The sequence below is a fragment of the Argopecten irradians genome, chromosome 6, assembly GCF_041381155.1.
Source record: "Argopecten irradians isolate NY chromosome 6, Ai_NY, whole genome shotgun sequence".
Classification (NCBI taxonomy): domain Eukaryota; kingdom Metazoa; phylum Mollusca; class Bivalvia; order Pectinida; family Pectinidae; genus Argopecten; species Argopecten irradians.
Genome location: NC_091139.1, coordinates 16,005,803 through 16,077,891, shown reverse-complemented (window position 1 = coordinate 16,077,891; position 72,089 = coordinate 16,005,803).

Sequence of the window (72,089 nt, the reverse complement as noted above, 5' to 3'; positions counted from 1 at the left end):
AAATGTTGAACTTCGTCTTGCAGAAGATATTAATCCAGATATATTAATATATATTTACATTTACGTTTTTTCTTTGCTTTATCACCTTACTAACTGGGGAATCGTTTACACTTGTGTAAACACAGTCGGTTGTCGCGCCAAAAAAATACATCGGAACACTAACTTTCACAAGAAGTGTTAATGCGCATTAGATTTGGCTTATATTGTTTCGGTATTTTCAATTCTTCAATTAACAATTTGAATGCAATGCATTTCTTAAATTATCTTTAAGAAAATAAAATCTTTGAAAAATATTCAATCAATGGAATGAAAAAGATACTATTATTGTGGCACTTTATTTTGTATATTTTCTGAACTTGACAACATTTCCTGCCAAATTGGAGTCAGCTGTTCTGGATTCCGTCAATTGACCGGTTGTTACATCAATTGTATAACGTTGGAAAAAACGTAGTTTTAATTTATCGGAACATTAAATCTCAAGGAAATAGTCAATTTAAATGTAAATATAAGGAATGGTTTTCATTTTCTGTTGTTTACTGGTGAGTAAACTCCATTTGTTGGACAGATATGTCAATATGACGCGCTACCGCGCGTCATTTATAATATCTGTCCAACAAATGCAGTTTACAAACCAGTAAACAACAAAACATTAAAAAAAACATTCTTAATATGTATACATGTATATATATAATATTAATACAGATATTGATAATTATTATTAAGGGGAACATAAAAGATTTATATTGATAATGATATTCATACTGGGCAAAGGCGCTGAAGTTCTAATAGCTTGGGCCTGATCCGATATTGTAAGTATTTGCAACAATAGATATGTTTTAATCAAATCAAATCGACCGATATTGGTAAGTGTACTGTCTACTGTTGTTAGGCGTAATATTCGGTAGTTCCATTTGAATTCTGGCAGTCACATATGTAAAAATATTTACAGTTCCGGTTTCTCTTTGCTATATAAACTTACCAACTGCGAAATCGTTTATACTTGCGTAAACGCAGTGGTTGCCGCGCAAGAATACACACACCGGAACACTGACTTCCGGAAGTAGTGTGAATGCGCATCCGATTAAGCCTATTGTATCTGTATGAAAATTCTTCAATATATAGCATGTATGGATATAATGTAAATCTTAAATTATACATCAGCAAATAAAAAAAATAGCAAATATTGTATAAATGTGATGCAAGAAGTTGAAGTTAATGTGGAACTATATTTTGTGTACTCTCTGAATTTGACAACATTTTCCGCCAGCTGTTCAAGCATTGAAAAAAAAAGTTTTATTATATTTTAACACTTAATTTAAATGAAATGGTCGGTCGAAATATAAATATAAGGAGTGATCTTTATTGTTTGTTGTTTACTGGTGTGTAAAAAAATGCAGTTTTTCTCAACCGTGCAATGTTTAATAATTTACGTTTATTACTCACCCCACTCCCAATAAAAAAAAAAAAAAAAAAAAAAAAAAAAAACAAACAACAAAAGAATGAGATAGCTCCAAAGTCAAAATGGTCTTTCTATAGGTTGGGTGCCAAGTATAGGGCTATATAGGAGAATTGTGTGCCTAAACTCCTTCTACAGTGCCTGTCTTAGGTTAAACATATTTTATTGACATAAAATGACAAAAGGATAAGTCATTAAGTTTTCCAACTTATATGTGACCTGAAATATAGAAAATATAAACATACATAATTGAATAGTCACGTGATTACATGGAACAAAATAGTATGAATTCACATAAAACACCAAGAACATTAAACTAGTAAGAGAGAGAGAGAGAAAGATAGAGATTAATCCCATCCATTGGGTTAAGAAATTGACTTGTACTCTTAGTATTCGTGTGATACCATTATAATAAATAAAACAAGCGATGAAAAATGGAAAAAAAACAATATTGACAACTTGTAATGATATAGGAAATAAGTAAGAGAGCGAAAGAGAGAGAGAGGGGGGAGAGAAAGTGTGACAGAGAGAGAGAGAGAGAGAGAGAGAGAGAGAGAGAGAGAGAGAGAGAGTCGATCAACGAATTTACCCGTTCTTACCAGGAATTGCTGTACATCCTTTGCAATTTTCATGTTATTGATGATTGAAATGATAAGATCACCTTTGCATAGAATAGCAACGTTAATGGCGCCTTTGTACCATGATAACTCAGTGTTGAGAATTGCTCGATGATTGGCATACAGAGAAGTGAGATACAGTTTTTCCAAGTTTTTTTTTTTTTTTTTTTTTGATAAGTTTAAATTTGCCTAGAGTTGCTATGTATTTAGTTACTTTACTTGTGATATATTCTATATGGATATTCCACTTACAGTCGTTAGTTATAATAACACCGAGGTGTTTGTGATTATTAGTAAAATGGATGAGAGTGTTATCGAAAGTAAGGACGGGTTATACGGTAACTGACTAATTCTCGATTAGAAGTAAGCTGTCAAGATGTCATTATAGTAGCTGGGTGCTAATTATGGCTGTGTGTCTGTAACTATGTTATTTCCAAGATGTGTGCTTCGAAGCTGTGCCGTCTGTAGCTATGTACCCTTTGTACAGTGTTTGTAGGACTGTGTGTCAAGTCGGCTGTGTGCCTATTTTGAAGGACTGTGTGTCCGAATGGCTGTGTGCCTATATGTTTCCGAGGACGAGGTGTCCATAAAACGTTTGTCTGTGTGCCTGTGGTAAAACCTGTGTCCAGGGTTTTTCGGATGAATTAACATGGGAGTTGATGTGAGTATTATAACTTTATTGGTTTCAATGATAGTAGAATTTAGAGAGAATGTTAATGTTATATTAAGCATTTCATCAGATATTGATAGTGTGTAAAAATTATGTCAGAAAAGAGTGAGTTATGGATAGCAAATGTATGTATATTGTAGCTCTCAAAATGACCTTGATAAGTTGGTCAAGATAATTTAAGGAATTAAATGAATGATATATGTATATATATATATATGTTTTGAGGCTAAAACTATTTGGTAATAACATAAATGTGTAGAGAAGGGTTAGGTCCAGAATAGGTATGTATGTCATTGATTATACCTTGTAGGTAACCTTTATATATTATGACCTTGAGGAGTCGGTGTACATACACTAGAAATTACATTGTTTTTTATTATTATTTATGAAAATGGGGGCAGGGGGTAAGAAAAAAAACAGATGGGGAGGGGGGAGGAGGTAAAGGGGGATAAAGGTATGAAGAGGGATGGTACATAAACTAGTAAATAAACAATTAACATAAGGGATAGAAAGGGGAGAAAATGGATATCACTTCACAGATCTATACAAATGTAAACATAGTGCAAGCATTAGACATGGAAAAAACATGTATAAATAACTATTTTATTTCAATTTAAAATATGGACAAACTGTCAGGGGTTTGCAAGTTCCACTAGTTTTAACCATTTTTGCCAATCTTTATTGAATCTATTAATTTCTTTTTCTCCTTTACCAAAAGCTATATACTCTTGAACATAGTAATACTCTTTAATAGAGTTTTAAAAAGCTGTCACATTTAATGAACCATGTAAGCATCTAGTTTTGTAGATATAATGTTTAATATAAAGAACAATTTCATTATCAACCCTACGATATATACAATTTTGATCTAGTTTCTCCCAAAAAAGATGTGTGATTGTCTCCATTTCTAATGCACATAACATGCAGTCAGGATTATTTGAAAGACCAATTTTACAAAGATATGTATTAGTTGTTAGAATATGATGGGAAATTCTTAACTGAAGCCATTGAAGTTCAGTATTATTAGTAGACATGAACATGATGAAGGGTATATTGTATATTTGTTTCCACATTTCTTGAGCATAGTCAAAAGAGGTTCTCCATTTATGCTGGCCAGTTATAGCAGTATCATTTTTAACTAGAACTCTGTAAAAATCTTGGACTCCACTGTTATTGTTCAATATTAATTCAAGGCTAAATGGAATAATTGGGTAAAATAATTTTTCATTTTTCAAATACTTTTTAATGCTAGATATAAGTCCATGATACTGAAGATAATTACTTATCGCACCATAAATATTACAGAATTCATCATATCTAAAGAAAGAACATGGAGAAACACTTTTTAACAAGTCTTGTATGGTTATGATTCCCTTACTAAACCAAGATATGTAAAAACCAGTTTTATTTCCAATAATAATATTTTTGTTGTACCAAATTGGAATTTTGAATACAGAGTATTCTTCTGCTTTTAACTGGTTCCCCTTTGATCTTAATATGTACCATGCTGTAAAAACATTTTTCCAGAAAGCATTCAAAGGTATTCACTTCCACAATTCGCCAAATGATGAAAATTAACTTTAGAGTTTAGAATCATACGCCATTTACCTTTAGATCTAAATATTCTCCTTATCCACCCAATTTTTAATGCATCTATAAAAGCTGTGAGATTGATCATTTTTAAGCATCCGTCGACATAATTTTGTATAATTACATCGCTCTTAACTTTATCTGAACCACTATTCCATAGATAATTAAAAAGAATACTATTGAGCTGTTTTAAAAAACCTTCATCTGGATTTGGAAGCGAGATAAAAAGATGATTTAATTGCGAGATCAAAAGAGATTTTATAATACAAATTCTACCAATTGGTGAAATTTCCCTTCTGTTCCATGTCTGCAATAGATTTTTGAGTTTGATTAGTTTTTTATCATAGTTTATTTTTGGTATTTTGTGAAGATCGATATGAAATTCAATACCTAGAAGTGTAAATTTAGTAACCCCCATTGCAAGTTCAAGCCTGGCATTAGTGTATCACTGCTATACTTTTTACTACCAATCCAAATGACCTGAGATTTTCCTGTATTCATTTTAAGTCCTGAATTTTTTGCATAATTATTTAATTCCATAACTGCAGCCCTTAAAGATGCTCCACCGCTGACAAATGGTATTTTTTCACTATCAAAAACAGGAGCAGACGAATGAGTATTTTTCTTCGGTTAAAAAAGTTACTTACTTTACACCATTACCACCATTAAAAAGTTTGAGCTTCTAATTTTACCTCAAGTTAAAAATATGAAAAATAATTAATTGCATTCCGAAAAAATTCCGTGGCACTATATCCTATATGGAAGGAAGTATTGATTGCGCATGCACCAAATGCAAAATAAAGTATTTTATATTATTTTTTGTGTTAATTAGACATATATATACATGATCAAACACCAATTATTGTTCAACTAATGAATATTATTTATGCTTTGTCGGCGGTGGAGCATCGTTAATGAATTTTCGGTACCATCAAGTATTAAGGATGTATCATCAGCATATTGAGAATTTAAAATATTACAATTTTCTACATTTATACCAACAATATTTCTGTTATTTCTAATACGAATGGCTAAAACTTCTGCACAGATAATAAATATTTAAGGGGCAATTGGATCACCTTGACGACAACCGCGCATAATATTAGAAAAAGAGGACAAATTACCTCCCTGATTTATTGCAGAGCTAGCATTACAATGCGTTCTGGTTTTCAAGTTTACTTATATCATCTCTAAGATTGTTTTCTCTCAACAAACTTTGTTTATTTTTATAGGATGAATAAGAAATTGATTTGCCCCTTATTTCCATTAGGAGAGTCTCAAGAAAAAGTTGATCATTTATAACAAATTGTAGGTTACTATCTGGAATATTATCAATAGAATCTAAATTATATATAGGAAGACAGTATTGTAAATTTACATCATTTATTGTATTATTCGCCAAATTTAAATATTCTTGATCATGTAATAAAGAGTTATTAAATTTCCAAAGCTCTTTACCCTTTTTGAAATCATTAAATTTTAAAACAAGTTTTGGAAAAGAGTGGTCAGACCTATAGCCTGCATCAATACTAGCATCAGAAACGTTTGGCAATAAGTTCCGAGAAACAAGAAAAAAATCTAGTCTAGATTGTTTTACTGGTGAATGTTTTCGCCATGTAAAACGCTTCAATTTATTATGCTGTTCTCTAAAAACATTAACCAAATCCAACTTTTCTATTAATTCTATAACTTTATCTCTTGCCTTTGAATTATCATTCTTTTTATAACTTTGATCATAATCAATTCTAGGGTCAAGAACCAAATTAAAATCACCACAGATAATATATTTATCATTATTAAACTCAAAGACAATATCCTCAATTTTCCTAAAAAAGTCAGGGCAATCAGAATTATAAATATTGATTAATGTTATATTCTCTCCTTCAACTTCCATGTCTAATGCCAAAAAATTACCGGATGAGTCATTCTTTTCCCTTTTCACTTTGTAATCAAAATTATTATTTAGCAGCACTGCAACACCCATTGAATTGGATTTAAAAGAATCGAAATGACAGTTATATCCCCATTCGTCACGTATTAAAATTTCTCTTTCTTTGGTAAAATGAGTATCTTGAACACAATAAATATTATATTTTTTCTCTCGTAAATAAGCAAATACATCCTTGAGCTTGTCTGATAAGCCCTGACTGTTTGCTGTTAGTAACTTAATCCCCCCAACTAATATTGAAGACAAAAGTACAAATCATGTTGCCATGCTTGCCTCTTACAGTAACCGATGATAACAGTGGTATACGTGGTAAACTATATTTGTCAGTAAAGAAAAAACAGGGGGAAAAAGGGAAAGTAAGGGTATAGAAAAAAGTGGTAGATAAAAAAAAATAACGAACACAATCATTAGAAATTGGTCAAGAGACGTACCATCAGTAATGTGCTGTTTTGTATTCTTCCTAAATATAGGATCTGACATCAGTGTTCATTTCATATGAGATTTAATTAAACGAGTGTAAGAAGTTTTTTTGTTTTTTGTTTTTTGTTGCTTTTTTGCGAGCCTTGGCGAACAAAAATTAAAACTTCGAGACGAGTTTCATAAAATCTCGTATGAAATGAACACAAATTTAAGATACTTTTTATGACATATCTACAAATACCTACATAATAAGGAATTTCACGCCAAAGTATATTCCGAAAATCCAACAGAGGCCGCCATTTTGACCCACCGTCCTCATAATCCTGACGTCACGTCATTTATCCTGGCGTTATTTTATTGTTTCTGTCTGACGTCACAATGAGTTTCCAGCTAATGAAAATCGCTCCAGGTCATATTACACTAGTGACAAACGCAAAAATATTACTCGGGCGAAATCACTGGATATCAGGCGGATTATGTGATGATAACGTTTATATACCTGCAAAAAGTAATATCTAGTGTCAATGAAAATTATTTGTTTAGATAATATGTAAAACATATATTTGAAACTAAACGATTTTTTTTAGATTTTTCTACGGTGATATATTGAGAAGATATACAAATAATATTCATTCAAGATGTAATGTTAAATGTTAAAATATTTTGTTGATAATTGTACTATACCAGATTTGTTTGGAGATGGCTAATATAGGCTTTGCCTGATGCCAAATCCATTTGCATTTTATTTACAATAAAATTTCTTGAAATTAAAAATGTAGCAAATGGTATGTTTCAAATGCAGTACGAAGATTTTTTTTTGTGTAAGCACAACTATCGATCTAGAGTTGGAAACACTTCAAGCATTAGTGATACATTGTAGACACAATTCTCACTAGAAATGATCATTGGAAGATAAGTGCAGTAAATGGAATTCTACTTCCCTTGTGATGTGGACGTGAACGCATATTTTGACACTTATACGATAATGAAAATGCTTAATCTATATAAAGCATGTACTAAAAGCAATAATTGAAATTGATAATCAATTCGTATATATGTTTGTTGTTACGCAAACAGATTAAAATTGTATTGACCATGGTTCAGTCATGGCAATGTAACACTGATGAAACAGATAAATAGTCAACGCGTCCCACATTTAGAATACCTCAAAAATATGTGCTAGGCACAGGTTGTCAGAGTGATCCAGGTCTAGCATATCCCGAAGACCGATGAATTAGCATCCATCTACCAGTTCTTCTGACTCTTTTGTGCACAATTTTAGTCAAAGGTGATACTGGTGTAGATATGGATACACGCCTGTTCAGTTCATTTTTTGTCTATTTATTCATCTTGATCGGTGAGTAGTTTAATTTGAACATATTTTAAAGCTTCGTGTGACTATTTTTGGCTGTTTGGAATCTTACTTTCTAACATCATACTAAAATATAAAGTTAAATTTTATGGTATCAAAACACCCTTAAATATAGACAAGCCGCAATGTATTGTATCTTTTATCAATGAAATCCTCTGTTTATATTTTTAAAGACGGCCTATATCCAAGTCCGCCTTATTAACCAAGTCATTTATTCCGTAAGTTCACATGCCTTATTTGCTTAACCATCTTACTTTCTTTAAACAGCACAAATGTCTCTTCTGTTACAATTTTAGCCATCCTCAGGTACATGGAACCAAAAAACAACTTTCCGAAATCACCTTTCACCTGTTAAATAAATCGATTGATAAATAACAAGTAATATTTTTTATACAATATGTGATAACAAAGTTATTAAATCAACATAATTTGTTGTTCTATCGGTTATATATTCATTTCATTTTAATCGGCCTATTATCATATAGCTGAGTGATATATAAGGCAGATTTTTAAGTACGACATTTTCCTATCCGGTGTATTATCAAGATGCATTTGACTGCAACTAATCCTGCGTAGAAGAACACAGTTATGTTGCGTAGATGAACTAAATTATGTTGCATGGAAAAACTAAATGAAGTGCCCAAAAGCCATTGTGCTATTGACGTACGTATCCCTTGTAGATAAGATGTCAGACATTATGTCACCGTTCCCTTCCAAAAAATTAAAACAAAGGATGGATATCGAATTGTTTGATTTCTATTTTGTTGAAGCCAACAAATTTAATCTGTTGCAGACTATAAAACGTTTTCATACGTTATTTTAAACCCCTAAACTCCCAGAACTGACGAAAATCCGATATACATTTTTATTATTATTATTTCAAGCTAACCGATATTTACATAATATATCATTCATTTTTCGCAATTTTAAGTCATGAGGACATGACGTACATAGGAATTATTTTACATGATGAATAATTTGCGTGCCCCTGTGCTTGGGCTTAGGTGACCAATATTACATTTCACGGTCCCGGAATAGCAGTTGAGAAGCCTCAGATATATAATTGTATATTTTGTAGTAATACATGTAGCCCTCACCAGATTTTGTGAATAGTTTGAATAATCATGTTTGTATGATATATTAAAAAAAATCGCCGCCGGTGGTGAGAATCGAAAGATCAGAAGATCTGCACGTTAGCACTAAGCTAGATTTCTGCTTTTTTATATACAGTGATTTTTTTTATTAGAAGCAGATAACATTGTTATTTTAATCACCTATCTTTAATAACATATATTTGATGATGTATGATTTAGTACTTCCTTATAGGAAAACAACTTTTTGTAAATGTAATGTGAATGTAGCTGTTGTTTCAACATGGAAAGTGAAAAAACGATTATAACACATTGATTACAAATCACAAAGTTTTTTGTTGTTCTTTAATATACCTGGTATACGATAATCTTTGTTTGTTTGTTATTTTATTGATTTTTTTTTGCTGAAATGCTCGAACGTTGGTGAAGACACGCCTGAGAGGAATGAGTTAAATTTCGCCGAGACGAAGCACTGAAGCACAGGCTCTCGTGTTACGTTGATACGGAGAAAACGACAGTTTTTATTTTATAACGTTACCATGGGATATCAAAGTTATATGCAGTGAGAAACTGCACAATACTATCTTTTTTAGATTATATCTTTCGATCGAGCCTACTGCGTATGTATCGTAAAATTCTACTAAGTTGCACGAAAAATCATGATAACTGCAGGTAGGCCTATACAGTCGATATCTCGAACAGATCCGATTTGATGCATTCAATTCAAATAGTAAACAAAAAGGAATAATATTGCCGAAACTTTTTGGACCAAAGATAGTTCATGTGAATGTTTAAGTCTTCAAAGATCGCTTCATTTTTAATGAATAAGAAAAAAATAAAACACGAAAAAATCACGATAGCTGCTCGCAACCCATCAGTTTCATCAGTTTTCGACGGCGAAAGACCAAAATAGATTTTTTACAAACAATGTCAAACATATTCAATTCAAATCATTAACTATATGTTTCAGAAGCATGTTAATGATGTTTTTGTGTAATATTTCATAACTTGTATCTACTAAACGAAGCATTGTATCCACAAACGCTGTAAGATTTACATTGTAGCCTAGGCCTACTGTTTATTTTTCTTTTTGTCAAAGTGACGTTTAAATAACGAAATGTTTCGAGATAAACTTACACTATTATTTTAAACTATGTTATGCTGTATATGAGTGCAAATTGCCACCATAATATCACAAATGAATGCTTATTCCTTCAAAACGCCAGCTTGCAAGGTCGAATCACCCGGGCTCATAGAGGACTAAAAAGTGACGTCATTGGAATGTTCGGATTCAAATCGTCAAATTTAGAAATGGTAATCAGAATAAGAAATTAAAATTTATTTTCTCACATCGCATTATTTTCCTACTACAACTGTTACAGGAAATTTTTAGTACCTGGTATCGAGTTCTATGCCTGATTAATATCGATATTAGTGCTGAATATATCTGGTTTATTGATATTGTTCCGCTACTTTTGTTGAGTTTGAATTCGCAAATTCGAAGGGCGTTAGAACGCTTATTTTTTTTGCGTTAATGATGTTATCATATAGTAGCAACCAGATATTGGGACTTTCACTCTAATGTTAAAGTTTCATACATTTATAGATCTTAAGTGATTTAAATGTCCATTTAACAACTAAATATTCAAGTATATCATTGAATAAGAGATGAAAATCATATTACATGTCGCATTTTTAAATTACGTTTCGTTGTCATCATGATTAACAAGCAAAATTTAAAACCAGTGACTTTTGAACATGTTTGATTAAGCACTGTATTTGTCCTGCCCTAGCAGTAGCAAAAATGTTTTATATTAAAGTTTTAGTTACCTTTTAACATGCATTTTGATTTGCGAAGAGGACTTGGTCAAAATTGATGACAAATCATTGATTTTTGGCATTAAAATATGTCCATAGCAAATGAAAGCGTGCCTACACAAACTAAAACACATATTTCGCTTATGAATACATTTATGGATTAATAAAATCGTACATGGGTCTGGCAAGTGGACAGGGATATCTCAACCCGCATGACAGATTTTGGGTAATTAACCCGGGGCTTGCCGAGGGCTGATGATCAAAATCTTTCACGATTGTTGAGATAATTCCTGTCCACCTGACTGGCCCTTGTAATATTTTTTTTCTCTCACACTTTAACTATAAATGGTGAAAATTCAGTCGACATCAACGTAGCTGTGCGTAAAAATGGTCGCCGCATGTATTGATGACGTCACTGTCTAGCGTGTGTGAGCTGTCTTTTTCATATTCAGAGTTATCTTTCCCTTGCAGCATTGAGATAAACCTATCAAGTATGGGAGAATGAAGTATATTTTTGTTGGCTTTATCGAAGGATAAAGTTAAGAAGGGTATTGATATTTGGAATAGACCGCGAAGCGGTCAATAAATACAGATTTTTTTGTAATTTTTTAAATAATGTGAAGGGAGATAATGTCACTTTAGATATACAATCAATATGCAAAGAAATTATCAACCATCTATAAATTTGCTACTGAAGTGAGACCTTCCCGTAATCTGTAAGAAGTTGGGCTTTAAAAGAAGACAATACATAAAAAGTATGAAAATTAACCTGATATGTCTGCATACAGAAAGATATAATTTGAAGGAACAGCCAATGAATTGGATATACAAATATTACTTCAAGACTCCATTTTTTTTAATTAGAATATATTTTCAAATTAAATTTTAAGAATATTTCATAACTGTAGTTTTCAGCGAATTTTTACAATGACGAAATGCTTTCTTTTCGTGGCCTTCAGCTGAAGTCTGATATTATAATTAGTATGTCAGATGCTTAGTGCCAAAATCAATGTATTATTACTAGTAGCAATATATAGATATTTTACAGTGGCAATGTAAATTTAGCGTTCTAAAGAAAAGATTTTCTTCCAGACTCCAGATTTGAGTTCTTTAAAAATGCTTAAATGATCAAAGTAAACTATGAAACACAACATGTTACTGAACCGAATGAAGAACTAATGACCTCGTTGTTAAGGTTCAGTTTAAGATTTGTGATTTTGATGAAAAGACGCATGATTGTATACTACATCATTGTAAAACCACACTTTCATGCACAGATTGTTCATTTTTATATGTCGAAGATATGGGTCGCCGATGTCTGATGTTGTCTGGATACTGGGAGGTTGATCCGAAGTATCATTGGAGCAACACAACAGGTGGCATTGTCTACTCGTTAACAAGCAGAAAAAATATCGCCGAGCGGCTGTGCTGCCGTCTGTATGTACAACTCGGACTGCCTGATGTTTGGTTACAGCAAAGTCACCGGAACTTGTCATGGTTTCCGCTACCTAGAACACAGCTCAGTGTCGATCCTCGAGGAGTTAGAGGTCATCTACAAACATACACAATGTAAGATGCTTCACAAATTATCATGTAAATAAAATCACAAATAATTAGATAAATCTTGCACTACTTCTATATGACTTGTTGAGTTCAATGCTGTTACATCAATGTCATCAGATACATCAGATACACGATACATAATATATTTCAAACTGCCATTTTTACACATACGTTCTAACATATAAATTTAGCTGATATAATGAAGTCATCATTGATAAGTATTCTTGACGTTCAAGCTTAATTCAGCAAATAAATTTGTTCAATGTCGCATTACCTCTGCAACATAATTTTATTTCTTATATTGGATTTAGTTCTGGTTTCATTTATTTATTTTGGGCTTCACTAAAAATTTATAGCCAAATACAAGGGATAGATCTTTAAAAATAATAACCTGTTTTGCCCTAAATTCGATTCACGAGGGACATGTCAATTAATGTACGGTATAACACTTTGAGTTCACATCGTTTCATAAATAGATCAATTTCGCAGAGTTTAAATGTCACGGTTCAATAATTCCTATACTTTTTGTATTATTGTTAAAGTTATGCCATTGAATCTTTTTTTAATATTATGCTGATGTTAATGATGCGAGAATAATAATACTGTAATGTAATATATTATATAATAATATTTGGTCTGTATCCTAAGGATGGAGGGAAACCTTCCATTGAATACTAAATTAAGTACCAATAACCTTTTAAAACCCGGCTATTATCTTCTATAAACGTAAAGTTTTTAGCAATTAAACATGATTGAAAAAAAAAATGTTACTACAAATTTCCACATTCAAATCTTATATCTGATAATTATAATATGTTTATACTGTTATACATTGTTAACAACACTGCGTATCTTATTTCATATATCTTATATATCTTGCTATGTTCTAGTTTTTACTTACGGAGAAAACTCATATAGGCTAGGCCTGTTGTTCAATCCTATTTCAAACAATATTTTAAATAAAATTTGTTGAAATTAAATAATTATACTATACGATTAATGTAATATCTTTAAATGCATGTGTAAGACAAGACTATTGAATCAAATATTGTGAGACAATATAATTACGACTTGTAAAACTGTAGGTTGTCATCTAAGGGGCTATATATGGATGGAGGATGGACCTTTATGTGTGAAGATACACAGTAATAGAGCGACCTGGGACAACGCAAAAACACAATGTGAACAAGACCATGGCCAGCTAGCCATCATAGATGATGTTAAAAAATACCAGGCGTTCATCAATAATCGAGGTAAAGTAGTATTGAATTATATGTCAAACTTTGTAAAACATACTTTAGTGTTATCAAAATTTATGTATAAATATAATTTTATTGATACATTTGTGTAGTTGTAATTGTAGTATTGTAATGGAACATTTGATGATAACCTCTTGATTTGTTTTATGGTTGACGAATGCAAGATATTAAAGATTTGTATAGCTGCCCAAGGATACGACTGGGCCCTATATGGGTACTGAAAAGAATTATAAATGTCTGATGTCTGTTAGTATTATACCTAGTACAATACCATCTCTTGAGAACAAATGTGGCACGAATAAATGCATTCCTCGATTATGTATAACACAAAGGTCAATCACTAAAGCGTTAATATCAAATACAAAAATTTCACTGTCAACCCACTTACTTTCGCTTGTGATTTATTATCGGAAAGTTTATGATCTAAGGAAAGTATCGACAGTTTATCTCCACAAACTGATATATACACCATTTACATTGATAGGAATTACATTTCCATACTTTAATCTGGATTGCTAGTCTTCACAAACTTGCTTTTAAATTGAAATTGCGGAATTCGATAGTAGTGAAAGAGAGTGTGTTGGAGGAGAGTTATCTGCCTTTGATGGTGACACACATGTATTATAGGAGGCTCTTATTATTGATTATATTTATCTGGTTTTTAAACACGTAATCGTCCTCAATTCTTGTTGTGATGGTACACAACGATGCCTTCTTCACCCGTACATACTTTTGTGTTTGTCTGACGTTTCGATCTAGACTTATCAATTGAGTTCTACTCACGTGAACAACAACATGGGATGTCACTACAGCGAAGACTAATGTCTTTCCATTTTAAACACAGTTTTCTCCGAGACATAACCAACGAAGAAGTTTTAGAAGCTGTTTGGAAAGTGATACAGAAGGAAAACGTGAAATCTTTACAGATCAAAGACAAAAAGTGTATAGTGACCGTCATAGACAATGCAACAAAAACAATCTCCTCATGAAAAGAATACAGTACGAGAACAAAACAGCAGATTCATTTAATTAGAAGGAAATATTACGAACATAACTATCAAGGACGCACCCTTTGAAATGTCATACACCGTCATAGGCAACTACAAGGTAAAATTTGGTGAAGTAATCAATGGCAGTATCAAAAGGGGTACCTTAAAGGGAACGTCAATCGAAAATCGACGACGGTACATAAGTTAGTAAAATGCCAATCAGCGCTCCCGGTCACGACAGCGTTTGGTAAATTTGGTAACACCTTGCTATCGATGCAATGAGACTAACCATCCTTCTTACCGATTTCCCAAAATGAGGGAGTCTGTAAAACATGTTTCAAGTGTAACTCCTCGCAACACCTTATCCGTGACTGCCCTAAGAAGGAGGAACGGGTATGTCACTTCTGTGAAGAAAATGGACATAAACAAAGAGACCGCGATACCAAAAATTTAGAGGTAGCGCGAGGCATGTATGGAAATTATACAGCGGAAATCATGGAAGAGCAACATGCTGGACAACACGGTGAACAAAAACAAGGCCACGGCCTGATTATTGAAGCTTCCAACTGTAAACGGTTTGATTCTAGCAATAAAAACTTCACTAACATATCGATATCAGGTGCAACTTTCAAAGAAATCGATGTTAACATAGATCGGACACTCGAGGAAATCAAAAACTGTTAAATTAGTCAGTTAGCGGTTTGTTTAAATAAAAACACCACAATGATATGGACAATGCTTACATCATTATCACTGAGGCGCTTAGTCAAGTTCGAAATGCCTTCGTGGACGCGTCGCTGTTTGTTTGTAACATAATCCCACGGAAAGGGAAAAGCAATCGCATCCAGGAACTAAACAAAGCCACAGAGAGTGCAAATATGTCATTTAAAAACTGTAAGAGATCAGAAAAAAACTATCATTGATTGACACACGCAGTGGATCCATACAAAATGGTACACAAATAAAAAGTATATATGATAACAATGATCCGAGTGGTGGGCACATTAGTAAAAGCGGTGCAGAAACATTACTGTCTCCCATTGTAGAGTTCTTGAACAGTGATAAAATAAATGAAATGCCCAAAACCCCTCCTCAACGGAAACGCTTCCTTAGCAGTCAGTCTACACCCACTCTCTCTGAAAGTAGACATGACGGAAGAGGTGATGAGAGAGCAGATACAGGTACAACTGTCCCTGGGAGTGACTAGAAAGTAATGAGTGTATATACTGTATTATTAACAGATTAACCAGTTCAGGTATATTTGACTTAAAAATGTAAATGTAATTTCTACATTCATACATAACGCACATAACGTATATTTGTTTCTTTTTATTTGTAACATTCATGTATCAATGGTGCTCTAAAGTATCAGGGAAGACTTGGAAGAAAGAATGAAAAACAATTACAATATAATTATATATATACATTAAATATATGAAAGATAAGCATATATATGTAACATGCTTGAATGTGAATGGAATGAGAGATAATAAGAAAAGAGAGCGAATTTTCAGTTGGTTAAAAAGTCAGAAAATGATGTAGTATGTTTACAAGAAACACACTGCACAAAGGTAGATGTGGCGAGATGGAGTAATAATGAAAATATCTTGGAGGAAGTGGTTGCTTATATGATAGCTTAAAGTGAACAACAGGGGAGATAATACTGATGATATTATTGATATAAAGCAGAAAAATCATGGGATGAAGCATGATATGCAAAACTAAAATTAATCTTGTGTCCGCAATGCATTCACTGCTCCGCTTTATTTTGTGGAAAAAGATTGTGGTTCTAATATATTGCTTACAGGAATTGGTTACCCAGATAATGCATGGTTAGGTGCCAGCGACCGAGAAACCGAGGGATCATGGGTATGGCTTAACGGGGCCGATGTGGATACCTCCTACGGGGCTTATGTACAATTCAACGATTACAGTAGTGGTTACCGGCCAGACAAGTTCAATGCTGATTGCGCAGTCATAAAACCAAATGGAGGGATTATTGATATCAATTGCCTTGATCCACAGCAATTTATTTGCCAAAGAATAGACTTATTGAATTCTTGTAGTGGGAAGATGTAATATGAACAAGGCAATTGATGAGATTTCCAAGCTGTCGATATAGAATGATAACTTCCTAGTGGTTATCATGTGTCTTAGGCACGTATTTCGCGGTAAAGGTTCAGATGAATTTGTTTGCTTATAACGAAGTCATAGCAACAATAAAATGCCATGTATTGTCCTTTATATATCATCTTGTTTTTATACAATTTGTTCGTGTGAGCGATGCATTTCTCATTTCAAATTAATCTATGCATTAGAGTAACGGAGAGATCCATTCCGGAACATATCAACGATATGGACTATGGTGATCTGAGAGTATATTGGTATAAAATTATGGGCACTTCCGCGGCTTAGCCCTATTTATCTAGATTTTGTAGCTAACCGGTCGAGTATCCAATCCATGTGTCGTATCTAAGATTTTAACAAGCGTGACCTGGTCTTGAATGGTTAACTAATTCAGATGTATACATTACAATTGGTAACGGTGGTTGGATCAACCATTACGTGATGGTTGATGATCCTTATATTTTTAGTTTGCAGCGACATGCATTATCATTATCAGTGTATAATAATTGTACAGCACGAGCGGCGATTCTTTTATTACGGAAATAGTCGCTGGCGTAACAAGATCATCCATGAACATATGAATGACTCACCAAGAACATTCATGAACATATGAATGACTCAATTCCAATCAATTGTTCAATTGAATTCTTTGACGATGATGGAAGAGAACAAAAATTGGGTATTTCAATAAAAAAATATGCCACTATAGCGAGAACAAATAATATTCATTTACGTGAAAACCTGTAAATATAAGGAATAGATTTTTATTTTGTAGAAGTTATGAGGTTATAATGATAGTGAAGCCCGTGCAAATTTTATGTTACCGGCTTCGCTGGGGTTACATAATCTACACATGCTCTATTTTCATTATACCCTTTTAACCTCAACAAAATAAAAGTCTATTCCTTAACTAGTGACTTAGTCGTGTTGCATACATCTTGTAAGGGATGATCGGATGAATCTTCGGGACAAACCTCGTCTGTGAAATTACGAGATGGGGAGGGTATTATTACGAAAATATGTGTGTTGTGATTCTGTGATATCTAAGTCATGTTGTTGCAATATAAGTCGTCTAAGTTATCAAGCAATGAGCTGATTGTTAACTAAAAAAATAAAAATTGAAATACAACAATAAAAACGTTGAAATGAAATATTACACTATAAGCATATTCTAATCCAAAGACAAAAAGCAAACATACACAAATCAGGCAAAACTTTTTCATACCTCTTACAATTTACCGGAGAGACAAAAAAAAGAAATATTGAAATCAATATATTAACATGCTATGTTCAATAAGATACATAACTATATCAATATCGTAGCACGAGATTGTATGTATCGATCAAACTTAAATTTCAACTTGTTTCAAATTGCATTATTAATATAACCGGTTATGTATGACTTAATTACATCTAATAAAGTTATAAGGGAGATAACCCATATGGTCATATAGTCAATTAAGGTATATGTTTGCTACGATGGTATTTATTTGTATCGCCATGTAACACCTTAACTGTAGATTATTACAGCATAGTGTGTAGAAATTTAAAATTGTATATTATTGCCTGGAACTTCAGAAACTATGAACATTATCATTCCTTTGTGGATATGTAACGGTTTACTTCGAACCCTGGAAGGATTAGAGATTGTATAAGTAACAATTTGAATTTCTGTAATAGGCTTGTATCACCAAGAATTACTTCAGATATTGTAAACTGCTTTTGTATGTTAAAATATAAATAATTAAATTGTGTTTTGAATTTAGCTATTGGTTTCTCTTTTCTGTTTGAATCATTAAGAATCAAGAAGAAAGAAGGAGTGTCAATTGGTCTTCTGGTGGCCATGACCAATTAGCATTATTTTTTGTTTTCATAAATAATAATGCATTTATATGTTAAAAATAAGTCATTTTGGAAACTATAACAGTGACCTTTTTTTAAAATGTCAATTATGTAATATCTTGGGTCATATGGTGTCTTAATTTACAGGAAAAAATGTTTATATTATATTAGATTGCATTGAGCAATTTAATTGCATATAATCAAATAAGGTAAATAAAATTTCATTTTATAGGAAAGTTTTTGATTAAGTATATGACCCTCTGAACATAAGAAAAAACATTATTGGTGTTTTAGGTTTACAAAATATAAAAAAATCACCCTTTCCCCCCTGGTCCCCCTCCTCAATCCTAACTCATTCGTAGTATTATTTGCCGAAGTCTATGGTATGCTAATGTATTACTCAAAACAATTTATATATATACCATATACAGTTTTTTTCTGCTGTATTTTGGCACCAGATGAACTTTATTTTTCAATAATTACTATATAACAAAATAAGGTTACTGTGACCTACTTTTTGACATTAAGTTATATTTTCCAAAATGTTTTATTTTTAACATATAAATGCATTATAATTCATGAAAATCATTCAAAATTATAATTGGTTCATATAAAACTGGACAAAATAGAAAATTACCCCTCCTGTTTAAACCCCCCCCCCTCCCATAACACACTGGGGACTCCGACTTTTAACTTAAAATATCCACCATACTCCAAATGATAAATTATTATCTAGCAGTCTTTTATCTCATTCTCCCCTTAACACTATTGTCATAATTGATCAAAGAATTCAGAGTTTCAGATTATTTAAAGTACAGCATTGGCTACTGGAAGAAAGGGCGTTTAAACTCTGACATTAAAATTTATTACGGAGCCATAAAATGACATGGGGCCAAATGAAGTAGACGATTACTGCAGCGGTTCAACTACACATGTTTACATCATGGCACTCTACATCACAGATATCCTTTGAGACGGTTTCCTCAACCCTCATACCGCTAAATTCCTATAAACGCCGATGCATCAAGTCTGTCTAACAACCACCCATCCGAGTAATACCTAAAACAAGTAATATAAGAGAGAAAAAGAAATGTGACCGTCGGATCACGAAGTTAATCGTAATAGCGGCCTACATACCTGCAGACACGGCGTGATATATAAATCCCGAGCACACAATTCCGACTAAACGTCAAATCAGAAAGCCGAATCGAACGCATCTGACTAAATAATTTTGGACCCAAAGTGCTTTCATTTCGCAAACGAGAAATGCGTGCAAAGTGTCACAAGTAACCAGATAGATCAGGCGGCAAACGCTAACTTTGGCTATAATTTACATAAGAGTAATTTGAAACATTGCGACCCAAATGCCTAACAACGAGAGGTAAACAATTCGGAAACAAACTGACAGAAAATTAAGCTAAAACCAATCCCATTACATTATTATATGTCTTATTTGTCAATATAGTCTGTTTTTGTATGTAAGAATAAGGAGCCAGTGTCCAAGTAAAACAAACTCATATTTGCCCAATATCATACATTATTGAAAGCAAGGAACTAGTGTGACTTGAATAAAAATGTATTTTTATCATCAAGTCAGATAGAATTCACATAGTGTCTGCGAACTGCCAGGGTTTAGGTGTAACAGAAAAATGCTGTGATATGCTCAACTATTTAAAATTAAATTATAGTAATACTTTTTGTTCACAAGACACTCACTTCACTGTCACAGTAAAACAAGAGATGAAAACTACGCCTATTTAGTTCCTATCGTTCAAATGCAAGAGGTGTATGTATACTATTTCGAAACAATTTTGAATTCAAAATACACGAATCACAAAATGATAATCAGGGTAACTTTATAGCAGTTGATTTAAATATTGAAATGAATAAATGTACTCTCATAAATATATAAAGACCAAATAATGATGATCCTACTCTTTTTAAATCATTACAAGAAATTCTGAACAAATTCAAGAATCCTCACACTATTGTTTGATTTTAACCTCATTTTTAACCGGGAGAAAGTAATAAGTTTACTGATAATGGTATTAGAAAATATAGAATACATCTATTTGATATTGAAAAAACATCCATATTGGACCTTCCCGATCTTGTATTCACATCAACGCAACGCTCATCGTTTCGTCAATATTGCGCATGAGTTTTATCATATGTTTTAGCCAAAACTATTTTATCTTATGTAACTCTTTTTATGAAATCAACATTTACAATTTTGTTTTAGTTTTTGCTTGCCGTTTTCTTATCCTGATCTTTTAGATCTGTTAGATAACCCTAACCCTAACCCTTGTTTATATCCTAATACTAATGCCTGCCTTGTAGTTTGGCCCTAAATGACCTTAGTTGTCGATGGGCCGTAAAACTAAAACAAACAAAAAAATTCTGGCCGAGCCCCATGGGGGCAGAAGGGCGGAGCCAAAAAAGGTCAAATACATGTAGGCTAAAACTTCAACAATTTTCTTCTAAAATTCTGGAAATGTTAGAATAAAATACTTTTCATAGATAGAAAGGTCATGCGGTGCTTTACAAAAATTGTGAATTATATGACCCTGGGATCTCACGTTTCCCCCTAGGGTGGGGGTCAAGTTTACTATAGCTTAATAAGGGAAAACACATTTATGAGCATTTTTTGCTCATTTTCATAAGAAATGAGTCAAACTTGATTAGAATTATAAGCCTGAGATATAGCATTTTAACATCCATATCGGTCCTTGATTACCCCCTGGGGGACCAGAGGGGCGGAACCAAACAGGGTCAAAACGACTAAACTTTCAAAAATTCTTCTAAGTTCACAGGTTTGGTGAAAGCAAATACTCTTCATATACTAAAAGTCAAATTTATAAATCACTGACCAACTACAAGGCCCAGTATATAGTGTTGAAGTGTCTTTAATTTGTTTCATAAATTGTTTCATTATATATTCAAACTCATGTGACCATTAAGGCCCATGGGCCTCTTGTTTCGGTTATTAGATTATCTAGCTTAGCAAATCAGTATGCTGTCTACATATACTTATACTTCTTGGTTCCTATTCATTTGTGTAGTTTGTAAAATGTTTTTGTTACTTTTCTGTTTGTTTTGTTCTGGTTACATTGCGGAGAGTTGTTTTGGAAGCATTACTATCGATCTAGAGTTGAAAACCTAAAGCATATCGTAACAATCCGCGCAAGAGTGATAGAATTCTCACTAGAAAAGATCATTGGAAGGTAAGTAAAGTCATTGGAGTTCTACTTCGATTTTGATGTATAATTTCCCGATAATATCTATATAACCTAACGGTTGATTTGTATGCCATTGCACAGGGACCTATAATTTATCATTTTTGAGCTAAAGACACTACTTACTCGATATATAGCATGTACTTACAGCAATAATTAAAATTAATAATTATGGACATGTTTGATATTACGTAAACAGATTAAGAATTCTATGGACCATGCTTCAGTCATATCAATGAAACAATGATGAAACAGATAAATAGATATGCGCCTCATATCTTGAATACTTCAAAGATATGTGTTAGGCATAGTTTGTCAGAGTGATCCAAGTCATATATAGTTATATTATTATCCAGAACAAGTCGTTACACCATGTATATAGGTATTCGAAGACCGATGAAATAGCATCCATTTACCTATTCTTCTGAAACTTTTACACACACTTTTAATCCTATGGTGATACTGATGCAGATATGGATACACGTTTGTTCAGTTCACTATTTGTTTATGTGTTCATCTTGATCGGTGAGTAGTCGGTTTTGTACGCATTTTTAAGCTTCATTTGTCTGGTATTGGTTGTTTGGAATCTTATTTTCTAGCATCATACTGAAATCGTCAATGTTACATTTTGGATTATCATCATACCGTAAACTATCGATCATAAGCCGCGACATCTTGTATTTTTCATCAGTGGAAACCCCTGCTTATTTTCAAAGACGGCCTATATCCAAGTCCGCCTTATTACACAAGTCATTTTTCCCGTAAGCTCATATGACTTATTTACTAAACCATTTCAGTACAAATGTCTTTTTTACAAATTTTCAGCCTCTTAGCCATCCTCAGGTACATGGAACCAGAAAACAACTTTCCGAAATCACCTTTCACCGGTTAAATAAATCGATTGATACAAAACAAGTAACATCTTTTATACAATATGTGATAACAAAGTTATTAAATCAACATAATTTGTTGTTTTATCGGTTATATATCCATTTCATTTTAATCGGACTATTTTTATATAGCTACATGATATATAAGGCAGATTTTCAAGTACGACATTTTCCGATCCGGTGTATCATCAAGATGCATTTAACTGCAACTAATGCTGCGTAGAAGAACAAAATTATGTTGCGTAGATGAACTATATTATGTTGCGTAGAAAATGTAAATGAAGTGCCCAAAAGCCATAGCAACTGCTATTGACGTACGTAACCGTTTATATAAGATATCAGACCTTATGTCATCGTTCCCTTCCAACAAATTAAAGCAAAGGATGGATATCGAATTGTTTGATTTCTATTTTGTTGAAGCCAAAAACATTAATGTTTTGCAGACTATAAAAACGTTTTCATAATTAAACATTTGATTTTAGATAAAAATAACAAACATTTTCCAGATTGTTAACACGATAGAAGTTATTTTGACCTCTGAACTCCAAGGATTTTTTGCAGATCTGACAAAAATCCGACATTTTGTTTCAAAGTGATATTTCATCCTCTTTTGCATTAATGATTTTGGTTAATAACCAATATATATTTCAAATTTTCAGATTACAACCTATTCAGGTTTTGTATGAAAATATATGTTTTTTAAGTTGTTGTTTTTTGCGTTAATGACGTTAGCATAAAGTGGCAACCAGAAATTGGGACTTTCATAAAAAATTGTAAAAGTTTCATACATTTATAGCTCTTAAGTGATTAAAATGTTCATTTAACAACTAAATATTCAAGTATATCATTGAATAAGAGATGAAAATTACATAACATATAGCATTTTTAATTTAGGTTTGGTTGTCACCATGATTACCAAGAAATATTTAAAACCACTGACTTTTGAAAATGTTTGATTTAGCGCTGTATTTGTCCTGCCCTAGCAGTTATAGTAAAATGTTTTATATTAAAGTTTTGGTTACCTTTTGATTTTTGAGAAGAGAACTTGGTAAAAATCGATGGCAAATCATTGATTTTCGGCACAAAACTATTTCCATGGCAACTGAAAGCGAACCTACATTAACACATTGTTCGCTTATGGAAACATTTATGGATTAATAGAATCTTACATGGGTCTCTCAAGTGGACAGGATTATCTCAACCCGCATGAAGGATTTTGGCAAATCAACCCGAGGCTTGCCGAGGGTTGATGGTCAAAATCTTCCACGATTGTTGAGATAATTCCTGACCACCTGACTGGTCCTTGTAATATTCTTTTTCTCCCACACGTTGACGAGAAATGGTGAAATTTCAGTCGACATAAACGCAGCTGTGCGTAAAAATGGTCGCTGCATGTATTGATGACATCACTGTCTAGTTTGTGAGCTGTTTTTTTTTTCCATACCCAGAGTTATCTTTCCCTAGCAACAGTGGGATGACCCTATCAAGTATGGGAGAATAAAGTATCTTTCTGGTGGTTTTATCGAAGGATAAAGTTGAGAAGGGTATCAATATTTGGAATAGAGAGCGAAGCAGTCCATGAAACAATATCATATTTATTAATACAGAAATGTTTCTGTCATTTTTTTAAAAATAAAGGGAGATAATATTACTTTGGAAATAATACAATCGATAAGCAATGAATCAAACATCTATAAATTTGCTACTAAAGTGAGACCTTCTGTAATCTGTAAGGAGTTGGGTTTGCACTCACTAAAGTATTCAAATTGTTCAAATTACTACAATTTATTGTAATATCAACTAAGAGAAAACAAAAACGCCTCTGACCGTCTTTCATGATGTGAGTGTGATTTTAAGCTATTAGTTTCTATTCAAAGGAGACGTCGTTTTCTCTGAATTATATAAAGTTACACTCTTCAACACACAGCGTAACACCATCTATTTTGTTAAATGTAATATTACCAGTCTTATCCTATGGGATATCATTTAACGATATCTCTGGAAAGAAACTTAAAAATTAGTTGTCATATTTGAGACAACCATTAGCGCACCATCATAGATATGCTAGAACACCCAATGTATGTTACACGGCAATGCTTTAAAAAAGACAACAATTGTTACCTTTATATTATACTAGTCATTCCCGTTATATAAAGACAATTGGTAAAAAAGTATGAAAATAAACCTTACATGTTTGCATATAGAAAAATAATTTTGATGGAACAGCCGATGATTTGGTAGGAAACAGTGTTATTCCAGCTATTTAAATATATTATGGCCTGCAGAAATGTTACCGTGATGGACGCTACAGTCATATACCCATTGATTCGGGAATTTCACTGCAACATATTTTTACAAAATTTGCTAAAATGCTTCTGTTAGCAACACACATTTGAACCGTAAGCAACCATTGTAATTCATCAAACGTTTAGTGGAAACAGTATCTATTATTAATTGCACACGTCATGTTTTTGTATGGACGTCATGATTGACATTTTGACATGCTTTACCATATGGATGCTACAAGATGACGTTTTAGGAAAACTTCATAAAGTATCATTGTGAACATTTCAGGTTTACAAGTTATTTTAATTTCAGTTGTAGTCTCAAAAGTCTAAAATATATTTTGAAGTTTCCTTCTCTGCATTTTAGACTCTATTGAGATACCTACCTTTCTTTTTTATTCCATCTAACCCCAGACGACTCCTAAAAGAAATCTATTTTCTGATTTCCACATATTTTTTTACCCCACTCCAGATTTTATCTGAAGGCGAATTGAAATACATTCCTGTACATAACCATGACTATTTAGCAATGATTCGCCATTCTTTTATTTTTCGAATACACTTTTCCAAGCTAAAATGAGTTAAATGTATGTTATAAGTTACTATGTACCTGAAGCTGCTATGTACCTGAAGCTGCACATTAAAAGATAAGGCTTACCAAATTTGTATCGGAACCTTGAGAATCCAGTGCCGGGAGTGACATTCACACACAGACTGTACAGCTCCCATAAAGAAATGACAAACACATAATGTATTATATTCATTTTTAATTAAGTGTTTAAAGGCGAATATATTCCGTAACATGTCTTCACTGGGAAAAGATCTGAAAGAGAAGAACAGAATGAAATTGATAGCCGACTTACATACTATAGTGTATATCATTTCAAACAGAAACTTTCACTATTCTAGTACTTATTATGTATTATACCACTCATCCGTCCCCTAGGCGCCCTAACTCGGGGACCACCCCTAGGGGCCCTAACTTGGGGACCACCCCTACCGCACCAAGTTATTATTTCAATTTATCTGTAAAGGGCTCATATACATATATGTATAATCATATCTCCCACAAACTGATAAATATAGTTCATTTGCTTTGTTCATTATTTGAATATCTGAACAGGAATATACGTATGTATTGTAAATAGAGTACTTACTCAACCGGTTCCAGATCACTGTGACTCTGTTGACTGTCAGCAACAGAAATACCATCAAAATACTCGTCACTAGACTCTTCATCAGAACCAGTTGATGAAAAAGGAGCTGATTGATATTTTTACATCCACCATATTCCCTGGTTAGTCAGACATATTGCAGTAATACAATAGAATGCAAAAGACAATTGATGGTTTATTCTGTTTGAAATTACTTGAGGAACTCTCGTCTCTCTTTCCACTGCCTCGTCCTTTACCCTGGCCTCGCCCTCTGCACCGTCCGCGGTCTCTTACCTGAGCCTCATCTTGATTCTCCAAATCTATAGATACATTTGGATATGTGTTAGCATCGATATCATTATAATCATAGAGAGTTGAAGCAGCATCTTGCGTAATGCAACTATTGAAGGTGCTTTCGCTCTTAAAACTATAAAAAATATGTCTGTTATAACCAAACCTGTTGCAAAAATTCAATAAGGAATTCTTCCTTCAACTATATTACAAAGCACTTTTTAATTTTAATACATGTATGTACTTTAGTTGAAATTTGCATGAATCTGCATCTCCCCTCCCCTCAATCTGCCCCCACGGGTTATCAAGCCTTGCCCTGCACAGCGTCCTCCCCTTGTTCTAGCACCTCTTGGACCTCTGGTGGTATTTGCTCTCAATTCACCGTTTGAAACGATAGTAAAACTTTATATTAAACATTTCATGAATTTTTCATGTATTTATCGAGAAACATTGTACATCTTTAAGCCTTCAGATGAGATGTAGTTTTGTCCGAAGTGAATATAACTTGGCCCATATAATTATATTATTGGAGAAGATATACTTACCATTGAATGGATATTACAGGGGAAATGTTGTCAATGCCATTTTTCAATTTCAACTTGCTCTGACTGTCTTTAAACCAAGCAATTCTTTTTTCACAAAATTCAACAACACATTAATTTATTATAAAAAGCAAAACAAAAAAACAGAATCCACGATTCATTAAGTTGAAAGCACCTATAAATTGCAGGCCTTTATGAACTAGTTGATTTTTTTTCAATGCATCTGCGAAATTGCCAATGAGTGAAACTACAACCCAAATTTACAATACATAATTAATTTGATAAAAAATGTATTAAATTTACACCAGAATAAAGGAATGAAAGGTGCCTAACTTCTGAGATAATTTAGATAACTCATTGTAACTGAGGAGCTCTACGACCACGACCTCGAAAACGCCCACAACCTTGACCACAACCATGACCACGACAACTACCTCGACCACGACCACGACCTCGACCACGACGTCGACCACGACCTCAACCTCGACCACGACCTCGACCTCGACCTCGACCTCGACCTCGACCACGACCTCGAACTCGACCACGACCTCGACCTCGACCTCGACCTCGACCTAGATCACGACCATAACCACAACCTCGACCACGACCTCGACCTCGACCTCGACCACGACCTTAACCACGACCACGACCTCGACCTAGATCACGACCATAACCACAACCACGACATCGACGACGACCACGACCTCGACCTCGACCTTGACCATGACTTCGACCACGACCACGTCTATTGCCCTCCGATCTGCGTTGTTGCACCTTTTCAAGGAACTTTTTTCAGTCCATCTGTCTACAATATCAACATTTCCACATTCTGCAAAATTTCCTGTCATACATGAGCTGCAAATGGAGCTCGGATTCCTGGTATTTATTACCTTGGGGTCCACTTGACAACTACAGTGTATTTTCCTAGTTCCAGAAGGGGTTGTAATCTCTGTACGATCTGGTCTAACACGGTTGATATCATAAACAAGGAATAATGTCCCTTTTGAATATTTTTCATCGTTTGTTAGTTTTTCCACTTCATATTTATTCAAATCAGTCGCGTTGTTGATAACTTTTTCTTCGCCATTCACTGCTCTTCTTGCCCCACTTTTTGCGACCGCTACAACACCGTCTGATGGACCTTTGCCATGACGTGAACCATTCAAATATTCTATCTTTTCTCTACTATATTGTAGATCACTATAAAGTACAAAAATTATTACCAACAAGAAAGGCCAGTTTATAAAACATAAGTTTTTAAATGAGTGGAAGAAGTGGGAAAAGCTAATACAAATATTTGTTACATGTTTATTTATTTTATTCAGTTGTTGCAATTAATATTTTTCCTCCATCATATGTATATTCATATAGTCCTTTTAACCTTTACATATTTACATTTACATTTTCAACCCCCCCCCCCCCCCTGCCAATGTGTTAGCATAGAAATTATTTAGGGGTTTGCCATCTTTCTTTCTTTCTTTCTTTCTTTCTCTATCTTTTTTCATATTTCATGTATTCTGTACACAACTTCCTATGTGTACATGTATATGCCACTGCCGTCAACTATGATATCCATCACAGTATGTTTTTCAAAATGACCCAAACAACAAAGCTTTTCATTGTCCAAGCTAATGGATAAAAGAACATAAGACTTGAATATTTCAATCATGAAAGTTAAATGTTTTAATCTAGTCAATTTTCTGGTAAATCAGTTTTGAAGCGGATGTTATGTTTGACTTTGCATGTGTTGGTAGACATCAATCTGGGTCTGTACTAATGGGAGTCAAATATGCCATTCGTCACATGTTTTAACACAACTGACTAGTCAACAGTTTTTTTCAATATCAAACATGTACAAACATAAGAAAATATCATTGAACCATTGGATGAGTGCAAGTTTCATGAAACGCCATGATAATGATGTGTTTAACAAGTTTTGAAGTGGATGTTATGTTTGAATCTGAATGCGTTGACAGACATCAATATCTGGGTCTGAACTATTGGGAGTCAAATATGACATCCGTCACATGTTTAATATAACTGTCTAGTCAATAGGATTTTTTTTCAATATCAAGCACGTACAAAAATAAGACAAAATCATTGAATCATTGAATGAGTGCAAGTTTCTTGAAACGTCATGATAATGATAGGTTTGACTTTGCATGTGTTAATAAACATCAATTTGGGCTTGTTCTAAATGGGAGTCAAATATGACATTCGTGATATTTTACACATAATTGATCAGTCGGAAGACTTGTTCCATAATAAACACAAAATAAGTAAGAAACATAATCGGTAAATCATAAACAAAGTGTAAACGTCCTGTGTTACTATGGTAATAGACGGGTTAAACTAGTTTTTTAAGTGGATGCTATGTTTGATATATCAATACACGACCGATCACCTGTCAAGCTGAAGCATCCAAACGACTTTCGTCTGTCACGAGATTATTGTCTGCATTTCTCGAAATTTGTTCACAGCAAACATATTGTAAAGTACTTAACATGTATTTAAAATACGACTAAGGAGCAATGTAATGATATATAATAAATAATTCCATGATCCATTAGCTTGTGGCAGATGCTTCTGACAAAAATCTTGGACCGATTGCGCGCTTACTTTCCTCGTGGGCATTCTGACTGTCCTAAAGCAACTATTGACGTAGTTCACAGTGGTATGCCGCTATTTCGTATTTCATTCTCAAAGGCCGTTGACTAGATCGACTTCGTTCAAGACATCACTTTTGGACCGAAATTTCGGGATTCATCAATATCATCAAATTTTAATATCATTAATAACTCGGTTGTGTAATCATGTGACGGACGTTATTGTCCCCAACTAATTGATCTTATCTACTTGTTTTGTTATTCTTCCTAACGTATATATACCTGTAAAAGGTAATACCTAGCGTCAATGAAAATGCTGTCCTTATAGGTTGTATGTAACAAATGATATGTAGCAAAGGATATGTTGCAAATGTAGTGCGAAGATTTTTTTGAAAACACAATTATCGATCTAGAGTTGAAAACCTGAAGCATATGGAAACACTTTACGCATTATTGATAGATACTATTTTTACTAGAAAAGATCATTGGAAGATAAGTGCTGTTAATGGAATACTATGTAAACAGACCGATCAATGTAACACTGATGAAACAGATAAGTAGTCAGTGCGGCTCACATTTAGAATACTTCAAAGATATGTTAGGTACAGTTTGTCAGAGTGATCCAAGTCATATATAGTTATATCATTATCCAGAACAAGTCGGAACACCATGTAGACGGATATTCGAAGACCGATGATTTAGCATCCATTTTCCAGTTCTTCTGAAACTTTTGTACACAATTTTAGTCCTATGGTGATAATTATGTTGTCATGGATACACGCCTGTTCAGTTCACTATTTGTTTTTGTATTCATCTTGATCAGTGAGTATTTTGTACGTATATATATATTTTTTTTTTCACAGTACAAATATTTTATTCCCCCAGCTGTATATGATGTGTATATACATTTGTGGCATTGCAACAAATGTATATACACATCGGTAATTTGGTGAGAGCTGCCAGGGCTGGGGTGCCCTGGGGTCCACTCCCCGAACAATAATGTCCTCGCACAGGAGGGCTCTCGCACAGCATGCATCAATTTAAACAATTAATATAATTTTTTAAAGTCATTATAGTTAATTGGAAAAAAAGGAAAAACGTTTTAAGAAAATTACTTGTGTATTGAGTATTCTGTTCACATTAAGATTTGGAATTTAATTGTTTTGGTTTAATGTTTGTAGTGGAGTGAATAGAATATTTTTATAAACCAAGAAAAACTAGCAAAAAAAGCCACACACACACACTCACACACACACACACACACACACACACACACACAGAGAGAGAGATAATTATAGACACAAACAAAACAAAAAAGATTCAAATCATACATATTTAAGTACTACAACATAAAAACATCATACAAACATCGATTGGCATATTTCAAGAACTATTCAAAGATATATTTCCAATTGATCCAATTTGATCAAATTTCTTAATACACACATTTTTAATTGACAGTTTTTTTCAACATCATATTTTGTTAACAAAAACTCATTCAAACCTTGCATATATATGTTTTGTTTCTTTCTTGATACAGAAAAAAATATAAAACTTCATATAAAGAATAATAACATTGAGAGGTATTGAAAAAAATTTTAGTCACACCAAACATTATTGTTTCTAATTGAAATTCCACCACATTATTAGTTTTTTTCATATACTTTTCTCTTCACGTATGTATTTTGTACGGTTGTACGTATTGTAAAGCTTCATGTTTCTGCATTGTAGGCTGTTTGGAATCTTACTTTCTAACATCATACTCAAATAGTCAAAGTTACATTTTAGATAATCATCACGCCCTAAAATGTCGATAATAAGCCGCGACTTATTGCATTTTTCATCAATGGAATCCCAGGCTTATTTTCAAAGCGGTCTATATTCAAGTCTGTCTTAACCGTTAAAGCCACATTATACTTAACTATCAACAAATTAAGATATATCAAAGAATATTTATAACGTTTTTTTTAATAACTTTGGTACAGCAGTTGTTGAAAGTCGATACACGTAAACATGCCTTCATTTTAAACTGGTCGCCATAGAAGTTACGATTATTACCGAACGGAAGTCGGAAAGTTCATGGCCCGTTTTCGGAAGAGTTCGGACAGACATTACGTTGTTACGGTGGTCACGTTCTCGGCAACGACGTTACAATGTCGGCTTGACTTGTTTGACACCCACCTAGCGATGTTTGATATTTATATGATTTTTATCAAAATTTTCCGAATCATAATTGCTCATCTTGACTTCGATTTAGTCCTGTCTCTGCATGATTTACAATAGGATTTTTTTCCAAAATTCTTCTAAATCATAAAAAATAAGAAAGATACGGATATTGGGCCTTTAAGAAACCGTCTTAATTTCGCGCGTAATTTGATTTCGCAAGATTTGCGATTAAAGTTAAATCGCAATTATAAATCACCGCAATTATATAAGATAACATAAACAAGTAATTCTCAATAAGTCAGAACTCGAAACTCGCGACATTAAATTTCGGCGAATTTGTGGCTCATAATCAATACGCTAAATTCAGTGGCCGCGAAAAATAACTACATGTAGGGCTATACCAATTTAAAAAAAAATCTTCAGAAAAGTGGTAAATATAAAAAAGGAATTTGCTCTGTGAATCATCGGTATAGACAATACTGGGACCATCAGACTATACCGTGTCGATTGCAATGACAATATATCGGAACAGTGATTATCTAAGCTTACTTAAACGTGATTATATGTATTTCATCAAATACAAATGCAAATATATATATATTTCAATTCAACACTGAAGTTGGACTCAATGAAATAACTTTAAAAATCCTGTTTCATTTGCTCATGAGCATCGGTCTTCGAGTAAGAAAATATTTTATCTAGACCTACAACATTTAAGTCCAGGATTTTCATTGACGCTAGATATTACCTTTTAATGATGCTATATAGACAGGGATGGTTTAAAAAAGTGCAATTTATATTACGGACAGATTTCTACAAACTCTCACCTTGCAGTTTTTAGCATTAGTTTTGCTCACATCGTCAGCAAAGGATTAGTGAGAAGTGTTCTTTTTTTTTTTTTTGGGGGGGGGGGAGTAATCGAAAGTCATTATGCCATTATACGCATAACGTTTTAAAAAAAACTTCTGATTTGGTATATCGGTTCAATTTCTGTCCTTTTATCGTTTTACTGACTCTTGTTTTTCGTCCGAGTCGAGCAACATTGCCTACCGAAGAAGATTAAAATGCACCATGTCCCTGTGTGTCGAAATTACGTTAGAACGTCTCCGTTACAAACAAATGAGGAAGCCTAAACGACGATAAGTAAAAATATATATAAACGTTTATGAATGTTGAGTTATCTTTAATCAGCTGTTTAACTTGTATCAAGGCTAAAGTCTACATAAACCACTAGCGATAACCTTCCCGTTCCCATCACGTTACGGTGACTCCATTTTGAATTGAAGCGGGAGACATTCGTATCACACATTCTAGACACTATCCTTCCGCAGCTGCGGCGGACGATGTTTGCAATCATTCTAAATCTATTGTGTATATTTTTTTATGTTTCATCTGGATTGCATTATAATATAATTGTTTGTAAATAAATGTATGACAAATTGTAATATTTGCGCTATTTATTTTAATTTGTTGTCTCTCGTTGTAAACTTGCACAAGCCCAGAGATTTGCAAAACTTTTTGATAAAAAAAATCAATAAAAATCTAATACAATTGAATTGAAATCTAAGAATTGAACCTTGGATTTCATGGGGTGATGAATTGAATTGCTCTTGAAACAAGTTCAACATGAACTGCTTCACGGTTCATTTAATTTGTTTCAAGAGCAACTCAATTCATTTCCCCATGAAATCGACCAAAGCAAGATTCAATCCTTAAATAATCCATATAAGTTGAACTCGAATTGTGTGTCAATCATACTGGTTCACCATTTATATGATATATATTTAGTATGTATACATACACATTAAAGAAATGTTTTGATGATTTGAAATTTTAAATCTAAGTTCTAGGCTTGATTTGTGAAGTGTTATTTACTTTACTCAACATAATTAATATTACTAAATTATTGTCAATGGACATTACGAAAATGGAACAAATTTTCCAACTTGAAATGCAAAAATTATAAGAATTATATCTTTTGAGTTACTTAGCAACAATGTTCACAATATTGGACGTGGTTTTTTTTAATTGTATGTCAAGCCCATTTGTACTGTTTGAATGAGTTCCACAGTTGATAACAATGCATTTAACATTCCTAAGCAACTATCTTTGTATAAACAGTCAATTTAATTCACTTCTATAGAAAGACTATTAAGAACTTTTTCTTATTTTTTTTTCTTATTAAACCTTGCACGATAGAGAAAATTTATAAGATATGACTGTATATTTACATAATTCAGATGAAACTACCGAATGGTATACCTAACAATAGTAGACACTAGTACACTTACCAATATCGGTCGATTTGATTTGATGTAAAGATATCTATTGTTGAAAGTACAAACAAAATCGAATTAGGCCCAAGCTATTACAACGTCAAGCCTTTGTCCGGTATGAATATCAATATCAATATGAATATCAATATCAACATCAAATATCAATTAATTTGCATATTCTCATTTTTATTTCCCCCTTAATTAATAATCATCAATATCTGTACGTATTAATATTGTATTGTTTATATATATATATATATATATATATAAACATGTCTGGATTGATATCTTCTGCAAGACGAAGTTCAACATTTTATTAATTTAAAGTTATTTAAATCTAGTCATTCATTTGTATATAAGCATTATTAGAAAACTCAGTACATTAACCTTAGGTGAAATACAATAAACTGTACATTATACCTTATGTATGACCTATCAATACAAACTATAAAGAAAAGACCATCATTTCATTTTTATTCTTATTTAATTCATTCATTTTCGTAAGTTTACAATTTATTGGAATCATAAAATTAACATGACATACACACATATAAATATACATTCAACATAAAATACAGTATATAATCAAAGACTGGTCACAATCGTAAGATATACATGTATTTGTGAGTACCTAAACATCTGGATACGTACATATATAATTAATGAAGATACCTGGCTGCAGTGCATAGGATTCACTGAAATTATTGGTGCATACGACTTACCTAATATAACTTGTTATTGTTGTTTCTGACTCCCATGCTACATGTTATTTTAAGTATAATTAGATATTCTGTCTTTGTGGAACAATTAACTTACTAGTACACATTTATAAACATCTAGATTCATTGATATTCATAGAAACTGTTATTTACAGAATCCGAGAAAATTCAGATGCTCCGAATGATGATAACCACTTCTAAGATAAAAATTACACATATTATGACATTTGCACACTGTAAAGTCTCTGTCAGGCCCTCAAACCTTACCTTCATATTCTCAACATACTTATTTACATATCTCAAATTAAGAATTAGTCTTTATTTATCTCCACTACTGTTCACCGCAACTATCAACAGTATCAAAAGATTGTACCAAACAATCTTCTGTGCATATTTTCCCCCTCTTTTTGGAGAGGTGCGGTACCATATGGAAAGAAAATTAGGCGGCTACAGTGACATAGTCAAATCATTTAATGTTTTGTGTCTTCTGCTGATAAGTAGTATCATTTGGTGTATTTTGAGAGCCCGAAAGGTAAAGGGCGGATTTACTATTTTCTCTCATACCTACACGTGTGATACTGGCTGGTCTTGGGCGATACAATCATGTTGCCTGAAGCCAGCTATATTGCATGGCTACCCATGCAATAAAGCCTCGTGACGTCACAGCGTCAACAAAATTACTACTATCTTGGTGCAATTTTAACATTTTTGAAGAAAGTAGATTGGATTTACTTATAAAGATACAAAAAACGGGATTTGCGTTGAATATATTACCATATATGGAGAATTAACATTTTTCGAAATTATTTCAAAATGGCGGAAAATTATATGAGTAAAATTGCAATAAAGCGTCGAGGTATGACAGGATAAGGATATTCTACCCTCGGGAAGCATCGGGATTTTTACATTTTGTGACCCTCGGGTAGAATATCTCTATTCTTCATATCTACATATGAAATGGTCTTATAATATATACTAAAACGTTTCCGTCTGCTGAGAATTAATTATACATACGATTTCGATACTATTCAACGAAGCATGGCCATTTTGTTCTCTCTCTTGCAAGAAAAAAGATAGCATTTTTAGCATTTTTAATCGATCTCATGACTTCTGTGCACCAGGACGATGTATTTTTAAAGCCACGACCTTTCCGATCGACCATGTCACGTAATAAATTCAAGTTCTTTTTGATTTACAGATCATGGCCTAATGTTTACACATTCAAAGCAACTCTGTATTTTTTCAAGACTATCATAAATGATTTAAACCTCTAGTATTCCCTCCTTAGATGTTATAAATGTTGTGTTAAATACTGTTATATTCCGCCAACCAGTTCGACTTTCTATCTATCGTATATAACATTATATATTAGTATAGAACACCAGGCTAATCTGTAACAAGTTAATTTCTTTTTTCGGTTAATTAATATATATGATTGATTGGCATGTATAAAAGTGTAAAAGTAGAGGAAAAGGGAAATATAATGTTATTTACATGTTTCAATGATTTTTTTGTCTTTGTTTGAAGTAATAAAATTAAGAGAGCTTTTTAATTAGAACTGAGTAGCCCCCCCCCCTTTCCTTTTACTTATTATATATGAGAGGTTAAAGTAATTATATATCAATTTAGTTGAAGGGATATGAATAGATGAGATGAAATAAAGAGTACGAGTAAATGATGAATATAATATATCTGAAATTAATGTGAAAGTGGTGAAAGGTTAGGAAAACTTTGTTTTATATATGTCTATTGGAAAAAAATTGTGAAAAAAGTTAGATAAAAAATGCTAATATTGAGGTGACATGTCACTATCACTTGGAATGCAGAAAAGGGGAATCCTCTCAATTCATATTCCCCATGGCCTGTTTTCCATAACACTGCCTATTGTGGTAAGAATACAATTTACAAACTGGTTTTACTTCAAATATACTAATGAATTGCCGTTAAAGATGCTACAACGCTGACTTGATTTTTCTCTATCAGTAACAAGAACAGACGAATCAGTTTTTTTCTTCAGTTACAAAAGTTACTTTTTTACACCATTGCTACCATTGGGAAGTTTGAGCTTCTTATTATACTTCAAGATCCAAATAAAAGAAATAATTAATTGCGTGCCGAAAAATAGTCAATGACACTAAGGCCTATATGGAATGAATCACTGATTGCGAAAAAAAAAATAACAAAAAAAAAAGAAAAAAAAAAACAACCAATGTATCTTAAGCTATTTCTGTGCTGTAAGATGTATAAATGTACATGAGTAAATACCAAATATTGTTGAAATGATGAGTATAGATTATGCTCTGTCGGCTGTGGATCATCTTTAATAATTACATAACTCAATACGATTTGTACAACCAGAGACGTTTTAAAGTGCTGGTGGATGACTGGTTTTTATCGTACTGGCGTTTATAAGTGCCGGTATACCTATACACATGCTTGTACAGATACGTAGTGGAAGGGGAGCGACCATTATTAATATTTTGAATATGAACTTGAATTATATTGGAATATTCAGCCACAAATGTATTCTTATACTGACAAAATAATTCTGTAAATTTCTAAGAGCTGACTGTTATAGGTTTATAAATTTTGTACATGTTTTATGTATGTTGTCAGAATAAATCTACGTATCTATGTATTCTTAATAAAACATTCCATATTTTGTGTTATGCATCTATTTCACGCATAGGTTATATACATTGTATCACATTGTACTTCTCTATTCTTACGGTCTCTCGTAACTCGTCAACCGTATATTTCGATCTTTTACTCAGGTATCACACAGTTCACGGGTACATTATGATATCCCTCATCATAGTCGTCCGATCATAAACTTATTCAATTCAAATAGAAACGAATATCGTATATGCAACAGTAGCTCGTTACTGTTCATTTTATTCAAACAAATCGTAAAACTACATCCCTTACAAAAAACATCGAAATCCCTTTTAGATAATTTAACATATATATAGAGAGAGAGAGCAAGAGAAAAAGACAATCCCCTAAAACCAACCAATTCCCTTAAAAAGGAATAATGCATTTGTTTTTATTAAAATGAATGTTTAGGCACTACTTAAGGTACAGCAAATTAAAATCAATGTACGTGACTATTATTGTGAGCAACCAACTCGAAAGTCCACACTTCTCTACGTGTGTTCCTTATAACTCTACACTACGTGACATACATCCCGATGTGCACCTCGAATACTACCGGACACAACCGAACTTAATTTTATTATTGGTCTCCCTCACCGTATTCGTGCGATCATTCAGATGTATATGGGATAGTTGCTGTGGCTCTATGCTCATTCGAAATATAAAAAAACAAAGGTATGAGTGACCGTTATCTTTAACTTAAATATTCAAACTCAAATATACCGCTAGCTAAGTATTTCGCGAATCCGTTATGTACTAGTCATTTGCTATGTCAGACTTCCATTAACCTGCAAACGGCGAGCTGACACCGGATATTTTTTTCAGACCTTAGAAGTGCTACCGCTCCTTAAACTATGCAAACCTATGTTTTTTTTCTGTCAGGGCCTGTCACCGACAGAGCGCCTAAGAGTACCTCTGTTGTCTAAGGAAAGTGCGCGAAAATTAAAAGTACAGCAAGTACTGCACGAAGAGTTTTAAAAGCATTAGTATCGATCTAGAGTTGAAAACCAGAAGCATATCGTAACAAACCCGATAATATCTATATAACATCACGGTTGATGTTGATGCCAATACACAGGGACCTATAATTTATCACTTATGAGCTATAGACAATACGTAATCGATATAAAGCATGTATTTACAACAATAATTAATCTTAATTATTAATTCGCACATGTTTGATATTACGTAAACAGATTGAAATATTGTATTGACAGATTGAAATATTGTATTGACCATGCTTTAGTCAAAGCAATGTAACAATGATGAAACAGATAAATAGATATGCGTGTCATATTTAGAAGATATGTGCTACTAGGCTCAGTTTGTCAGAGTGAACCAAGTCATATGTAGTTATATCATTAATCAGAACAAGTCGGAATACCATGTAGACAGATATTCGAAGACCGATGAATTAGCATCCATCTACCAGTTCTTCTGAAACTTTTGTGCACAATTGTAATCACATGGTAGTACTGTTGTAGATATGGATACACGTCTATTCAGTTCACTATTTGTTTATGTATTCCTCTTGATCGGTGAGTAGTCTATTTTGAACATATTGTAAAGCTTCATGTGTCTGTATTGTTGGCTGTTTGGAATCTTACTTTCTAACATCATACTGAAATATAAAGTTAGATTTTATTTTATCACCAAACCCTAAAATGTCAATTATAAGCCGCGATGTATTGTATATTTAATCAATAGTTAATTTTCAAAGACGGGCTTGGCTACAGGCCGTCTTTGAAAATAAGCAGGGGATTCCCGTAAGCTCATATGACTTATTTACTAAACCATCTTATTTTCTTTAAACAGTACAAATGTCTTTTTTTACAATTTTTCAGCCTCTTAGCCATCCTAAGGTACATGGAACTAGAACACAACTTTCCGAGATCACTTTTCACCGGTTAAATAAATCGATTAATACATAACAAGTAACATCTTTTATACGATATGTGATAACAAAGTTATTAAAGCCGCATAATCCGTATCTTTCAGGGTCCGTAAATCAACAAAAGAAAATTAGGGTACATATATTATAAAAAGTTATCAACTTTCCCCTAATTACACACCCAAAAAGTCCCGAGTTCAAAAGAAATTAATGATTAAAAATTCGATATCCAGAGTGTTTGAATATGCATTTTCAATCGTAGACGATCACGTGACTCTCCAGACCAAACGAAATGGCGTGCCCAGTCAAAAGTGTGTCGTTCATGTTAGCAGGAACTTCTACGGAAGAACTTGTTACTTATCATGAACAAGTGAATGTTTTGTTATGTGATGAAGTTAAAGAGTCCCCCAGAACAATATATATACATTATCGTCGTGTAAACAATACTTCCATTCGGTCATTTTGAGTGTTTACAATACGGCGATCGGTTGACTATGCTTTGCCTAATTTCCGGGGGCCACCGGAGGGATTTTTGTGGGAACGGTATTTAAACTTCGTATAAAATACGTGTTGCGATACCATACATCGTACTAGACAAGATAATAAATTGTACAAAAATGTACCAGATATATAAATAATGGTATTGATAAATAATGAAATAGACAAGACACATCGTACTATATAGAGATGAAAATGGTTATCTACATCTAAATCTCTGGTGATATTTTTAAAAAATAAATATCTCAGACGATATTTGACTTGCCTTGGATAACCATATAACTTGTTTTATAAAGGTCCAAGTGAAATATAATAATAAATCAAGTAAAATAAGCACGGAGAGCAAACTTGACATAATATGCATTTTCGTTTCAGTGTCATATGTACTGTGTATACTGTACATGTATTAGTTAAAAGATCACCATGTACCGCCATAAACGAGTATAAAACTTAATACATGTTATTGTATGTATATTTCTGATATTTATGTTGGAAAAGCTCCATGTTCGTTAAAAACATGATGATAAATTTCTGGTGAAACTATAAACATTTGGTTGATTACAGAAAATTAAAAAAAAAATAAAAGAAAGAATGGGGTTGAGGTTGCAATAAGGCGGTTTAATGTGTGTTAAAAGTTCTGAATGTCTGACAAGCAATTATGTATATGCTTTCTGTGTAGATAATGAAGACAGTTCCCTTGGTTAAATTTGTGATGTACATGTACATTATAGCTTGCCAATGAACCATATAGCTACCATATAATATGATGTCCAGCCGTGAATTTGCCTCTGAATCAAATGAATCAGAAACATGTATAATGAAAGACCTAGGTGTTTCTTATACAATCATATTCATGCACAAATAGCACATTCATATACATTGTATAGTGTACATGTACACATATTGTGCATTGAATTTTAAGTCAATAAAAAAAATGACTGGAGTTCAAAATAGCATCCAGTAGTAAATAAGCTGACCATAGCATGTGATTCTCATGTCATCAGAGTAATTGCAGTAAAAGTCATTTTTAGTATGTATATAGTCTAACCTGGTGGAAAATCTAACTTTTTTAGTTGTATTTTGTTAGTTTATTTTTATATATTTAAGCAATTCTAATTCCTTTAGTGTGATCTTGCTCCAAACACTAAGTGAAGTTGCTAAGAGCTTGTACATGTAGACCTTGATTGACCTGGACTAATTAGAAATTATTGTCAGTCTATTCCTTTCTAATTCAATCAAAACTTTGCAACTTAAAATAGTCAATAATGAATAATGCAATTTAACAACATGCATCACAGGCTATTATCTCTACAGATATATGGATATTCTTATATATATGTGCAATCTTTGTATTACACAACAAGATTTTTTTATTACACATAGGGATATATGTATATCTATAGAGCCAAAATCCTGAGATTTGACACTGACTTTTGACCCAAATAACCTTTGATCTAGCTCCAGTCTTGTTTGCTATTTATTTTCTGTATTTGAACATTTCTAAAAAATGAACACTACATAATTAAACAGCTCAAACAAATGACATATACTATTTTAATTGGTTTCTTGTTCATAAATTGGAATTACATACTTGTCCCCATATAAATTATTAAAAAGTTATACATACTAGGTATGTAAACATGCAATAATCATTACTATTCCTTTTTTCATTTGTGTGAAGAAGAAATAAATAATTTGAAAATATCTTGGTGATAATAGTAAAGAATTATGCTAGGTTTGTTCAGTCCTTCCTTCTTGAAAATAATTTCTTTCTGGTTCATAATGGGTACATTACAAACAGACTTTATTTTTTACTGTCAGTTTTGATCTCAGAGATACATGTAGTTGTTTTTCCCTTTTATTTTTGGGCGAGCTGCCATCACATCTTGCACTTCTGTCATCTGGTTGAAGGTCCCATACATTCTATAAAGAAAATATGGAGTAAATGTCAGTTATGTACATAGATAAATACTGTATACATGTATGCATGTACATAATCTTTCAGTGTAAGCCTACATGTAAAACAAACTAGTTCCAATTGTTTTCTGTCAAACAAAAAATTATAACAATTACACATTTTTTGAACACGTTTATCAAAATCAAACCTCACTAGATACTAAGTTAGTCATTTCAGTAAATTAATTCTTGAATTACAGGGGTCTAGGCATTTTCATGTGAAGAATAATGGTACTAATTAGTGCCAGAATTTATGTAGCCTAAATGTATTGGACATAATATATAATACATATTTTAAAAAGTCAATTACTATTCTTTACTTACACCACTTATGATGTATTGGTGTGAATTTTATATCATTAAGACCAGCAGATAGGATAACGAGTACGTGACTAAGTGACTGTAAGTCTAAAAAAATACAATCTTACATATACGAGCACTGATGAAGTAAGTTTGAAAGTGGCTTCTTTAATACAGTAATATCAATAGCATACAGTAAAAGGATATATATCACTGATATACATAAATACACAAATAGATATCGGAAAAGATAACACTCCTGACGCTGTAAGCCTGTAACAGTAGCTACATGTATACATCGTACATGTATAACACTGAAGAATGCGATCATCTTTTAAATTAAGTAAACGCGTATAATACGACTCTATTAATGCTTCTGTTGTAATCCAAGATTAAATCTGTTATATGTTCCCCAATTTATCAACACTTTTCCTGATTTCTAATCTCTATTTTACTATGCATGGTACCAATTCCAAAAAGCGACCAAACACTTATAGAATATAACTGTTACCCCTTCGGGGCCCCACTCACCTTATAGAGACGAAGAGAAGTCAGTTTATGTGGTTTTGGTAGATCATTCACAAATCACAGTTGTTGTCATAGCTCGAATTCGTTTCCATGTAATATTCGCAGCAATTCACAACATTTCTTAGTTTAGATAATTTCGTTATTCACTTCAAATCAGCAGTTGATTCTAAGCCGGCGAGCTTTCACTGCAAAGCTCCCTCCATTGCGGTAAACAACTTTTATTCCCGGACATGCGCAAAGTAGCATTTCTAAGCTTTGGAGGCGTTAACTTTTGACTTTCTGTCGGACCGCGCATAAGTCTGAAATAAAATTTTGTATATTTATATCTTTGGACCTCTTAACTTTCTAGACTTGTAATTTGGGGAAAGTTCATAACTTTTTAGGGCTATTACACCATATCTTGTCATTGTTTGTTTTACGGACCCTGAAAGATACGGATCATGCGGCTTTAAATCAACATAATTTATTTGTCTATCGTTTATGTATCCATTTTATTTAATCGGCCTATTTTTATATAACCGCAGCCAACATATCCTATTTTAACATTAGGCGGAGGAACAATAGAGAACAATAAGGGCTAATTACAGGTATGTTAAAATCTGTTTTAGAAAATGACTTACCTGTATTTACCTGTGCTACACCTGTACCATAAGGTCACAGTAAGTACTTAAGTACTCTACTTTTATTCTTATATTATTTTTTCTAAAATAAAAATCACATTGTACATGAAAGATCTATCATTTTACACAAAACTTACAGAAATTAATTTTCCAATTCTTGATGGCAATCTAATAATCATTTTGCAGATCTATATATATTTGCTTTCTGAGCATTTAGATATAAAATTATAGTTAAATTAACAAATACAACTTTTCTCCCTTTAATTAGATGATATAAACTGTATTAACATAGTTATTTTTCATTAACCTATTATTAATATAAATTGTATGTTAAATACTAGTAAAACAATGATTATCTTATAGAGAATTATATATTTCAGCCTATTACCATAATATGACAGATGAATGCCAAATGGTTTAATAAACGGGGAACATATATATATATATACTGCACTTTACATGTACATATAGTGTCTAGATTACACATGGGAAACAACTAAGTACATACATAAATGTAGTTTTATAATTTTCTGAATCGTTTTTGTATGATCATTTGAAATCATAGAAGAACATCTTAGATGTCATAATTTCTGAGGTGAATGATATCCCTTTGGTATAGATACTGCTAGTCATGAGATGTTAAACAAATCTCTGTTAAGCCTGTATTATTTCAATGATTATCTTAGTTATCCCTCAGTTGGTGTAGATTCCTTAAATTTGCTGTATGTTTAAAGATTGTTACACCATTATTTACTATGATGAATTATGAAAATTTGAAACAAATATAAAAAATAAAGTATATATCATAAGCAATTAAAATATTATAAAAAAAAGTAAAGTACCGATTTATTAAATAACACAGATTTTTGTTTTATAATTTTGAAAAAAAATATATCATTATGCAGTGCACATTAACCTGCATCCTTATTTTGAGACATAGACTTAAACAAATCATTTTATTTTACCAAACATATTACTTTAATTATATATCACTAAGTACAGCCAAACTCACACACCATTTTTTATGTTTATAATTTCATAAGAAATATATTTTAATTTGATACAGCTAAATTCTGCTTCCCTTCTTACCTTCACACCTGGAATCAATCGACATAATTGATACAGGCTATAGCCAACTTTTACAAAAGTAAACTTAGGTAAAGTTTATGTAGCAAAAGTAACATGTTGGCTGAGTGGGAATGACATTTTTCCGATCCGGTGTATTATCAAGATGCATTTGACTGCAACTAATGCTGCATAGAAGAACTAAATGAAGTGCTCAATAGCCATAGTGACTGCTATTGACCTACATATCCCTTGTAGATAAGATGTCATACCTTACGTTACCGTTCCCTTTCAACAAATTGAAAAATGATGAGTATCGAATTGTTTGATTTCTATTTTGTTGAAATCAACCAATTTAATCTGTTACAGACTATAAAAACGTTTTCATATTTAAACATTTGATTTTAGATAAAAATAACTAACATTTAGGGATTAAGGACGTACCGAACAGTGATCGATTGCGCCGTTCGCTCGGACCTCCTCGAGGCAATAAGTGCATTCGGAACTGCACATAAAAACACTTTTGTGACTAAGATCATGAAGAATACCGATCTTTATGTTATCCGCCTAACGATATTTGACCTTTTAACATTAGATATACGGATACAGTTTTGTATGATGACTTAGATTTTATCGATATTTTCAAAAGTATAAAAAGTGTAAAAAGGAATAAAATTCCTAATAAACAGTTTATCAACCAATCTTTCAGTGAGCAAAATTTAAAGAAATTTAAACGAGGGAAAATTTTAAGGCCTAACTACATCGAACCAACTTAATAAAATCTTACATGGGTCTGTCAAGTAGACTGAGATATCTCAACCCGCGTGAAAGATTTTGGCTAATCAAGCCGTTTCTGTCATTTTTTTAAATAGTGTAAAGGGAGATAATGTTACTTTGGAAATGATACAATCAATAAGCAATGAACTATCAAACCTCTATGTAATTTTTTACTCAAGAGACCTCCCCGTAATCTGTAAAGTTTTCGATTCCTACACTATTAAAATTCTTCAAATTACTACAATTCATTGTAATATCTACTAAGAGAAAATAAAAACGCCTCTGTCCGTCTCTCATGATGTGAGTGTAATTTTAGGCTATTAGTTTCTATTCAAAGGAGACGTCGTTTTCTCTGAATTATATAAAGTAACACTCTTAAACGCACGGCCTAACACCATCTATTTTGTTTTGTGTAATATTACCAGTCTTATCCAATGGGAAATTTTTTAATGATATCGCTGGAAAGTAACTAAAACATTAGTTGTCACATTTTAGACATACGTAAGCGCACCATCATAGATATGCTAGAACAACCTAGGTATGTTACACGCCAATGCTTTAAAAGAAGACAATAAATAAAAAGTATGAAAATAAACCTGATATGTCTACATACAGAAAAATATAATTTGATGGAACAACCGATGATTTCGATATACAAATATTACTTCAACACTTCAAATTTATTAATTAGAATATATTTTCATATTCAATTTTAAGAATATTTCAGGACTGTAGTTTTCAGCGAATTTTCAGGGGCCTCCAGCTGAAGTCTGATGTTATAATAGTATGTCAGATGCTATATGCCAAAATCAATATATTGCTACTAATAGCAGTATAAAGATATTGTGCAGTGGCAATGTAAATATAGTATTCTAAAGAAAGTGTTTTCTTCCAGAATCACGATTTGAGTTCTTACAAAAATGCTTAAATGATCAAAGTAAACTATGAAACACATGTTACTGACCCGAATGAAGAAATAATGACCTCATTGTTAAGGTTCAGTTTAAGTTGTAGACTACAGGATTGTAAAACCACACTTTCATGCACAGTATGTTCATTTTTATATGTCGAAGATATGGGTCGCCGATGTCTGATGTTGTCTGGATACTGGGAGGTTAATCTGAAGTATCACTGGAGCAACACAACAGGTGGCATTGTCTACACGTTAACAGGCAGAAAATTATCGCCGAGCGGCTGTGCTACCGTCTGTATTTACAACTCTGACTGCCCGATGTTTAAGTACAGCAAAGTCACCGGAACTTGTCATGGTTTCCGCTACCTAGAACACAGCCCAGTGTCGATCCTCGAGGAGTCAGAGGTCATCTACAAACATACACAATGTAAGATGCTTCAGAAATTATTATGTAAATAAAATCAAAAATAATCATGACTAGTTGAGGTCAATGCTGTTACATCAATGTCATCAGATACACGATACATAATATATTTCACACTACCATTATTACAATTACGTTCTAACATATAAATTTAGCTGATATAATGAAGTCATCATTAATAAGTATTCTTGACGTTCAGGCTTAATTCTTCAAATAATGTTTTTCAAGGTCGCATTACGTCTGCAACATAATTATATATCTTATATTGGATTTAGTTTTTGGTTCATTTATTTATTTTCGAGGTTCACTAAAAATATACTCCCAAATAAAATGGAAACAGTTCTTTAAAAATAACAATCTGCGTTGCACCAGCTTCGTATAACGAGGGACATTAATGTACGGTATAACACTTTGAATTCACATCGTTTCATATATAAGTGAAATGTGTAGAAGTTCAATGTCACGGTTCAATAATTCCTATATCTTTTTGCATTATTGTCAAAGTTATGTCATTGGATTTTTTCATATTATGCTGATGTTAATGATGCAAGAATAATTATACGATTAATTTGATATCTTAGTATGCATGTGTTAGATAAGACTATTGAATCACATATTGTGAGACAATATAATTACGACTTGTAAAACTGTAGGTTGTCATCTAGCGGGCTATATATGGATGGAGGATGGACCTTTATGTGTGAAGATACACAGTAATAGTGTGACCTGGGACAACGCAAAAACACAGTGTGAACAAGACCATGGTCGGCTAGCCATTTTAGATGATGCTAAAAAATACCAGGCGTTCATCAATAATCGAGGTATAGTTGTTACATGTATATATGAATTATATGTCAAACTATGTAAAACATACTTTAGTGTTATCAAATGTATTTATAAATGCAATTCCTTTGATATATTTGTGTAGTTGTGATTGTAGTATTGTTATGGTAAATTTGATGATAACCTCTTGATTTGTTTTATGGTTGATTAATGCAAAATATTAAAGATTTGTATAGCTGCCCGAGGATACGAATGGGCCCTGTAGGGATCAACCAACTAAATAAAAAAAGACCTTCGAAAGGGCCCCTGTGTATACAAGATTGAGCCCAGGATAGAATTTTAATCCGGCCGCTGATTGGCTGGCTAATTATGAATTTTAAAAGTGAAAATGTTTTCTGACATGTAATTATGCCTAGATAACCATGATATGAATTTGGAAATTCATATTGAGATTTAGGTTCAAAATATCAACTTTGATAATGAATAGGTAAAAGCATTAGAATTTCAGGATTTTTTTAGTGCAAAATGCGCCTGATTTCAATAAAGCTACCCTGGTTGGAGTTTGAGCAGAAGGACCCAAACGTTTTTTTTCTATTTAGTGTTATATGAGAACCTAGACTTTAATTATAGAACACAACAGCTAACTAATATTCCTTTGTTTTAATAGTACAGTACAAAACTTTAACAAAGTTTAACACTGTGGTCTATGTAAAATCATTTAGTTGGTTGCTCTCTGTATAGGCACTGGAAGGAAATTTAATGTTTTTTTCAGTATTATACCTAGTACACTAGGTTTGATTTATTTTCGGAAAGTTTGTGATCTTAGTAAATTCTCGACAGTTGTGCACACGAACTAATATATACACCATTTACATTGATAAGAATTACCTTTCAATATTTTAATCTAAATCGCTAGTGTTCGCCAACCTGTTTTTAAATTCAATTTGCGAAATTTGGCAGTAGTGAAAGAGAATTTTTGTTTGCGGAAATAAGGGTGCATCTTATCGTTTGGTAAGATACAACAGAATACGAATTTTGCTTCGTAAAATACATTTGTTATGATAAACATATTGATCAGGGTAAATCCCTATCAAATTGTGTTTGCATGATATGTAAAACCAAAATCAATCTTGTGAGCAATGTATTTGCCGCTCCACTTTATTTTGTGGAAAACGATTGTGGTTCTAGTTTATTGGTTACAGGAAATGTTAACCATGGTAAAATATGGTTAGGTGCCAGCGACCAAGAAACCGAGGGATCATGGGTATGGCTTAACGGTGCCGATGTGGATACCTCCTACTGGCGTTTTGCCGAATTCAACGATTTCAGTAAGGAATACCGGCCAGACAAGTTCAATGCTGATTGCGCAGTCATAACTGGAAATGGGGGAATTATTGATGACAATTGCCTAGCAGGACGGCCATTTATTTGTCAAAGAATAGACTTAGTGTAGTCTTGTTTGTGGGAAGATGTGATATGAAAAAAGCAATAGATGTGAGTTCCATGCTATCGATGTAAAATAATAACTTTCTAGTGGTTATCATGTGACTTAGGCACGTATTTCACGTAAGTTCAGATGAATATGTTTGTTTATAACGAAGTCATAGCAACAATGAAGTGTCATATATTGTTCTTTATCTCCAATCGTTTTTATAAAATGTGTTCAAGTATGCGATCTCTCGTAAGTAATTAACAATTATTTGTTTTAATATTAAATCGGTCTTTGATGAGATGTCAAAACTTTCGATGTAAAGGGGAAACTTTCTAGATTTATAATAGTGTCAAGTGGTTATCATAAAATCCAACGTTAAAGGTTTCTTGTAATTTTCTGTCATATAACACATAATGTGTGAATGTAGTTGCTTATGCATAATGGTTCTGATCCATGAAAGCATCAATATACTATTGACATAATGGTAAATGTCGCATCAAATATCACGCGTTTTGAAAGAACCGCCACAGTCAACGTCTTGTTTCAAACTTAAGGTAATGTCGGAAAACCGAGTTAAATCACGTGACCAAGATCGACAATACCCGTATAGATCGAGACCTCCCGAGTTGTCTCACGTAACCAACATCGGCAATATTCGTACAGATAGAAATAGAATGAGATTCCGAACTATTTCAAACGCGTGAAGTGGAAAATCTATATTGAAATTTAATTAGGCTTATTTGATAGCTTTGCGAATACGAAATTTACAAACTCGGTAAATGTGGAAAGTTTAAAACTTAAAGTGGCGAAGAAAAATATGCAGAATACATTAAATGTTTTTTTTGATGACAGAATGAGAAATAATAGGTTTTTTTTTTGGAAAATGCGAGAGTCCACGTAGCAGATGCTCCCTAAAGTTTTCAAACAAAGTTCATTACATACCCCGATAAAGTTAGTATAAATAGGGGCACCAATGCTTATAGTTAATATTTCAGACTTCTGGTGAAAATTTAAAAAAAAAAAAATAGTGGCAGCATGCTTAAATTTATATAGAGGAGTAGAGATGAGATCCATTCCGGAACAACGATGTTGACTTTGAGAACGTGACGGTATATTTTTACAAAATTCTTCAAATTTTATTTTGTTGTTTTCTGCATGTGTGAAATGGATTTTTCACAGGTATACTGAATACCGCGTGTTAGAAGGCCATGTTAAAATATCTGTTAAAATAATGTAACACACTAGTTATCAATAAAGGGAATTTATTCCTTATATTGCATTTCGACAATTAATTTTTTTACATTTGTTGTTTCGATAATTAAGCCTTTGACTGATGTAACATCCAGTTAATTAATTGAATCCCGAAACAGATGACTTCAATTTGGCGGAAAACATTGTTATGTCCAGAGAGTAAACAAATATAGTCCCAAGATAACTTCGTTCAGCTTTATTTTACCTATTAACTATTTCGTAATATCAGAAGGAAAGGAATGAACAAAGTGAAGGAAAACCATGGAAGGAGATATGATGAACATTGATAAGCCGAAAGGTGTGCGTAGTGGATTGTGTACTTGTGCCATCTGGGTCGAGAAAGATCATTCACGCAGTCTTAAACAATGCTTCTTTTTTAGTGAAAATGTCTTAACTATAATTTATGATAATATAAATGAAGGCCTCTGTCACATTCTTTTCATATACCTGCACCTTCTTACATCCTATCTTTACCCTTCCCTTATCCACACTTTCACAAAAAATACTATTTTATTGTTAATGTCATCTTGTATAATTTTGTATGTGTTACCTAATATTGTATGGAAAGGGCTTAATATAAGTTGGAAAAACTTGTGCCGAATCCTATTGTACATATTTGATACAATAAAATATGTTTAATCTAAACTAAACTATTTCGTAGATATTTTGTTTTCTGATAATCCTTCAACTATGTCGAGACGGCTTGGGTTTCATATTGCTAGTTATAATATACCCGGGAGAAGCAACGAATTCTAAAGTTCCAGGACAAAAACCGTCTATGATGTACATTACAAAACTGCTATCATATTTAAGACTATATATACATTATGTATGGAGTCCTTTACATTTCATTCAGTTTCTACATATTTTTATAAACTGCTCTGTCTAGGTATTTATCTGAATTATCAAAATCGATTTTTTGAATACAATTTATGTGAACTGTGCAACATAATACATTTCTAGGAATATGTATAGTGATATAAACATTATGCGATGTTCTGTTTGAATTTTTGCGTGCCTCGATAGTAGTGAACATTTAGTTCTAACTTCAATACTTGCAAAAATATTTTTATCACTGAGGGCATTTTTTATGACAATCGATGAAGTCCTGTAACGGCCGCAAAGGCTTTTTTTTTTCTTTTTTTAATGTGAATGTAAAACAATATTGGTAATTTTGTTAAATCAGAAATAGAGAATCTGTCACGAGTTTCCCTTCATATAAGATTTTTGATACTCGTTTAGATTTTTTTCATTTTTGCGAGCCTGTGACGAGTTGAGATTCGGACCATATCACTAAACAAAAGTTTATCAAATACCAATGCGCCGTATTACATATTGAATGGGAAAACACGGAGGTCATATGATACAAGTTATTACCTTACCTTTAATACTTCACTCTCTACACTAACAAATTAACTCAAATAAATAAAATTTTAATTTTCATAACGCGGATTGATGTAACTGATTCTAGTACCCTGTACCCTGTACCCTGTACCCTATACCCTCTACCCTATACCCTGTACCCTCTACCCTCTACCCTGTACCCTCTACCCTGTACCCTCTACCTTGTACCCTCTACCCTGTACCCCCTACCCACTACATGAGTTGCTATTACGGACTATCGGCTTGCGCATGCGCGGGTTATGACGCCTTAGATGTTCGAGTGAATTACAATAGATTATGAAGGAATCGTTTCAAGGAACATCTTATTACTTGATATAAAAGCAATTTTTCAATTACTTTCATACCAATGGCAGTCGGTAATTTTATTCCGAGTCATACTTGCATACCTTGTACCCCGTACCCTGTACCCCGTACCCTGTACCCTCTACCCTCTACCCTCTACCCTGTACCCTGTACCCTGTACCCTCTACCCTGTACCCCCTACCCACTACATGAGTTGCTATTACGGACTATCGGCTTGCGCATGCGCGGGTTATGACGCCTTAGATGTTCGAGTGAATTACAATAGATTATGAAGGAATCGTTTCAAGTAACATCTTATAACTTGATATAAAATAAATTGTCTTATCTTTCCCGCTGTCGTCCTTACTACCGCGCTTTACTTGAATATCACTACCAGAGGGCAAAACAGCACTGTTAACATAGATTACGGAGGGGATATAACATTTGTTTGAAATTTAAAATAGTCTATTTTTAGATTTGCATGTATTGGGTTGACTTATATAATTACTTCATTTGGAGTTGAATTGTATGTTAATGGTGACATGCATTAGTTTGAATGATAGTTGTAATAGGAACATGAACAGTACCATTCTTATAAACTGTGAGGCAAAAACACTGTGATTTAATTATTAAACTATTGATTCTTTACCTGTAGAATTATGTTCCTTGAAACCGCAGATATCAAACTATGAATTCAATGACTACATATTTAATATTCATAATTATATATCATACCTATACATATAAATATCATACAATTAATACAAATTTCTTCCTTCGTTTTAACTATATATGAATAAAGTACTACATTTAAAATAAATGTATACAATAACAATTACAATCCACCATTGTTTAAGTGTTTATCTAGGGAAACTGACAACCAGCTAGGAATACATGCATAAATGTACCGGTACGTCCATTTCAATTATAGTTTGAATCTAGTAGAACAAGTGAATCGAATTCGTCAAAATTAATCTCTGCTGAAAATTGGAGAATGTTGTAAAAAGTTGATACTTAATTATATGCATATATGCATGTTTTGGTAAAGTCATTCATGAGACTTAGTGTACTTGAAAGCATACAAATATTGGCAAATTAAGGCATAAAAAGACAAATGCATAATAATTGTAATATAAAGTAAAGGTATTATTAATACAAATTGTCCCCATGCTGCCTGTCACTGCTACAAACCTTACCCCTAAGTTTGAATCAGTTTTATATTTTTTTTTTTCAAATTTGTTGTTGCTAGTCTATATACTGCTATTGGTATATATTTACTTAAACATCTTTAATTCCTTCCTGTTCTGGAACATCTAATTACTGGAATACAGTGTATGTATAAATATAAAAAGTAGTCTCGGCACTAACACTAAGTAATTATTATCACCTAATAGCCAGCATATATAGCACTTCCAAAGCTAACAATTTTCATACATGTAATATATATATATATATATTATTATTAAGAAAGAACTACCTAGTTATCGGACATGGCTATCTTAAGTTTCTATGCCATATATACATACTGCATTAACAGAATTTTTACACAGGAACTTTGTTTGTTATATTTAATTAGTGTATGGCTGACCTAGTATAATAACAGCTGTATGGTGTGACAAATGGGTGAACTGTAATATTTTTATGTATCTATAGCAGTTGCCCAAACAGAGCGTGTTCCTCTGAAATCACTTCAATAGAAGCATAGATATAGCAACGTATTCCCGAACATTTTGATGTAGAATCAATGGTAAAAATTAGCATCCTAGAGTTACCTCCCTTCTTTTGAATGTTGTTACTTGTTAATATTATTAAATATTTTTACCCGTTATTTGCATCGATTTAAAAGTTGTTGAAATATTCCATGATAGTAATTCAATTACATTCCTAAATAAGCATGATTTACAAAATATCATGTTCTATTGATTATGTAAGATACTTCGCCCGGACCAGCGACAGCGTGATCAATCAAAATCACGAAATTAAACGATAGATATTATTTAAGTCCGTAAGCCTATATTTTGGTCACATTATCAATTAACCAATAAACATTAACTATTGTATCGACTACTGACGATCATTAGGAAGTTGTAGACCTCATGACCGAGGCTATTTCGGGGGTTTGGTGCTTTCACTCTGGCATCCAATATTCGCCGTAAAAAGTGGCATGTGTCGTCGCTTGGCAGTCCTGTTGATGCTATATTTTGCTGTGATATTCTTGGCATGATGAAACATCAACGACAGGGATGTTTCGCTCTCCGATGGAGACAGATTACATCGAAAAAAATGCACTGCCATAGACTATACAAATGGGCTCAAAAGTGAAACAAGCATCCAAGTCAAAGAGACGCTTAAGATATCTGTAATCCTATTAATAAACACTGTTACAATCAGAGTCAGTGAGATGCTTAACTATATGAAATCTTAAAGGGACTTGTTCTGTGGATATAAAGGACGCACCCTCGCTAATCTGGGACAGCTAATCGGCGATCAGCTGTCCCAGAGAATTGTTTGTTTTAACCGGCATTTATCATTTATAATTGGATAAACACCAAAAGCGTATTAATCATAATCTGATTTTCAAAATGCATGTGTTATGTAAAGTAAGATCGGCAACTACTATATATTTCTTTAGTTTGTTGAAATGATTTACATTTGTACAGTAACACTACAATTTCTACATGCATCTCAGTGTTACGTTGTAAGAGTAAAATCACAAAAATAAGCTCAAATATACATAGCGATAGTGTGTTCTGATTTCAGTCTTGAAGTTTAATTATGCCATTACGATGCAAACACGGGAAAGTTTTTGAAATTATGGAATATTGTTACATGTGTATACATGTTCATGCCACGATTCCGTAATAAGTTAATAATAGTACTTGACTGAAATAATTTTTCAAAGGTTACACATTTACTTAAAATTAGTTCTTAGAACCATTTTTGTTGCCGAATAAGTCAACTTATATTTTACATGCATACGGCATAATAAATAGATACAATGATTTGCACCACGGGGGAAACAGAGAGGGTTCGTTTCGAATGAAGTTTCGCGGCGGGAGATTGTTACACCATTCCAAAAGTTTCTTTGATGTGGTCACAGACCCCGTCACAGGTAACCTTCACCCCATCACCGACATTCTGTCGAGAATTGAAAGCCACTCCCACTTACAATTGCAAATCCATGACCCCTTTTGATTGGCCAGTCACATTTTAAACTTGTGCTGTTGAACCTTTGATTGACATTGGATTTCATCAGGCTTACGTGCATATTGTATCATTTTAAATATCAAAATCGCTTGCATGTACATCCATGTATCGTACAAGTACAATTCTATATATTAATACCTTTGCAAAGTTAACATATGATTATGCACATTCAAAACTCGAATTATGGATATATTACCAAGGATTTATAAGTGAGACTACGTCCTTGATATCACATATTTTAAGACGCTTTCATATGTGTATACCTGTATATGAAGGATAGGGATATTCTACCCGTGCCGTTACGTTTCATTGCAATTTTACTATTATGAATTTCCGCCATCTTGAAATAAATTGGAAAAAAAAACAGTGCAAGTCAATTCTCCATATGAAAATTGCGTGTTCTTTTCAATACAAATTTGAGTTTGCAAACAAAATTTCTTTCATAACCCGATGAAATTAAAGAATAGTGACTTCAAAAAAAGGGTATAGCGATTCTCTTTTTATTATTACATAAATAAAATGTAGCTGCAACCGGCGAATCAGGAAAATGTCGAGTTTTTGTTTGTGATATATTCTAATCGCCTTTTGCCATTGTCGTCAGTCATTCTCCGTGTGTCGTCTGTAAACTGTTTTCTACATTCTCTACATTATAGGAGCACATTTTGCACAAACTCCTATGTCCGCCTATAACATACACTAGTAGGATGGTCTTACAATTAGTATTTATTTTTCTTCCATATAATGGCTTTGTGTTTTTTAAGAAAATCACAATACACATGGCAACTGACTGTATATAGTTTTAGAAGAAGGATGTGTTTAAGGATGTATTCTTCTGAGGTTTCAGTCCCGTTGAAGTCTCTTCTTTCGACATAGATCAAAGAATTTATAAGATTTTCTAATAAAATTTATCAATATCTGTAGCAAGTTGCCAGTTGCAAATTTTTGTTAAAAAATAACATTTCTATTTTTAGTAGATTTTTTATACGGGGATTATAAGAAATGACCAATTTGGCGTATTATTTGGTATTTGGTATATTTTTAAAGAAGACTACTAGAAAATAAATTCTACAAACATTTATACATATCAAACAGCTCATTAGGAAATTATGGCTTTAATCTCTTGTGTATATGGTCAAAACGGCAAAATTCCAATAAAATCCAACATTTTATCAACTAGATATCTTTGAGTGACAATAGCTCAAAAAGGAGCAAACGGACTTATGTATTTTCTTCCTTTTTCTTTTATGGTATGAACTCCTATTTCCAAAAATCTATATGAGAAAAAAAGTTTAATACAAGAAAATTTTGACTTCTCAGAGGAGTACATCCTTAAGCTTAAGTTTACTTTTCTGAAGTCAGTACAGAACCGGAATGACTGGTCTGGCTTTGGGACCAGAACACATGGAGAGCTCCATTCACTTTTGCTTGGCTCAATAATAGCATTGCCCAACAAGTAATGAATGTTATTTCTTTAAATGTACCTCTTTCAAAGGATTGACACGGTAAGGATGTTGCTTGACAGGTGGCGCATCGCCCACATCCACGTCGTGATAAATAGCATCCGTTTTGCCTGGTATATCCGAAAACAAATGTTTAAACTCAAGTATCTGATCTTTCAGTTAATTTTGTTCCTTTTCCGATAGATGACAAGGTTTCTTGTCTAAGTTCGCGAGCACATCTGAGTTCCGTAACTTAACACCACAGTCTAAATCCACATCTTGTACACCACGTGCACCATCTAAGTCTAAATTACAAAAATCAGCCACATCCCATTTCAACCTGGGTCAAAAGAAGTGATCCTGTTATAAGTCTTTGTCACTCCTAAATGCCCTGCCATTGGTACGTTATGATGCAAACTCAGAATAGCTTGCCTATACCTCAGTAGGACAACTATTTGATTGACCACCTTTCAGTCTTCTTCGGGAGACACATCAGCGGGATGGGGACGCCACTTACGCATCAATACACCTGGCCTACTTAAGTAACAAACCGGGACTTTCTCAACCCCTTCCTCACTCAAAGCCCGATTACGCAAAAAGGAGATTTCAGAATCTTTTTCCTGTTCTACTATAAGCTCCTCTCCAGACAAAGATGATTTACTCGTCATGTCAGCCAAAGACTTAACACCAATGGTGACAGGCCCAGTAACCAAGTCTGGCTTTAAATAAACACAATGGAGTGGAACATTAACAAAACCTAACGTTACACCTTGAAGCAAAACACTACTACCACATCAGGTCTCCTCAGACAAAGGCACTACGCCATCTAATATCAACGAATGAGAAACCCAAGTATCCCGAAAATCCTCACAGGCTTCAGGTTAGTGATATCACAAGTAATGAAGGCAGAGTACTTCTTTAAGATACTATCAGACTCTGAGCTCTTAATCTCTACTGACACTTTATACTTTTCCATAACATCACTAAGTTTCATACTAGGCTTTGACATGGCTAACACAGAAGGAACTAACTGTTTACGCCTTTGCTTCTTACGCTGGAGAGAATAACATTCAGACATAACATGTCCTACTAAAGGGCCACTAAAGGTTGGGTTCCTAGGCTGACCAAATTTACAAGTACCTGGGGTACTGTTTTGTCTTGAGAACTGTTTTTAATAAATGAACCTTTGTGGACGAGAGCATTATTATCAGCCATTGTAGCTGCTTCACTAAGTGTTTCAACTTTTTTCTCATCTAAGTTAGTTTTTATGTTTGTGTGGACACAACATTTAAACTCCTCTATCGGCAATAATTGCCTCAATTTACCGAAATCCTTATCAATTTCTTTAGAATCACACCACCTATTAAATCATTGTTCTTTTCATCTGACAAATTCTACATGTGTTTGTTCATCTCTCATTTTAGAGCTTCGAAATTTCTGGCGGTAAGCCTCAGGGACATTGTAAGCTTATCTTCAGGCTATTTCATACTGTCAGCTATTTTCTCAAAACGCAGAAAATACTTTCAAGAAAATGACGAACCAGGCTAATGTTTCTACTAACATCAAAATCTCTGTTGTCTTTTGTTTCAGCTTGTATTTTCTGCTTCTCTGGTTCTAACATCTGATCTCTCTCAATCTCATTTTAGTTTATTCTCTTTCAATTTCTTTTTCTCTTATCTCTTTTTCTTTGCCTATTTCTTTTTTTCTCTCATTTCCTTTTCTATTTCCATTTTTCTAAGTTCCATTTCATGTTCAAGTTCCATTTGTCTAATCTTAATTTCTGAACTGACTGTTTCCTCTATACTTTTTGTCAAAATAGATCATTGTGATTAGAATTGTAGATAATATTTGTGTGGGCACCGCTATTATAGAGACGATTCAAAGTGATGTATTTATGTGTGGGCATCATATTAGTAAAGGACATTTCCTTTTATATACTTGTGATCGCGGTAAGAACATTGTGTAGTGCTCCCTATAAAGGATGGTAGGGGAGAAATACCGCCCTTAGTGGCATAACTAAAAGGAAACCAGGAAGAGTATGGTGGGCTTGCGCGCGACGCGGGAAGCAGGGAAAGAAGGACGCGGGGTAATGTAAAGGAGCAGTGGCCATCTAAGTGTGCTCGGTCATCGTTCGTACTGGGAGTCTCCACACGTGTGTAAAAAGTGACTGCTTCGTGTCATGGTGTGTCAGTGATGATGGTGTCTACGGTAGAATTCTGAGAAGTGTTCGAGATGTGACATTTGACGCGGGACGCGCTGAACCATGAACGTGGACGGTACACGGACAAACGAACTGATAAGCCAGTATGATAAACATTGTAAGTTTATCGGTGTCCCACACACCTATGTTGTAATCTTACATATGTTTTGTATAAATTTATTAAATTGTTTAAATGTATACCAAGGCCTCTGTTTTCACTCAGCTCAGTTAAAGCATAGCTACCCAAGAAAAAATCCCAGAAAAAAATAAAAATAGTATTTGTCCATATTGTGACAATTTGGGGGCTCGTCTCGGGACGAAATGGTTTTGGTGAATTTTTGGCCTTTTATTGTGACACGGTAAAACGCTGAGCTGCGTACTTAGTTTAGTGACAGTGTTTACATGTTCACGATAGAGGTAAATATATAAACAAAACTAAATTTATTGAATTGTTTAAATGTATACCAAGGCCTCTGTTTTCACTCAGCTCAGTTAAAGCATAGCTACCCAAGAAAAGATCACAGAAAAAAATAAAAATATTATGTGTCCATATTGTGACACTTTCTATTGCACTGGAGTCAAATTTGCCATTTTAAACAAAATGTCTTGTAATTACATTCCGAATTTCAGCTTTCTTCAAATTAGTTTTGATAGTTAAGCCTAATTGTTTATCCAATAACAATAAATCATTCTTGCTAATTTGCAAAGAAACATCCCGGTATGGCGCTTTAACAAACTATTCTACCTGCATAGTAGTCATGTTTATCCAGCTGTTGATTTCAAATATAAACTCAGAGTTTGTAAAATGATACACGAATTTTGAATTTTTTTAAATTAATTTTTCAAAGTTAGATTTCACAAATAAAATATTGATATCGATCTCGTCCCCAATTCTGTTACGACCGAGAATAACAGAAATGAGAAACCAGCAGCTAAATTCAAAACACAATTTAATTATATATACAATATTATACAGAGTTGGTTTACAATATCTAGAGTTTTTTGTGGTGATGCAATAATAATGCGAGTGTTACTTATCTGTACGCGAATGTCCTGGTATAATCCTTGATCCTTCCAGGTTCCTAATTAACAATGTTCACAACTTCACTAGGAAAATAAATGTCCACAGATAATTTGTAAAGTTCCATGCAATATGAATACATTCACACAATGGGTTGTTACAATCCACAGATAAAGTCAAAAATAGCTCTCCCAATAGAATAAAATATGGCGCTGTACAATTATTGATATGTCTTATTGCAGGTCTCATTACAGTTCTGATTAGCCTTGTACAGCTGGAGAATATATAGTTAGATCCTAATTCAAGAATATAGGAGAACCTTCTACTTCTAGAAATATCTAACCAAAAACAGTAAACAAATAAACACACAGAACTTTCTGGAAATATATCATTTTAGATCCCTATTTATAATCGACATGTTTACAAACATGTATGTGTATGCATGATAATATTCTAGAAAGTTCTGTAACCTAAATTAATTATATGACCTTAGGATGTATTGGTAAAGTAGCTATAGGAGTTATCTCCCTTTTCTAATAACTATATGTATTTAATGTCATACATAAAGCATAAAAAATGTCAGTTTAAACAATCGTTACCATCTTTTCAAAATTGAAGACATCTTTTAAATCATGATTCAGTTTCTGTTTCAAGAAAACGTACATGTATTATATCCAAATAAAACGTTGTACTTGTTTGGAATCAGAATAAAACATGCATAAATTAATTTTGTTTACTTAATTTAAAAAAAAAATAAAAAACCAAAAAGGATGTAATGTCTTCTATAGTGGATGACAAATATTTTCCATTGCTCAAGTTAGGCTCTACTAATATGAATATAGCAATAAATGGATTTCTATACCACTGGCAATGCTACCGACCAATCGTGTGCATATAAAACAACACCGTAAATATGTGATTCTAGGATCAAACTATGCGTCATCAATGTTATTGAAAATAAATTACGTATTGTGTTCGGATGTTTGAAATTGTGAAAGCTCATCTCGTTCACACAATCGGAGAGCACAGAGCTAAACTAGGTATATTATCTTACAGTGAAAATTGAATGATTCCAAACAATGCCATCATACATAGGTAGGTAATCTGCGAATTGGTAGCTTCGCAAGTGGCTTTGTCCAGATTTTCTCTGTTATATACCCATATATATTATAATGTACGCCAAAATTTTGAAAATCAGGTGCCAAATTTACAAAAAAAATATTACATATGAAGATAGCCCCATTACAAGTGATTAATTCAGAACATTATCAAAATAAAACCCCTAGCAACCAGATTCATAGTATATCCTAGCAACCGAAAATCAACCTTCATTTCGGCCACAGAACACAGACTTTTTAAAAAATAAACTACATGGTATTGAACATCATATCAATGTGGTGATATGTATCTGTGCTAAAATCGCATGACATTAAACATCGGTGGTCAGGCACCTTTTTATTTTCAAAATTATCAATTGAAAATTTTTGCATGTTTTGTATATTCAAAGTGTATTGGAAACTAGTGATCAATTTCATAAATCGGTTAAATATGGACGATTCCTGAAATCAAATGATTCATTGTTTCAAATAATAAAACCTGGTCTCCCTAGCAATAGATCCATTCCTTAGCAACTGCTGTGAAAACTTGATTATGTTACTACATGTACCTGAAAACCATTCAACATTTTGGCTGTCTCAAAATCACAAAATTCATATTGAAATAAGATTAACATAAATCAATAGATCAGTTAGATTTTAGTAAAATTTTGAAATGGTCCTGTTCGTGTACAATATTTCCATCAACGTTTGCCGATATTTCCATACATGCATACTTTTTTATAGTAATGAACTATTTAATTTTCCGCCAATAATATTTCTGTTATATTCATATAAATGCGGATATTTCAACTAGCAGATGTAATTTGTTGACTCTGTGCAAGCATTTTTCTATAATGCTTCTACATCAGCGAATTTCATTTAGCGAAACGTTATATGTACATGTAATTGTGCTAAATAGTAACTCTTCGGAAAATAGTAAGCCAGGTGCGACAGTTTTTCGTTTGAAAATTACACGATGACCAAAATCTCAATCAAACCCAATTACCCAAATTTGGTTTATTAAAAGAAACAGGTAAAAGAATACTGTGCCACATTTTGTCATCCATTAAATTGATGTTCCCTCAACGGGCTTTTAATTGAAAACCCAAAACGAGACAGGCGCATGCAAAGCAGACAGGTTTATATTAGTGTAGCGTCTCATTCCAGTTTAGCAAATGTTCCGTCAAACATTTGATTGTCACTAACCTAATACGTAAATTCGTTCCGCCATTGGGGTGATCAAATAAGTGATTTGACGATCATTATCATATAACACTCATATTATGATATAAGGATTTCAGATAAGGAACATGCACAACTGACAATATTGACCTTACTTATATGTTATCAAATGAAACTGACTTTTCAGTGTACATCTATCAGCTGCCAAGTGTATAGATTCATGTGCTTTATACAGGGGACGGTGAACGCCTCGGCAGAACAAAAAGTGGCTTCGAATTCTTTGACAGGGGAATGACTCATTAATATACAGTTAAAGTATGGGGTTGAAGGATATAGCAAGTTTCTGGTTTCCCGAGACTTGTCTATTTCCCGAGGCGGATATCTACCTATCAGCTGAGAGAGGTTTTTGGAAAAAGCAGGCAACTAGTAAATTTAACAAAGTATCTTTTATATAGTGTAAATAAAGTAGAGGTATATTAACAATTCTTAAAACACTTGATATATAAATAATATAAATTTGTTTTATATCGGTTGAATGCTTGCATTAACGTTTGCAATCTCTGTATATCCGCGTATGTGTTGAAACATTTTTGCCATAATACAAAAAATAAAATAACTGATGCTGATCAAAATATTACCCATGGTTCTATACACAGGGGTTATTTTGAAGGTATAGGTTTCATTTAGTTGGTAGTTCCCTATACGTACATGCTAACAATTTATTGCCTAGCATGAACTGTAACACTCAAGCTAAGTTGAAACTAAGACAAGTGTTGGAAATGTGTAAATAAGAGGAGAGTAGTAGATATAACATAAACATACAGAAAAACAGTGTGAAACAGAAATGACCGTTGTTTTTTCAGTTTCGAAATCGTATATGCTATCATAAACAATTATCATAAACTAAACCTGCTAAATATTTAATGACCGAATGCTGACTTTGGTACGTATTTATATCATCTTGTCTAGTTGCTTATAGAATTATTGAGGAAAGCTACGGAAAAATATAAAATAAAAACAAATCAATAATCTTTTTTTTTATCTCATTATAATTTTTTGGAAACATTTCCCTCATTATATAATAGGTATAAAATGCATTGATAAAAGTTCTGACTGATTAAAAATTACAAATTAAAGCGCTCATATCATTTATGTACAAAAGTATACCGAAAGCTGTAATTCTAGCTGTAGACTTCGGGGTTAACTGTAACATAAGTATTTTATAAGAATAATGCATTTGGATAGAATGTTGACAACTTCTCTGCTAAACTCGACCGATAATGTAAACAACCGTCACGCATGTAGGTAATTGCAACTTATGTTTCCATCTGTACATGCACATACATAAAGCATAAAAACAAGAATTTTACAATGCATTTGTTTTATGTAGTAACTGATTTCTTTAAGACATCACACATTTTGTCTGCTTATTTGAATGATTTTCACAGCTTTATTTTGTAATTTTTCAAACCTCATGGCTTTCAATAGATTACTGAAGCAATAAAATAATATGTCAACAGTTTTACACAGTTATGGCAAATATATTTTAATTATAACTTTATTTTACAACATTTATAGGTTATTTAATCTTTCTTGTAACAAACATTTTCATTGGGTTAAAATCTATGTTATCACACCATAACCTACAAAATGACATCGCTGTTTATAAGGGGTATGCTAAAAAAAAGCCCGTATCTGCCTTGCTTGTCCTTTGTTTATAATCGTGGGGCTATTGTAAGCGTTTTATGTGTGTGTATTCTTAACGCAGAAAACATGGTTAGCGGAGTAATGATTTCACCCATGCGTATCTGTTGCTACATTATTTGCCATAGAGAAATTTAGTTGCTGAAATTATACCTCTTTGCATATACAAAATTTCTGAATATTTTTTACCAATGTAATTTAAAGTTAGTTTTTGAGAGTTCTGACATCTGTTTGATGGTGAAAGTATTTATTGAATAGTTTTTTTTAAAGTTTATCCACCAATTAATAGGAATATATACTCATTAAACTAATTGCAGAGGCGTGTATCCATGTCCAGTCAGAGGTTCACAGTAGGCGATGCACTCTATTATTGGACTGGTAAGGGTGTGGGCGCCTATCTTCTACCACTCCTCCAACATAAGCCCTGTGTAACACAGTTTATTGACCCGTATACGTTGTACTGTGATGAACTACATTTGTATGAATAATGAAGATCCGCCAATTAAAAGTACAACTTATTTGGATATGACGTTTATCGATTTGTATTACTCTTCCATATATTGGTTTATCTACCTATCAGGGAATCGTCTATATTATGCTTTAAGTGCACCTTTATATAAGCATGGTGAGACACAGAAAGAGCCTATACATTTTATTAAAATGAACAAAGGCGGTTAATAAATATACACTTTCCAAAGTTATTTTCAATACCATCAATGAATAAGAAGTGGAAAGAGTTATACTGTAACTAGACTGGAAATAATCATACCTTGTCTTGAGCCATACTGTAATTGTTATTTCAGACCATATACTTGGTATAATTTACATTCGATGCTATAATAATTCATTTAAAAAAAAAGTTTTGTCATTACCTAAATGTGAGCTATAACTCGTATGAGTTTGATGTCAATGATAAATATCCTTTTGACAACATTTCAAACTTGTCTGTTATATTATATTGGAAGTCAATGTTTAAAGAAAAACAAGCTTTACTTTCTGAAAATGATAACACGCGTTCACAAAACATGATTATCTTTAATCGTGCATAACTATTTTGCTGTATATCTTAACAAAAACAAACAACAAACAACAGCGAGTAGATTAATCAATTTCTTAAAACCTGCATGCTTGATATTATAGATCATGTTAATACCGATAGGGAAATAATAGTATATGATTAGTGGTATTCAAAGAGAAGACTAGAATATATATATCATCCACAATAGGCTGAGATAAAGTATGGAGTATCATAGATTAATACTATATAAAGTATAGTATTTATAAAACGTTCTGTAAATTAGTTTTAATGAATGTATTTACTATAAACTAGATTCTGAAAAAAAAAAACCTTGAACTCTGGTATATGCTCCATCGAAAACGTTAAGTCTTTAAAATCATTCTCGTGAACAGAACGTTTTGGACCGTTGAAATTAATGTTATGAATTATACATCAGTGTTTCATGCATCAGAAAACGTATACTGTGTATACATCGTTATGGTATTACAATGCAAGTCCCGACAGAAAGAGGTAATTTTGATATAAAGTGCTAATGATAGTATTCTCATCGGACATATAGCGTTTTGGTACGAAAGCTACACATTCCACACACGGCAGTAATACAAAAGACATATGCCCATTACGTCTCTGCTTACAAATCGCATAAACTACCTAATCACCTAGAAAAAATAGAAATACATTAAGTAACAGATTTTAAAATTGGCATCTGTCAAAATTAATTAAGTTTCTTTCCATAGTAAGGCACAATATCGCTCTAAAATTATTTTTGTTACATGTTCACTGGATGAAGTCCGTATGCTCAAGATAGCTAAAACATATTTTCTATTTATTTATTGCTTACTTTTCTCGATCTCTTTTGAAATTTGGATTTTGAAACAGTAATAAATTCAAAACATACATTTTACTTACATCTGATGAGACAAAAGACCCTTCATTTATTTTTGTAAAAGGAAATAAATCTAAAAAAACTCGAAAGACATTTAGCCGGATTCTTTGCAATATCCGGCCGTAACAAATATCGTTGCTTGATTTTTTTGTTTGATTAACAAACGAAGCGACATTCCTCTTTTCCCAAATGCTGGTAGCTGACGTGCTGAAATGAAATAAGAGTTCATGCTTTTATTAATGGAAAGCAAACATAATATATTTATATCTGGCAATGATTCTAATATAAAGAGATGATTTTTAACTGACAATTTATTTTGACATACATTGTCTGCTATTGATGTTGAAATCGCCTTTTGTATCTCGTGTTTGTACATAACAGAGTAACCTCCCTTGCGGGTAGGAACGTTGTGACGCCAATAGTTTGTTAAAGCGAAATTCATGTCTTTTTCTCAAAAACATAAACAGTCAAATTGACCCATTTTATCCCGCCCCTCAGGCCTCCAGGTGGTCAGCCCCACTATTTTTGTATAATTTTGAGTTCCCATCCCCACGATGTTACCAATACGATTTAAGAGCTATCCAACAATAGTTTCAGAAAGAAGTTGTTATATATAGACGGGGTCGTGGTTCTTCCGTGTTAGAGTCTACATTTTACTGGTTCACGGTATATAAAAAAAACATATATGGTATATCTACGGTCCTCGCGGACAAGCTTTAGATATATATATACATGCAACACAACCGGACTTGTGGGAGGCCGGAGTGAAAATGAAATAACATACAGGGAATGGAGATATGAGGTTCAGTATTTGACTGATGATCCTGAAATATCTTTAGGTACGTTAAGTCAAGCTATACGTCGATCCCTTAGAGGGATGCAGGGTTAGCTCTCATGGGAGCTGATAACCAGCAGAGTTTTCGAGAGATTCTGAGCAAGTCTGATATGTGTTGGGATGTGTGTACTAAAGATATGATAATGAGGAGTTCTTTAATTCATATCAAAAGCCAGGAGAGAATGCTATAGAGTTTGGTTGTCGTTTGGATGGTATGGTACATGCTGTAGAATATGGTCACTTGGACGTGTATACGAAGAATGATTTGCTTCGTAGGAAGTTTTGGTCTCCTTTTTCGTATGAGAAAGTAAAGAGTCAGACTTGACACAAGTTTGACACTGTGATGGATCATAACCAGTTGTTAAGAGAGAGTAGGATTGTAGAGAGTGAGAATGATTATTCGCGGGAAAATTCTCACTACCGGGATAGAAAGTGAACGATGGGGTGATGGGAAATACATTTGCTAAGTCAGATTCCGTTCGTCAACTGTCACTAAAACACCTACAAATACATACAAACATATCAACACCAGTAGATGACAGGTGTGACCTCATGCGCGACGACTCAAGAATACATACTCAAAAGAGCACACAAATGCATACCTGACGTGCAAATATGTATCTCCTGTCTATATATATATATAGATAGCCATGTTTACGTTTTTTTGCCCGCCTTAAACCCTTGAGAGTCAGCCCAACCATTTGAACAATTTAGAATCCCCATCTCAAAAGGATGCTTCCATTGCAATATAGATATTAATCAATACTTAGTTTCAGAGAAAAAGTCGCCTATATGAAATTAGCCAAATTGACCACTGTTGGCCCCGCCCTCAGGCCGGCCCCATAGGGGTCAATGCCACCATTTGTACAATTCAGAATCCCAATCTCATAAGAATGTTACTAATGCATTATGAGTGCCTTCCAATGCTTTGTTTCAGAGAAGTCGTTCCTATGAAAACGGCCAAATTTACCAATTTTCGTCTCGCCCTCAGGCTCCAAATTTTGAATCCCCATCTCATAAGCATGTTTCTAATACAATAGGAGTGCTATCTAATGCTCAGCTTTAGAAAAGTCGTTAATATAGAAATAGCAAAGTTTGCACTTTTACCTATTGAATTATGGAAGTTATAAAATAGAAACGACAATAAATGTTGTTATGATACTTTAATGACATTAGTTTTAATCTTGCTAAAACAATATCAAGTGTTTAAAAAGGGCTTATCAGACATATTTAATCACACGAACATTTAATTTTGATGAGCGCAATAGAAACACACACACACACACACACTCTCTCTCTCTCTCTCTCTCTCTCTCTCACACACACACACAAAAAACAACGAAACAATAATAGGTGTAAATGATTCACGTAAATATTACTCATGCCATCAAAACATGAGTCTATGTTCACAAATACTAATTGAAAATTGCTTTCTTTAATTTGAAACCTATTTGTAAGGTTTTACTAATCCACGAATGAAGAATAATATAATCTTACATGGGCTGTCAGGTGGACAGTGATAGCTCAACCCGAGTGAAAGATGTTGGCTAGTGAAGCCGAGGCTGGCCGAGGGTTCATGGTCAAAATCATTCACGAGGGTTGAGCTATCACTGTCCACCTGACAGGCCCATGTTTGATTTTTTTTCTCCCATACTTTAACAAGAAATGGTGAAAATTCAGTTGATATGAACGTCGATATGCGTAAAATGTTCGCCGCATGTATTTATGACGTCACTGTCTAGCGCGTGTGAGTTGTCTTTTCCCTACCCCGGTAAAAGACAAAATTATCTTTTCCCTAGCAACCGCGGGACAACCCCTGTCAAGTATGGGAGAAAAGACTACACCAGATCTGTCCTTTCACAAATGAAGTTGGATATCATCAAGCAATTCTCGTCATGAAGGGCCCCATACGATATCATTCCACAGTCAGCAGAGAACTGGTTTGGTGTAAACGACCTACTGTAGTCATTGAGAAAATATCTCTCAAAGATGGTTAAATCTACTTTTGAACCATTCAGCCAAACCCACGAGCCTTCATTGTCCCTGTCGTTGGCACCAGACCATACATAATGAGCACGAGCCTTTTCTGCAGCAGCAAATAATAATAATGTTAACCGATATTGTTTATGTAAATTATTTTCAACGAAATAATTGCTCCACAGGTGATTTACATTACAGTTTACCGGATCTTAACATTCAGTTACCAACATTTTGTTGTCATCTTAAATCGACCGATGATGAGGCGTAGCTGTCATATTTTAAGATTTTTTGTGATGTCTTTTGTTGACATGGAAAATAAGTAAAGACAATTACAAAATAGGGGTCAGGAACACCTTCTCCAATCAATTATGGTAATATGATATTTTAACTATTTGTAAATATCGAGCGATTAATTTGGAAAGAATGATATTTGATTTGAATATAACTGTAAATTAAATGGATATGATTTCGGATTTTATTAATATTCCATGCATATTTCATACACATTATATACAGCAAAATTAGTAATCCATGAATACGTTCAAAGCTTAAAATAAAATGACCTTATCATACGATGATATATAAAAAATTTAAAGAGTACTATTCCATGTCCATACTGTTTTCGCCATTCTTCTGAGCATATTCTTCAGAACATAAGGGTATCGGTATTTATTTATGAAAAGTGTAAAGTTTAAAAAAGCTAGTGAGTTGCTTCAAATTATTGTAAACAAAGCGACAGACATATTCATATTCAAAGCTATATATCTATACTCTTCCTCAATTAGCCAAAAACAGTTCACTCAGCTTAACAGAATGGTTTAAAGTATTAAACAAACTTAACAGAATCTAGTTTATTAATGTGTTTGTGCCATCGTAGGTAAAATTAAGATTAAAAGTAACACAAGAATTAAGATAGTTTCCCAAAATTAAGACCATCATTGGAATTTAATAGATGACATGTCCGATAGGTAAATTATAACATATATTTTCAACGATCTTTAAAGTATAGCATACCTGCATATGTGACAAATGCATTGTATTTTTGAGCGTCATCAATAATGAGTAGTCGACCGCCGTTATTTTCACAGTGCAATCTCGCCTTATCCCAGGGAAGAGAATGTGTATGTCTCATAATGCACAGAGGACCATCCACCAACAACATATAGCCCTCGAACACACAACCTACAATGTAGAGATAACACACTGTTTTAAAAATGCTTGTTTTGCACACTTTTTATATGTACTTGTTGCTACTAAACTAAATATATGATGATTTTCAGTATTTACAATGTGTAGTAAATTTAGCAGTTAGCTATAGACATAGTAAAACATTCATGAGTTCTAAAGGTCATTTACAGAAGATAAAGAAAAAAATTATTATAATTAATGAGTTGATTGAAATTAATTTAAGTTGTATTCACATTTATCGTCTATAGAGACATGCAAAATATAAATAAATAGATTAAACGGGGCTACCTTAAGAATTGGTTGTCATATTTCTGACATGCATTGGTGTGTAACTTACATTGTGTGTTGTGTTATATCCGATGAAGCGCGTTAGCTGACCATGAAAGATATTCTTTATGCAAACAATGTATGCTAGCGCACCATATAGCAACCGATGCTAAAACATTGTGTAGCTTCGTTAGGGTTTTATTTTGGCGGTTTTTTAACTTTAATTTCAACCCGCAAAAAAATAAAAGTGAAAATAAATAGAAGACTTTAGAATGTAAAAAAAAATCAAATATGAAATTAGAAGGTAAATTATTTATTTTCTTGCTTCAGGTCAAAATCGCAAAAATTGTTGACCCATGAAAATTATCAAGTCATGGCAATTTGTTGAATAATACTAATCTGAGCGGTCTAATTTATTCCATGAAATAAAATAAAAGAATGCAATATTTTCAATATTCAATTTTTTTACCTTTGACGTAATTTCAAAAAAATATTCATAAATTTCTTATCTCTGCATCCTCTAACAGGTCAATATTCAAATTTCACATATTCAACGATCTGAAAATATTGTTTCAATATAATCAACAAAAGCTTACGTGGTATTTCTTTGAAAATGTCCTCTGATTTCGAAAGAATAGTCACTGGGCTGTATCCCACATGCCGAAAACCATGACAAATACCGGTGACGTGGCTGTACCCAAACATCAGACATTCGGGGTTATACAGACAGGCGGCAGCACAGTCGATCGGCGATAATATGCTGCCTGTTACCGTGAAGGCAATAGCACCTGTTATGTTGCTCCAGTGATATTTCGGATCAACCTCCCAGTATCCAGACATCATCAGACAACGGCGGCTCATGTCTGCGAGGGAAGAATATGATTTGACAGTTAATTAGAAGTTAAAAAAACACAGCAAAAACAAAACAAAACAAAAATCTCATGACAACTTTTTGGTTTTGTTCCTCTTTTGATGACGATATCGTATATTTTTATTTTTATTATTTTTTTGGTAATCATACATTAGGGTTCCGATAATGTGTATACGCTTGTTCATGAGTGGGTAATTGTATGGATATTTATTAGAACCACTGCAAAAGTCTTTTTCAATATCCAAATAAGATACCCTACCGCACAATATCAAATTTACTTGTAATTATTTTTTTCTAATATTTTATTTTTCATGACATGTTTAAAGTAGACTGTATCTTACCAAACGTTTTTAATTCCCATGCCAATGGTGATGAAATATTGGAATATATTTATTTATTAGAAATTCATTAAGTAAACTCGGAATTATAAAGACATTATTTTTAGTAAATTGAATTTTAAGGAATAATTTGAATATGTATTGTTATGTTATGGCGATATATTAGAAATATCTAAGTGTAGTCTTATCATTAACTAGCGTTTTATTTAGAGTCTTATATGTTGGTGTTATATATTAATAAAATAAAACAATCTATCCAAGTTAATTCTTAAGTGTGTTGGTTACATCTATTAGTCAGCTATGAAACAAACCTGATGATTCAAACATTATCTATATTTTGTATTGAAGTTTTTGTTATGACATTATCACACGGTTATCTTCATCAGACGTAAACAACCAGTAAATCGTGTTAGATAACTATTCAATATATAGCTTTCCTTACCTTCCCAAAGAACATGTTTCACAATATACGTAATTGCCGTTGAAATATTAAATATACTTACCAATTATGAAAACTATGTACACAATAAGTAAATTGTAGATTGGTCTACCCATGTCAAGTCAGTTGATAATAGTAATAGATTAAACCTGCGGTAGAATTTATGATTGTAAATAAGGGCTTATCTTCTTCCAACCTGGATCCTGCCGCAAAAACTTTTGTTCTGTCGTACGTTTATGATCATATGAATAATTGAGATTCGCTGATAAAAAATTAACCTTGCTCGTTGTTTAGCAGAGATGAACGTGGTGTGTTTATTGGTGCTTTCATTCTTTCATATACTAGTACTTGCTCCAATTCTAGTAAACGGACGATATCTAGGAAAGGCGTACCAGTTAAGCGCAATGGTGCTCGCTCCACTTAAAAGTAATATACCTTTTAATGTATATTCACGGTGCATTACGGGCTTTGTATCGATAATTCTTATAACCATTAAATGTTGTTAAGTCGATTCTGATGCCAATAATGTATGATAAACCACTCGTTGGTGTAGAATAGGCCAGTGAAAACACACCTATCGAGAACCGAAGGTGTTAACTGCCAAATATCAATAAATCATTATTCCAAACTTCCATGTATGTTGCTTTTTCACAATAATTAAATGCTGACTCCATCGCATATTTTTGCATTTGGCTTTACAACTACAATTTT